The sequence below is a fragment of the Mus caroli genome, unplaced genomic scaffold, assembly GCF_978045245.1.
Source record: "Mus caroli unplaced genomic scaffold, Mus_caroli_1 scaffold_19, whole genome shotgun sequence".
Taxonomy (NCBI): domain Eukaryota; kingdom Metazoa; phylum Chordata; class Mammalia; order Rodentia; family Muridae; genus Mus; species Mus caroli.
Window position 1 is genome coordinate 60,897,026 of NW_028227274.1, and position 72,089 is coordinate 60,969,114.

General features: G+C 39.7%; 3 protein-coding genes across 4 annotated transcripts; 1 reads left to right on the top strand and 2 right to left on the bottom strand.

The window, feature by feature from the left end:
- Positions 1-5,786: 5,786 nt before the first annotated feature.
- Positions 5,787-9,849, bottom strand: LOC110284945 (serine protease inhibitor Kazal-type 7). Of its 2 annotated transcripts, none has more exons than XM_085833671.1 (4): positions 9,723-9,849; positions 8,771-8,796; positions 7,773-7,897; positions 5,787-5,832 (listed from the first exon to the last, which is right to left on the bottom strand). In XM_085833671.1, exons 1-4 carry the CDS (start codon positions 9,790-9,792, stop codon positions 5,787-5,789), a joined length of 267 nt encoding a protein of 88 aa, XP_085689797.1. In that variant the 5' UTR covers positions 9,793-9,849. The 2 variants fall into 2 exon arrangements, with proteins under 2 accessions (XP_085689797.1, XP_021006617.1); XM_021150958.3 differs by having other exon boundaries at positions 9,732-9,792.
- A 12,190-nt stretch (positions 9,850-22,039) lies between these two features.
- Spink13 (serine peptidase inhibitor Kazal type 13) lies at positions 22,040-29,026 on the bottom strand. The gene is made up of 4 exons (XM_021150957.2): positions 28,948-29,026; positions 23,101-23,138; positions 22,343-22,470; positions 22,040-22,088 (listed from the first exon to the last, which is right to left on the bottom strand). The coding sequence occupies exons 1-4, from the start codon at positions 29,024-29,026 to the stop codon at positions 22,040-22,042; spliced, it is 294 nt and encodes a 97-aa protein (XP_021006616.1).
- Positions 29,027-60,109: 31,083 nt separating this feature from the next.
- On the top strand, positions 60,110-70,521 carry LOC110284943 (serine protease inhibitor Kazal-type 10). Its single transcript, XM_021150954.2, has 7 exons — positions 60,110-60,173; positions 60,995-61,026; positions 62,682-62,797; positions 67,480-67,556; positions 68,442-68,479; positions 69,425-69,540; positions 70,476-70,521. Exons 1-7 carry the CDS (start codon positions 60,110-60,112, stop codon positions 70,519-70,521), a joined length of 489 nt encoding a protein of 162 aa, XP_021006613.1.
- The last annotated feature ends 1,568 nt before the right edge of the window (positions 70,522-72,089 follow it).

The following is a 72,089-nucleotide window of genomic DNA, read 5'->3' on the forward strand; positions in this document are numbered from 1 at the left end:
AGACTGAGTGCTCCCGGACTCTTTGACAATGATTGCCATGTTTCCAAGCAGGACTGACTAAAAGTTCAAGTATGTGTGGATGGACCAGGAACTAGAAATTTAGGCTACAGAGGTTGTCTGGTGGTTGAGGATGAGGTCTGATCCCCAGGACATATATAGTGGCTCCGAACCATCTTTAAATCAATCTTGAGGGGATTCGGTGCTCTCCTGGCTGCTGGGTCACTGCACACATATGCTGGACAGATATACAGGCAGGCAAAATATTTATACATACAAGAAAATAAAAACAAATAAAAGTTTCAAATTTGTTGAGGAGCTAGAGGCATTTATGTACAGTCTCAAAGGTTATACTTAGTAATTATACAAACGCTTTTAAAAGGAAGAAGAGCATTTTGCACTTCTCTGTCTGCCTAGGTGGAGAGAAGAAAAAAAAGACCATAGATATGCAAATATTCTTGTGCTTTATGTATAAATATAATATAAATAAAATCATATTTATGATGTTAGTGTCAGCATGTAAACATCGGGTATGCATGTAAAAACTAAAAGGCTTCTTACGGATTGTGATTTTCATGAGTTAGGAGGACAGATAAGGAAAATCTTCCTTGTGTATATAGAAATTTATTCATCCATAAAGAAAATAAAATTATGGCATTTGCAGGAAAATGTATATATGTGGGAATCATTATAATAAGCAAAGTAAGCCACCAGGAAAGAGAAATATGCCAGTTTTCCACTTATCCACTTATCAATGTGACTATATATATATATATATATATATATGCATACATACATATATAATTAAAATATATACACATGACATAAAAACATAAAGTGGACTATTAGGAGCAGGAAGGAAACCAGTAAAAGAATAAAAGAAAAACAAAGGAAGATAATGAGCACTGATTGAGGGATTAAGCTGGATCAATTTCCACAGTTCTTCTTTTATCAAAAGATTCATTTAGAAGGTGTCCTGAATTTTGTTTCATTCATTGTGGAAACTTTTATGGAGGAAGAAGAAAGGCAGCCAGAAGGATACACTCCTGCTATGTCCCGTGCTTTCTCTGTCCATTTAACCTTTTTAGGTTGCTTCTATGGCCACACCCCAACTATTTTTAGCAAACTAATAGGTCCCTAGAAACAAAACGTCCTTATGGTCAAAGAAGCCTATAATATTTAAGAAAGAAGCACATTTTTTTCTTAAAATTCAATGTATTGGTGCTCTTAGCAAATCCCAAACTCAGAGCAAATTTACATCCATGTCTATTGCCTTGTCTGCCCTATGTCTTATTTATTTAATCACAAGTCATCAGTAATACAAGACTGCACATGGCAGACACATGGTTTAATAACAACACAAATGTTCCAATGTCCACCAACCCGATGCATGAACTATTTCTTCACGATGTTTCATAAGTTTACTCCCTCACATCTATTCTTTACTGACACTCTGGCTACCAGCTGCTGCCTGCCTCCACCTCTGCCTCCTTCCTTAGGCTAAAAACACTCATTAGCCATCCACGTGCCTTCACGTGTGGAGGCAGTGATGTAGTTCTCTTGCTCTTTGTATTTGCTGAATAATACTTGTTTCATTTGCTGTTTTCAAGCAATATAGAATTTGGCTGGAGGAATCTAAGGCATTAGAATAGTGAGTGTATAGTTTTATATACATTCAAAATTGGGTTTGTTTTAATGTTTCTTTCTCTGAAAGTTTAAACATTACATATTCAAGTGAGGCACCATTACCTATAGGGTTGGTAGAAGAAAAATAAACAAGATCACCAAAACCAGGACCCTGCTATGAGGAATCACAAAAGCAGAAGAGAAACATTGTATTTTTTTATCCAAATCAGAAAATGGCATAGATCTTCCAAAGTCTCTGATAGGTGGTTGTATATTTTTATTCTGTCACAGTCAAGGTACTTGGTTGACTTCTGGTATGACAGATGTGGTAGCTCAGGGCAATAACAGGCGGGATGGTACTTAGGATAGATAGAGGTAGGAAAAAAAACATTAAATTCAAAATTACCTAGGTAGTTAGCAGGAAATTTATGACAATCACAGATTTTTGCAGTTGTTTCTTAAACCCACCATTTGTTGGCTAACTACTTACCAGGCAGAGTATTATATATTCTATATACACTGGTTGAAGCCAACCTATAAGAAACAGGTAAAGCAGAAGCGCGGTGAAATCCAATCCGTGGTGGGTTTCAGTGTGCACCTTGAGGCTTTGTTTATAGAAGGAGGAAGGGAACACGCACAGAATGCAAGTTGGGGGTGCAGGAAGTCACAGAGGACAGGTGTGGTGTGGCCATCCTCAGGGCAGAGTGCTCATATACAGGCAATAGAAACCACGGATGAGGAGAAGCGCAACAGATGAGGAGCAGCACATTTTAAAGAACAGTCATGCCCTAAAGCTATACTTGTTCTTTGAGGAGTCCCTACAGTGTGGTCAGCTAGATTTAGTTGTTTTAGCATCTGAGCCTACTGCTGGTGAGTATCAAATGCCTCACACTCCAGAGAGGATTCAACAACCGCTAAGTGATCCAAGTTTCCAGGAACATTTTAATAGAATTTCTCCTTTGTTTGCCCAGAGCTCTTCAAAAAGATGACTTCCATATTGTCTCGTGACTTTGGGTGCATGAGGTTTCTGGATGCATCCATGACTGTGTGTTTAATTAAGGCCATTGTCACTCTCTAGCTTCTATAGCCTGGATCTGTTTGCTTACTATTAGAGAACATTGGCAAAGTTATTACTTCAACATCTTGCTCTCTGACACAGACTCGGGTTACTTGTTTCAGAAAGACTGAACTATTGGGTGAAGTAATGTCTGCTTGACTTAAATCCTCAATGTAGTTTAAAATGAAACAGGGTGAGGTGTCTTAGAATCTGTGTCAACTTCAATTCTGGAAACAGGTCTTTGGCTATGAAACAAATTCACTTAAGTTACTTTATTTGTATATTTTTACAATCTTACAGCAACTTTCTTTTCTAGTTATAAAGGAAAATTCCAAAGTGGTGTTACAAGAGATGGCAAAAGAGTGTAACAAGGAGTCTTAGATTATGGCGTGTACCAGCTCACTGCCTTGTGGGCCACTCCCTGAATGCTCATAGAGGCATTAATCACTCTCCATTGTTTGTGTATTTTTAAGTGCTTTTCAGGAAGTGTGATAAGCCATTCAGTGTGGGTTGGTGCAGAACACCAGCTCACAAAGCTAGATCAGGCGTTGATACTCCAATTTTGTTTTTTGCTGATTTCTCATTTATTGCCAAAATTAAATTTATTTAAAATTTGAACATATGGTTCTCAACATAGTAGAGAAGGCAGATAGTGACTAGAATGGAAGTATAATATTGTAAGAGCTAATCTAATTGTTCCTGTCTGAAAGAACTGCAGGAATGGAGATGGAGAGGAGCCTGAGGAAAAGAAGGTCCAGCGACAGGCCCAAAGTGGGACCCAGATCAAGGAGAGGTCCCAAGGCCTGACACTATTACTGAGGCTATGGAGCACTCACAAAAAGAGACCTAGCATGACTACCTTCTGAAGGACCCAAAAAGCAAATGAAAGAGTCAGAGGCAGATATTTGCACCCAATCAATGGACAGAAGCTGCTGAACCCTGTGGTTGAATTAGGGGGAAGAAGCTGAGGAGGAGATTGACTCTGTAGGAGGACCAGCAGTCTCAATAAATCTGGACCCCCGAGATCTCTCAGATACTGAAACACCAACTAGGCAGCATACACATATACATGTATGTGTTGAGGCCCCCCAACACATACACAGCAGAGGACTGCCCGGTTTGGGTTTAGTCAGAGAAGATGCACCTAACCCTCAAGAGACTGGAGGCTCGGGGGGGGGGGGGTGAAGAGGAGGTATTGGATGTGGTATGGGGGTATACCAGGAGAGGAATAAAATCTGGAGTTTAAAATAAAAATAAAATTAAAAAAAAAGAGCTAATCTAGGAGAAACACACAGGTCAAACCTTTTAGAGAAGATAGCGTTAGGGCTGAAAGGTGGTACAGAAACCAGAAAGCTGGGAAGAGGTATAAGCACGTGCTAACTTGGCATGTTCACACAAGGTATGATGCTCTTGTATCTTCTTTCAATTCTCATACTTCACATGACTGTTCTTATGCCATTTCTCCAGTCTCTATGGTGCCATACTTGCCACATCCCAGGACCTTGAAGAGACATATAGAAGACCAACCAGTGGGTGGTGGCATTTCCCATCTTTGTAGGTATCCTATGGCTTCAGACACAGATAGAAAGTGAAAGCCATATGGTCCTGGTCATCACCCAGGCTCAGCAAATGGGTGGAAAAATAGTGTTACAGAATCTTAGGTGACACACAACAGGACGCTGATGAAGACAGCTCCACTGTTCCATGTAGAGGGTACTCAGGGCTGCTAACAGAATACCACGGTGGAGGACTGGATGGTATTCCCTGCTCTCTAAAGGTTCTGGTTTTATTTTCAAAGCTTGATGAAAAACATTCCTCCTTTTCTTTTCTATTAAAAAAAAAAACCCTCAAGGGATAAGCTCACTTCTGAAGTGTTCTGTCTCTAGAGTAATCAAGTAGTTTTAATCTTGTAAAATTTTTACTTAGTTTATTATTTATTTGTGTTATATACTAAGTGTTTTCTGTTGGCACACACATGGTGTGTGTACACATGCATCTGTGAATGAAGGACAGTGGTTAACCTCGGGTTTAATTCCTTAGAGCTTCTTGATAGGTCCTCAGCCTCTCTGGTTTGGTTAGATGCTCTGACCACTAAACCCCAGGGCCCCACTTGTACCTACTTCCCTAGCCCTGGAATAACATGTGCATATCATCACTACTGGCTTTCAACATCGATGCTATGAATCAAACTCATGTCCTCATGCTTGCTTGGCAACCATTTTACCAACTGAACCATCTCCCCAGCTCTTTGGAGAAGTAGGTGTTAAAGAAGACCTAGTTCTCATCTTCAGCTATTTGGAAATTTATTTCTTGGGAAAGGAGCAAACTTCTTTATCTAGAGGTCTTACTAGGTGTGTTGGTTGATGGTAAATTTCAGCTATAGGTAAGTACAGCATCCATATAATAGGACTTCTACATCAATGTTTGGATTTTCCCATGGGGTGGTACTTTTCCTTCTGTATTTTGTTGGAGATTGCTCCAGAAGCTATGGAATGCTAAAAACAAACAAACAAACAAACAGAAAGAAAGAAAGAAAGAAAGGAAGGAAGGAAGGAAGGAAGGAAGGAAGGAAGGAAGGAAGGAAGGAAGAACCATGTCCCTGGGAATGACTTTTTAGAATGAAAGAAGTTTGGTTTTTGGAACTATATTAAAAAGATAGAAATAAACATGAATACCATCCATAGTCAATAGGTACAGACTGGAAGAGAGGAGGACTGAGCTGAACATCTGCGCGTGTTGGGGTGTGCTTTGTTTTGAAGATCAGTCAGTGTTTATTGTTCAAAACTGTCTCCTGCACAACAACTATTGTCTATTTCTCGAATTACTTTATATTTGCGATTCTGTAACTCATCCATGAATCAAATACAAACTGAAGTAAAAGTAAACTTTCTTGGAGAGATTTATTTTAATTCAGACACCAAAACAGGTATTATATTAGGAGACACAAGTTGATAGGAATGATCACAAGGACTTTCTGCAGTCAGTGATGGTGACTGAATCTAGATCCGACTCCACCAGAACATCAACAAAGAAGGGACCTCGATCAGAGCCCATCTGTAATGCACATGATGAAGGCATCACTGTTCTTTCTATGTCCATGGAGAGATCAGCAGTGCCCTTCATGAAGAAACTGGATTTTTCCATTGCTTCTCCTGGGGGAAGACATGAATAACAAGAGTGAACAAAGGCAGAAATAGAAGTTGAAAAAAGTACAAAAACAAAGAAAGTGGTGGTGGGACCTCCTTATGGCTAAGAACAGGACTGCGGAGCAATCCTGTGCAATACTGTCTGGGTTTGGTGGCTGATTATGGGATGGATCCCCCAAGTTAGAATCACAGGTTGGGTCTGAGACCAGAGAACATGCCTACATATACGTTTATGTTTGGAAAGTTTCATTTCACAAAAGGAAAGATTCTTTCCAAAAGGAAAGAACCTCTTCCACAAAATGACAAGTCTGAGTTCCAAATCACCATGCTGTTGCCACAGAGCAAAAGTTCTCTGCTTCAATCATGGTTCCATCCCATCCACTTCCTCCACTGATCCCAGAGGCAGGAGGATTACTTGAGGTAGCAAATGAACAAAGAAGACTCCACAAAAGGAGTTGAGGTAGCCTATCTTTCAGCTCTTCCTGGTCAGCAGGGCAGTGATGCAGCTGGATACTGCAATAGTGAGGACGCCTTCTACCATGTCTCCCTCTCAGGATCTCATGCCCAGTTTCATGGTCCAGGGCTGTATATGTGTGTCTGGGTTAAAGAATCTTTCCTTTTGTGAAATGAAACTTTCCAAGCATAAATGTATATGTAGGCATGTTCTCTGGTCTCAGACCCAACCTGTGATTCTAACTTGGGGGATCCATCCCATAATCAGCCACCAAACCCAGACAGTATTGCACAATGCCAGAAAGATTTTGCTGAAGGAACCCTGTTATAGCTGTCTCATATGAGGCTATGACAGTGCCTGGCAAATACAGAAGTAGATGCTTACAGTCATCTATAAGATGGAACACAGGGCCCCCAATGGAGAAGCTGGAGAAAGCACCCAAGGAGCTGAAGGGGTCTGCAACCCCATAGGTGGAACAACAATATGAACTAACCAGTACCCCCAGAGCTTGTATCTTTAGCTGCATATGTAGCAGAAGATGGCCTAGTCGGCCATCACTGGGAAGAGAAGCCCCTTGGTATTGCAAATTTTATATGCCCCAATACAGGGGAATGCCAGGACCAAGAAGTGGGAGTGGGTGGGTAGGGGAGCAGGGCAGAGGGAGGGTATAGGGAACTTTCAGGATAGCATTTGAAATGTTTATAAAGAAAATATCTAATAAAAAAGATAATCACAATAAAGAGAACTCGGGACATGAGATAAGTGTCCCAACATGAGATAAGTATCACTGCTAAAAGATAGTGAGCAATAATAAAAATTAAATTTGGTATATGATAGCAAGAATGCTAAGCTGCATTTTACATTTTAAAAATGTGGTATTTGCCTAGTATCTATTCTTCCAAACACTGTGCAGACCAAACAAAATACCTAAACTAACCATGTCCATGGGATTTTGAACCACTAATTTCAGCCTGCATCCCTCATTTTAGATAAAAGGAAAATCAATCAATTTCAATGGCTATCTCATTTAAGACTACTGATGCTTAGAGTCTATAGGAACCTGAGACTAAAGGCCAGATGCATTAAAAGTGCATAGTATTTTAGAAATCATATAGGATAGTGCATTTTACCTATTCATAGACCTTTTTAAAATAGGAAGTTGTATGGAATTCCAATTTATAAAATAGTGAAAATTGAACTTGGGTTTGGAGGCCACTCCAAATGGCCAGTTTTGGTAACTCATGACTTGCCTCTAGATTACAGAGGCAAATATGAGTCTGGAAACTCAAGAACTCAGAATTACAACAATTGGATCTGTGAGCAGGATAAGAGCAGTTCAAGTTGGCAGAATAGTTGGCCAATTTTTGTTTCCACATTCTATTCTGCCTGAGAAAAAGTAGACCATAAGGAGTTAAGAGGGATCTTGGGAAGGGGAAGGATTTGAGTAGAGAACATGGTTCCCAGACATTGTTTCTTTGTATTTGATACTCACAAGATCTCTGTACACAGCTTGCATTTATTCCCATAAGTGATGTAGTCAGATCCACAAACTGGTATGTTTACAATGGGGCAAGGGATGGCCACCACTGGGTACTTCTTGTATATGTCACAGTCCACCTAGTCAGACACAAGAGAATGTCCTGATTTTCTCAAATACCACAAGGATAACTACATTGGATGAACTAGACAGGCTACATCTCAGCAGTTCTGATGCTGTTGAAATTACTTTTATAAAGAGTGGCATCACCATCATGACAAATACCAGTAGTGCCAGAAACCTTCCTACTTTTTAATGCCATACTTGGTGAGCAATTGCTGGCCATTTCTTTGCCTTACAATTACGTAGTGGGTTGGTCTGATGGCGCTTGTATTCTAGTGTGAAACACTGGCTTCTCAGGTTGTACAGATCCTTACCTACACCAAGTGATGCTATGTGAACCTTGTTGCTCATTTTTTACTGGTCAATAAAAGGCTAGAGCCTGTGATTGGGCAGTGGAGGGAGAAACATGGAACTCGAGGATCCAGTGAGGGAGGTTGCTGGTAGAAGTAGAGGAGGAAGAAAGAAGACAAGGGTGGAGGAGGCAGCCATGAGAGGACATGGACATGAGCACATGGCTAGGAGAAACAGCAAGTAACAAGGGACTTTATAGCTGGGGAGTAAGTTAGTATAGCTCCAAACCACCAAATCCAGGCTTACAGTTTATAAATAAAATACCCGGATTGTGTATCTTTTATACGGGCTAGCTAGGAGTATGAATTCTTTCCACATAATTAACTTTTTGTTGCATAAAATCCCATTTTTTAATACTTAGGAGACGAGTAAGAAGCATTCTACTATATTGGCCATTTACAAATATTTCTTCATCTGTGTCTGTCTCCTCTGTTGCTTTCCTTAAATGATCATACATGAACGATGTATTAATCTTTCATAGGTATTTGTTGAATAAGAGACAGCCAATAGAAATTAAAATTTTTATTCAACATACTTACTGTTACTGAAGGGTGGCTAGTAACTTCTGAAAGGCAAATACAATGAAAGCATTACAAATAGAGCAAATCCTGGGGTTTCATTATTCAAAGCTGATTTGTTCTTCTGTTAAAGTCATTTCGTTCCCCCCCCCGCCCCCGCAATGAATCTCAGCATAGACCCTATCATTATGCAAAATCACAGCAGTTTGCTTACGGACTTGAACAGCCAACAGGTAAGCCCTTGAATCAGGAAGGCAAATTTATTTATTCATTTTGGAGGCTATGGTGTATTTCAAAAGCCAGTTGCTACTGAAGCCTTATCTCTGATATACTTTCTCTCCTAATCAACATATCCAGACATTGGGGATAGATGTTGTGGTGCACACATTAAACCAAAGCATTCAGGGGCAAAGACAGGCCGATCTCTGTGAGTCCAAGGACAGCCTAGTCTATGTAGTAAATCCCAGGCACCTACAACTACATAGTTAAACCCTGTGCCAAACAAACACGCAAACAACAAAGTAATTAGATGTCATTAAAAAGTTAAAAATGTATTTTAATTACACAACTCTTCACAATTTAAAAGCTGACTCATTAACTTGAGACCTCCAGAGAAGTGTCTTTTAGTTAGATTCTACTATATGGATCCATGAAGACACCTAAGGACCTCTGTATTTCTGCACTGTGGAACAGCCATCTACTGACACAGCCACAAGTATCCTTATGCAATAAATATTTATAGAGAAATCAGGACATTTTTTGGTCCATGGGTGCCAAGTAAGAGTCCTTGCAAGGGAAGAGATTAGATTCCAATCCCTCAAAGTACAGCCAGAACCACGATCCCGCTCCCTGATTAGATCTCTTTCTCTCACTTTAAATCCACTTGACCAGATATTTATGTCAGCAGCTTAGATCCTGGGAGAAAGTACATGAAAAAATAAAATCTTCAGGACTGTATGTGACCCCGTCTTACCCAACTCACCAGAGCAGTTGCAGACATAGGTTGCTGCGAAGAGCAGCAGGAGACCACCAACAAGCTTCATGGTGGAGAGCTCTGTGATGCAGAGGCTAGTGATGCGAGACTGGCTTGAAGCCGAATGTGCTATGTACTCAGCGAGGGGTCAGGTTTATATGGCAAGCCTCGGTTTCTCCACCTTTCCTGTGAGCTCATCCAAAGTCAGCATAGGACCTGAGTGGCTCGCAAAGCACGCCACACCCTGAATGGTGCTACCACACCTGTCAGCCAAATTCTGGGTCCATTCTCACTGACAGGTGGGCGATCTGAGGTGAACAGTATTTTTCTGTCTGTTGCATAAGTGAAGACTGTTACTTAGACTAAGCTTTGCACAGGAAAGATCAAGCGTGGATTTCTTGTTTTAGATAAGAAACAAAAGAATATTACATGTGTGACTTATTCTACTTAAATGTAAGGTTTTAAACACAGGCAAGCCATGGTATACCTATATTTTAGGCTCCCGAGACAATACAGTCTCATTCTCCAAGCAAGGAACCTATTAAATATTCAGGGGTCTTGCAACTCTAACATCTTTGGGACTTATGAGGCTTTGAGAAAGGTGTTGGCATTTTCCATCTATATAATCTTGGATAAGGCACTTATGAAGCTGTGAACTTGTACTAGTCAGGAAAGCATGGTCATATTACAGTTACATGTATTTTTGAGATTTCTATAACTTACAGCTTGTACCTCTATGAATGGACGTTTCTGTGGTGCTGATACATAGATATTACTCTGGTTGCCAGATGGGCAAAGTTGTCACTGTTTAGAATAACACTGTCCAGTGTGGTGAAGACATATCCCAGATGGTGTCCCTTTCCAGCTACAAAGTAAATGTTCCATCCCAGGAGAGATACCCTTGTCATTGTTCTTCCCTGACACGTGGCTATTAGTCCCATGATCTTTTCCAGCCGTAGAGGACATGGAGTGGATATGGTCATTTTTACTGTGTCCCCAGAAGGTCAACACAAGAATGACTACAAGTAGTTGACAAACATGAAGTTATATACTGCATTGTCCAGGGACAATTATCCAAGTGCCTGCTATTTGTCAAACTCAAGGAGATGTGTGAAAACCCAGAAGACAGGAGAATATAAAGCTCATTGTGTAGTAAGCTTAATTTTGTACATTCTGAAACATAGCATTTACAAATAATAGAAAACAAATTATAAATGACATCACATCTCCTTAAATTTTAGACCTTAACATATTTCAGGGAAGGCAGTACAATATTGTTAAAAGTGTAACTGTTGTATATTGTGGATCTCATTTGAATTGTTCATTTAAAGCCATTGAATATGTCAGTTAATTTTGAGAGATATTGATTTCTTTATCTCTGAAACACAAATCATGTTTACCTTGTGGGATATTTTAGACTGTTAAATAAAACTTCAAACACACACACACACACACACACACATGCACACAGAAGGTGGGTAGCATGTCTTGCTAATTTTATTGTATAAAAATCACAAAGTACAATTATACATACACTCAAGCTGTCATATATACATACATATAATCTGTATATATGTACATATAGGCATATATAAAATTACATATATATTATAGTTCATTTGTTCTAGGACAATTTGAATAATATAAGATGAGATTAAAGCACGAGTGTTTATAATACCATTAAGAAACAATCTGAGCTATCTAAGACTACCTGAAGCAATACATTATTATACTGTTTTATAGCAAACATTTTTATATATATGTAGAAGGAATAAGTAGTAAAATAATAGGCAGTATATAACATACACTAGCTACTTATTCATTATATCAGGTACTGTGAGCACATGTAGTTGTATGCTATGTGCTTTTATATGACTAGTAGTGTGGTTGAGCTGAATACATTGCATCACTGCATATAATCTCATCATTGTGAAACACAACTAATATGTACCTCATGGGACAAAGTCGTGCTACAATTGCCAAAAAAGACCTAGTATTTTTCCACTTTATTATATTCTTCACGGACTATGAGTCTATGTGCAACATGTTGTTGACTAGATCACCAATATCTAAAGTATGCTATGTATATAATTCTTTTTTTTTTTTTTTTTCGAGACAGGGTTTTTCTGTATATCCCTGGCTGTCCTGGAATTCACTCTCTAGACCAGGCTGGCCTTGAACTCCGAAATCTGCCTGCCTCTGCCTCCCAAGTGCTGGGATTAAAGGCATGCGCCACCACTGCCTGGTGTATATAATTCTTGTGTGTGCATGTGCATGTGTGTGTGCTGTGTCAAGTTCTAGGCTTCTAATTGGATATTGATATGGTAGCTAATGTTGTGGGATGCGATTTTTAGGCAGTTTATTGCTGTAATTTTATCAACTTATAATTTGAAGACATAATTTTCTTAAGATCATGATTCTAGTTACTGAAGGACAATATGCAGAGCAGAGTCACAGGCAAGAGCTGATGTTCCTAATAAGGACAAGCAGTCCTAATTTCTCCTGTCTGATATGAAAGATTACAGATAAAGAATACCAACAGAGTCTGGGCGTGGTGGCGCATGCCTTTAATCCCAGCACTCAGGAGGCAGAGGCAGGTGGATTTCTGAATTCGAGGCCAGCCTGGTCTACAGAGTGAGTTCCAGGACAGCCAGGACTACACAGAGAAACCCTGTCTCGTAAAACCAAATAAAAGAGAATACCAACAGAAAGACACCATGTTTCAAGGTGACCTGTAATTTTTGCAGTTTGAAAAAGGACTACCTTTTTTTTTTTTTTTTTAAGCAAAAAAGGAGTAGGCTTACAGAGCATTCTTTTGGATATTTGAGCATCAGGGAAAAAGAGAAATGGCAGAACCATTGCCTTCTTTCAGCATAGTCTTTCATATATACCGAGTCTCTGAAAGCCCAGGGCAAATAAAGACACAGGGCAGATGGTGGCTAACCAGAACCCTATAAAAGGAAGACACCAGCTGAAGGAATAGGTGAATCCATCCCCTCTGTCATAGAAGGCAGATGATTCAGTAAATAGGTGAGTGTGGAGATTGCTATTTGGAAAGATTAGGAAATAAAGCCCATCATAATCTGCTTTTGACAACAGAACAATGGAGGCGTGCTGTAGCTTGAAGACGTTTGGCACCAACACTGTTGGGAGTATGTCAGATCATTCCAAATGGATATAGAAACTGACGGCCATTAGGCAATGCTTCAGCCCGATTAGTAGCTTGCTGTGCACCTCTCTCAAAATCCATACGACACAGAGTGGAAACTGCAGGAGAGTGATTTTTATGAATGTTGACTGAGTAGACCCGTGACTTCCAACAAACATATCTTTGTGTTAGGGAGTGTCAAGGTTTGGAAGAGAGCTGTGTGGTCAAGAAACTCCTGCTAGACTCTGAAAAGTCAAGTTTCAAACAAAATGCAGACCTGGTAGGTGTGGTGAATGTAAGTAATTGTTTATGTAGGCTATGGCTAGGAGGCAAACATCAGATTGAATTTGTCAAGGGTGGGGCCAGGTTCTTGATACTCTGGGTTTTTACAAAAACAAAGCAGAGGCTGATGGGTGGAGACTCCTTGTGAGGAGGAGCGAGGTCAAGGGATCAGCTATGGGGTTGGACTGGTTTTGGAAACTATGTCTGTGGAGTGGGGATTTTTCACTCTCAAACCTGAACTACACACTAGAAGAAGAAGTTCTGGGGTGGAAAAGCCGCTTTCTTCAGATTACAGGCAGCTTGTTCATTTCTCAGTGTGTGCCTTCAAAGGATTCAAAGCCTTGAATCCTGTAGGAGGAACAGACTTGTGGGACCATGCAGCAGGAGAAAGTGAACAATCAATGCAAAAGCATAAACGCCAAGACAAAAGTTGCACATTTTTTCTTAACCAGATTTGGGGTACCCCCAAGAAAGAATAGGATGGCTCAGGGTTATGTTAGAATAAGGATTGATTGAGGTGTTCCTGGGCCAGATCTTTGGAGGGACATAAGAGAGATTGCATCAGAGATGGGATAGAACAATGTCTATAGCAGTGGACTGTCATAAGAACTAATGTACATTAAGTCATTAGTATGTACTGAATCTGTGTATCTATGTATCAGGGTTAGTTCATCTCAAACTTAGAATGAGCCTCTGAGATAGGTTCAAATAGTTGCTTTGTTTTAGCAGAGATAAGAACTAGGACGTAGAAGAGTAGCAGTTTAAGCTAAGGAAGATACACTTTAATTTTGTGATTGTAGTGGTTTGAAGTGTATGGCAGAAGCAGTAGATTTGGAGTTCCACTGACCAGTGAAATAATAAACATGAAACCAATAGAACCAAAGCATTCAGGAAGACGTTGTAAATGAGTGGCAGAATGGGCTGGGCCATGGGTCAGAGTGTGTGGAATTCTCCATGTGTGATGATCACTTGGAAGGAGGGAGGGTCCATGTGTGGGGGAAGTCTCAGCGCCACTGTTTCCTACCTGACCCCATACACTTGTCTATGTAAAGAACAGCATAACAAAATGAAGTGTCTTTTATTTCTTAGAACTTTCTGCTGCCTCTGCTTCTACTAAGATTAACTTGAAAATCCATCCTTGGGGGTGTGGTGGGGATATAGATGTAGCTCAAGGGTAATGCAGTTGCCTACCACTCATGAAATTCTGAGTCCTAGCCTAGCACTACATAGGCAAAACCCCATCCCCAAATTAACATATAAAGTGCGAAGAATGAGGGAAGTCTCATACTCAGCTCTTTATTCCCCTTTGCTCCCTTGCTTGCGGCCATACTGACTTCTGACCATGGCCCCCAGAGCTCTGACTCTATGACACCCAAAAGGCATACCTCCTAAAACCTCAAGGCCTTCTTGGGACCATCTTAAACTGTGGTCAGTGCATTCAGCTGAGCCAGCTCTGGGCCATGGTTTTCTTCTGCTCCATTCATTCCATGTCTACCTTCCTACTCTGGCTCACTTTTCTTTGCTCTTTCTTGTCTTTTCTTGACATAGCCTGCACTTTTGATCTTGCTCTTCCTGTGTGTGGAGGAGACAGAGCCTGAGGGATCTGGGCATTGGTATTCTGGCCTTGTGTGTGGCAGGGCTGTTTCCAGTTGCTTATGAGAATAGGGAGTTTGTAAAACCAAGGTTCCTATGTATCAGCTGCATTCAATTTCCTTTGAGCCATTGATGATAAATTGTTTTCCCTGAGACCATGATGTGGGAAGAAACACAGTTCCTTCTCAAAACCAGGAATATGCTTGGCAGTATTGACCTGTGGCCTTGAGGAGCTGTGGCTTCTAACCCTGGGAACCCATCTTGTTGCACCATAGGCACTGTGGTTATCAGTCCCAAGGCTACTGTGTACTAGGTCTATAAGGTTTTGAGATAACCCATGTTTGGTTAGTTTCTCACAGACTTTGTCCCATTGTATCATAGTTTCTCATGACTCTGTCCAATTTCTGCCCTGAACATTGTACATAAGATGCTATACTTCTTAATAAGCTTGCTCGGGATAAGACAGAGTGTGCACAAGACCTCTGGACTCAGCTTTTATGTTCTCTACTTTCTGTCTTTTCTTCCACCTATCCTGGCATCTCCCCTTCAGGATCCTATTACTAAAGAATGGCCTGATCCACATCAGTAAATAGTTCCAGTTAGTAGACAAGAGGATGAGAATAGACTATAGCCAACAATTTCCCTTCTGATTCACATCACATATCGGAATATTAATGGGTACCTACATAACTGTCAGGAGCAATGGATAAACATCACATCTACTGTGCTTGGAGCTGAAAGAATGCCTGTAACCCAACAGTCAGACAGCATGTGATAATGTATTAGTTAATGATGCTGTAATAAAATTACAAAAGCCAAGGAGTTTAAACATCAGAACTTTCCTTTCTCCCAGGTTTAAGGCTGTATCTTGGCTGGCTTACCCTGAGGCTTCTATCTTTGGCTTCCAGAAGACACACTTCGGATGGCTTAGTCTCTGAGCACATACACCTGGGTGTCTGTCCTATCAGGATGCCAGTCCTACTAGGTGAGAGCCCCATTGTTATGACCCTGCTTAACCTTCATTTATTACCAGAGTATAATTATACCTTTGTTACTCTTCCCTTTCCCTGTGTGTTTCTCCTGTCCACAGTGTGTTTCATGGTTTAGCCAGACTGGCCTCCTGAAAATGCCAGCAAATTCATTTCTTCCTGGGTCTGCATTTTGATTCATTCCATCAATAAACAAATAATATTGGAGACTGGGAATGGGAGAAGTGTGACTCCTGAGTGCTCTGAACTCCCCTTAACTTCTCAAGGTGCTTTCTATTCCTCTGTTTGTGCCTGGATCTGTACAACCCTATATTTTTCCTATGTGTCCCTGCCTATGATAAAGTTTTATGAAGTAAGTATAAGAGATGAACAATAATAACAACTGGTAATACAACAGAACAATTGCAAAACATATCCTAATGGGTGTTATGATACACGCTATGGTATTGCATGCGAGCTAATGCATGGTGATGTTTGATGATGCACTAAGATAAGATAAAGTGAATGATATAGATGTCCCAATGCTGTGCTTCATCGCTGCAGAGTGGCTACTTGGACAGGAACAATACGATGCACAACAGCAGCAGCACATCTGACAACCAAGAATGACTAATGGTCTAATAGCCTATATGTTGTGTGGCTATGCTAGAAAATGGTATGACTCATATCCTGGGTGAGTTATAACATAATGCTGTGAGGGTGTATCACTCTACTTAGAATAGCACATAATTTAAGTTCATGGAGTGTTTTTTTTTTAACCTGTGTAATATTTCTATAGCATAGCTGACTGGGACACTTAAATGCTAGGAAACTGTAGATAAAAAGAGACCATAGGTCTCTTCCCTCCAGATGGGGATCCCAGACTTATGGGACTCCTCATATCCTCGTCTTCTGCCAGAAGTATCACAGAAAGGCCTGTGCTTCCCCATTCCTTACCTCTGGGTGTAGAACCTAGACTACTGGTTCTCAACCTGTAATATTGCGCATCCACTCACCCCTCCTCTCTATGCAGGGACTTCAGACTCTTGCTGCAAACTCCACCTATACCCATTGCCTGCCAGCTCACCATATGTCTTCTTGCCCATTTGCTTGCTTGACTTCTCTAGGTAGGGATCCTAGATTCCTCCCACCAGCTCCACTCAGCCCTGCCTCTTGCTTAAGCATCATAGACTCCATGACTGCTCTCTCACTCCTCTTATCCAGAGTAAGAACCACAGATCCAACCGCCAACTCTGTCACTCAGCTGCCTATCAGAGAATAGTGGGTCCCTCCTTGCAACACGTTCCTCCTCTTTAAATAGAGCTCCCAGACTCTTATCAGTACTCCACCTACCCTATCACCTGAGGAGGAACCCTGTGCATCTCCCCTAGAGTTCTCCTGGCTCAGAACTTTCACTTAGTCCTAGCTGAGCCAGGACCACATCTGATACCCCATTTGAGCATCAACACGGAGTTCCCCAAGACTGAACCCTAAGTCCCATTCATCCTGACATACTGGGGAAACAACAACAGATTTAAATATCTACTCAACAAAATAAAGACCAGATACCTATACTAAGCAACACTACCAAGGACTTAACTTCAGATGTCTCCGTGTCATGTTCAATGGATATCCCTGAAAGGCCTGATATTTTCTGAAGGGGATTGGAAGAGGAGTGAATCTACAGGAGAGGGGAGGAGGTGGGAGACTTGGAAGAAAGGAGGCAGGGCAAACTGCTGTTGAGATGTAATATATAAAATCATAACAACAGCAACAACTGTAATTTGTCCTAGTTTTCCAAACAGGTCAGCTCTTTCCTTTTGTCTTCTCAGATATAAATTGTGGCATACCATATGGGTGTGTTTTGTTTAGAATAGGGACTGGATGTACCAGATCACAGTGCAGGTCACACTAAGGGATGAAGGTAGGGCAGGCCAGACCATGCGACTGAGGATTGGAGCTTTGGGTGACTTGATATTAGTCGAGTTGGAGAGCAAGATCAACAGTGTGGGCAATTAATCAATCATCAGGCAATCATGGTTATGTAAGAAAGCCTGTCAACTCAAAGGATCGTTTATTCTGGGGCTATTAGCGACCATAGTTTGGGAACAGATTTAGTTACTATCAAATCCTTGTCCCAATGTAGTAACAATTTGATGAGGCTTTTATATAATAAAGCAATTCATAAATGAAGGCATTTTAAAATTACATTGGTGGAAATGCTATGGGGGTGAAGCAAAGTAGAGAAAGATGTAATAGAGACCCCATATGCTATCTAATGCCATTCTTAGCCCGTTGGTTGGTGGAAATGAGGGTTTTGTAACATTCCAAAGATTCTTACCTGTTAGTCATAAAATACTAGGTCTGACACAGAAGTGAGCGAGTGACAGCTGTTAAGTAGCTAAGGGTAGCCTAAGATGAGTTGTGATTAGGCTCTGGGCCTGCAATGCCCCCAAATCTTCACACTTGTTGAAGTTCTAAACTCAGCAAGCCAAATCACCCAAGCTAGAGCAGTAGAGAAACTACAGCACTTTTGCAATCATCTTTAGGAAGAGAAATCATATTTATAAGGGTCAGAAATCTATGTAATCAAGGCAGTAGAGCACGGACATCTTCCTGTTTGTGAGCAATTGGCAAAAAAGAGAAATAAGGTGGATAGGAGGTGCTTTGGAATAGATGTAGCCTGAAAGATGCCCATCCCAGAGCTCTACAATGGCAACAGGGCAAAGGAAGGAAAATGGAATTGAAATGAGGAAGTACAAGCCACACAAGAGACTGAATAGTAAGGGTCATAAATAAAGCCAGACTAAATGAAGAAATTAAAAATGATGAAGCCTGGGAAGATGGAGTGAGCTGACAAGGTACGTATATATATTTAGGAACAGAGGAGAAGAAACTTGGGTCCATAGCCCAGATGCTATAAGGAGCCAGGGTAGCAGGATTGGCCAAGGAAGAGGAAGAAGCTTGTGGAATCATTACCAAATAGGCAGAAGCATAAGATAAGGAAATCATGAGAAGCATATCTTGTAGTTCACTATTTTTATTATCCAAGTTAGATTTCTCATTTAAGGACAACACCACTCCTGTTTTTTTTTCAAATTTTATTTTATTTTCGATTTATTTTTTACACTCGATTCCCCGCCCCACCCCCCATCAACTCTCCGACTGCTCCACATCCCACATCTCCTCCCCACCCCACTCTGTCTCCACATGAATGCCCCATCCCCATCCCACCTGACCTCTTAACATCCTGGGGCCTCCAGTCTCTTGAGGGTTAGGTGAATCATCTCTGAATGAACGCAGACCCAGAAGTCCTCTATATGTGTGTTGGGGGCCTCACATCAGCTGGTGTATGCTGTTTGTTTGGTGGTCCAGTGTTTATAGATCTCAGAGGTCTATATTAATTGAGACTGCTGGTCCTCCTACAGGATCGCTCTTCTCCTCAGCTTCTTTCAGCCTTCCCTAAATCAACAACAGGGGTCAGCTGTTTCTGTCCATTGGTTGGGTGCAAGTATGTGCATCTGATTCTTTTAGCTGCTTGAAACAACTCCACTCTTAAAGGGACAATCTCAGTGTCATCTCCTGTTTCCTGATTTTTCCATTCTGCATCACCTTGCTGAACATATGCAGAAATGTGGACACCCCATCTAAAAAATTGCTATTGTGTGCCTGGAGAAGTTACACAGAGCACACAAGTCTATATTTATTAAAACCATGGTTTTTAATTTTACATTACTCCTCTTACTTCGCTAGGGGTCACGGGTCTGCTTAAATTATTTACTTCATCTTTGCCTTTGGTAGGTCATATATATCAAGAAATTCATTCATTTCTCTCAGGTTTTCAGTTTGGTGGAATACAGGTCTTTATGATTCTCTGAATTTTCCCAGTGTCTGTTGTAATGTCTCCTTTTTTATCTCTAACTTTTAAAATTTGGATTATCTTGTTCTTTTGGTTAATTTAGCCAAAAGCTTGCCAATCTTGTTCAGTTTCTCAAAGAATCATTTGCTTCACTGATTCCTTGTATTGTTTGTTTCTATTTTATTGATTTCAACCCTGAGTTTTATTACTTCTTTCCATCTGCTCTTATAGGTTGTTATTTATTTGTATTTTTCAAGAGCTTTCAAGTATGTCATTAAGTTATTTGCAAACTGGTCTTTCCAGTTTTTTACGTATGCACTTAGTGCTATGAACCTGCCTCTAGAACTGATTTCATGTTATCATGTATGTTTCAGTATATTGTATTTTCATTTTAGTTCTTTAATTTCCATCTTGATTTGTGTCTTGATCCAATTTTTATTCAGTAGGGAGTTGTTCAATTTCCACGAGTTTGTAATCTTCCTCCCTTTATTTATTTAATATATATGAGTACATCATGTCTACCTTCAGAGACTCCAGAAGAGGGCATCGGTCCCATTGCAGATGGTAATGAGCCATCATGTGGTTGCTGGGAATTGAACTAAGGTCCTCTGGAAGAGCAGTCAGTACTCTTAACTACTGAGCCGTCTCTCCAGCCCTGATCTTCCTCTTTATTTGTTGTTGATATGCAGTTTTAATTTGTGGTGTTCAGATAGGATGCAGGGTAGTATTTTAATTTTATTAGATAATCCAAGGCTTACATTGTGTCTTATGTGGTCAGTTAGAGAACTTTCCAGAAAGATATGAGGGGGAAAAAGTACTTTGTTTAGTGTTTGGATGAAATGTTCTGTAAAAATATGTTAGGTCCATTTGATATGTTATTTAACCCCAAGGTTTTTATGATTGGTATGACTTGGTGGATATAGTAGTCTGGGCTGACATCTGTGGTCTTTCAGAGTTTGTTGAACATTTGTCCAGGCCTATCTTTTAGAGCTTTTAGAGTCTCCATTGAAAAGTCAGGTATTATCCCAGTAGGCATGCCTTTATATATGAGTTGGCTTTTCCCTCTTCAACTTTTAATATATTTTCTTTGTTTTGCACATTTAGCGGTACACTATTACAGTCCATGGGAAATTTGTTTTCTGGTCCTGTCTATTTGGTGTTCGGTATGCAGATAGACATCACCATTCTCTAGGACATTGGTATGTAAAGAAGGTTATATGTTTAGGTCCCAAATCCCTGGGATACTTTGGGGATATGGCCAGTGTCTGGGCAATAGAAATGAATTGTGAAGAGACTGATTCGGATATTCTGTACTTTAACATTGCAATTCTAGAAATTGACTTGAAGCTACCTCAGCCAGGCAAGCCTTTGAGGAAAATGGACATTTCCACTCTCTACAAACCTAACAACAAAATTATCTTTCAGGGAATGACTAGAGTCAGTTTGGGGAAGGAGGTGCAAATACTGTTTGTTTGTTTGTTTGTTTTGATATGGCCTCATTATTTCCAGGATGAAATCAAACTCACTAAACAACTGAGGTCATCTTGAACTTCTAATCCTCCTGCCCCTGCCTAATGTTATGACCTTTGAAGACAGTTCTTCATGTTGTGGTGACCCCAACCATAAAATTATTTCTGTTGCTACTTCATAACTATAATTTGCTATTACAATGTAAATATCTGATATGCAGGTTGTATAACATGTGACCCAAAGAGGACTCAACTCAGAGTTTGAGAACCGGTGGTTTAAAGTCAGCTGCTCTATGGAGAGATCTATAGTCTGTTAATCCAGTGAGATTGCTAATGTTCTCTTAATTAAACTTATCAACAGCTGCAGTCACACTGGTGGACATGTTTTGCCTAACTAGTTTCCCTTACAGCTCTAAAAACAAAAGAGAAAACATCCTTCCTGTGAAAGCTGGACAGAGCAGGAAGTCATGGAGTTACCCAGCTTTAGTGATGGCTTTCAAGATCCCTAAATCAATGTTACACTTGCTGTGGTTGGAGGAGTAAATCCCCAGAGAGAGATAAGTGTTACACCAACAATGAAAACAAATGTATCTATTTATTTGTATATCTACGATCCTTCACTATAGAAAACACCAGAAGAAAAGTTTAGTCTAACGAGATTAACTATACCCAAAAGGAACAAGGAATACATAATCTAGGAATAGAATATAAAAAGAAGGGAAGGCACCCACACCACCACATTAGAAAGGCTGAGAACCAGTGCTTTGAACTGACAGTCCACAGAATGAGTAACAATCACTTTATTTATTCAGATGTTTATTTGCAACAAATATGACCTTTTTCTCATTTTTCAACTCTTTTGTTTTCCATTTGGCTGGAAATTTGGGTATGGCACAGAGGTGAAAAAATTGGCAAATCAAACGCCTCAAATTCCCAAAGAAATAATCCCCAGAATGAAGTAATGAAAGGAGTAAGCAAACGAAGGTGTTCGGGAACCACTATTCACACTTTCCATATTTGACAAACTGGATGTGAGGTCCAAACTCCCTGAAGAAAAGAGACAGAAAGTTAGTTCCTTAAAGTAAGTGGACATTGTTTTTAAGAGTGTGTTCATACCTTCTAAATGCAGTCCTAAGGTGGGGGAAGCTTATCTAATTCCGCATATCTCTATTCTCCATACCTTACACATCCTTGCTCAATGATTTGATTACTCAAGATGTGTTTTGAAATTTGTAAGCAGTTTTTAGTATCTTGAGCCATTATAGAATAAAAAAGGAATCGCCATGCTAAGTTGAACTTACCACCGGTCAATGCAAAAGAAACACTCGTTCTTGTAGGTCAAGCCATTGGTAGCACAAACATATGCTTTCACATCTGGACAGTTAGCTTCATAATCAGGGTCTATTGGGTAATACATTTTGCATGGAGGCTGGAAACAGAAACATCATAGGAATGGAGTTTATTTTTTCCCATTTATCAGCTGCCTTTCACCTCTAACTCACAGAGAAACAATATTAAATCCTACTAGATGAACATTGTAGAATTTCCTGTCTTCTGGACTTCCATAGGGTGTCCATGCATTGCCTAATGTATCTCATAATCATTGAATGATAATCATCAATAAAATTCCTGCTAAACTTTGACCTTGTCTCAATTCCAGTATGTTGTTGTGTAAGAAGTTAATGGGTATGATCTTTATGTGTTTGTGAACTATTGAGGACAGGGCTTCCATGTAGTTGGTAAGAATGAGGAATATCTATTGAGGCTAGGAATAAGTGAGGGTTGGTTGTTATTTCACTAAGTGCTCAGCTGTATTCATTGTGCTTTAATTGACTATAATATTTACTAAAACATGTTAGGGTGTTCTAAGGATTACACTACCCGGGAGGAAGTCCAGGCTGCAGAGATAAGGTGCACTTCCAATCTAGGCCATGTGAAAAATCTGTCAACGTAGTTCTCACCTCTGTAGAGTTTTAGACTCCTTTGAGGAGAGTGATCAGATTAGAAAGGGAAGCTAGAGGGAAGGAATTTAAGCTAAAGGGAAGGAATTTAAGTTTACCTTAGGCCATCGAGAAAAGTTATGTGATCTGATAAGCGCTGTAAGTAGAGAACAAACATACTGGGTTAGCAGAAATAGTGCACGATGGGACATGATCTCACTCACCTGTCACTCATTTGCATAAAGCTATGTAAAACAATTTACTGCAGCAGAATTTGCATGCCATATTCCTTTGTGGACCACGCTGTCTGTCTGTCTGTCTGCCTGCATTTCTGTCTATCTATCTACTTATTTATTTATCCTGTATCTCACTTTCACAGCTCATACTTCATTTTCACATTTGGTGCCTCACTGAGGAAAGAGCACTGGGCTGAGTGTCTAGCTCAGCTGCAGAGAGCTTGTTGGGTATGCAGCAGAGCCCAGGTTTCAACCCCAGCACTGTGATAAATAAATCAGTCAGTAAAATAAATCACAATTTTTTTTTTACAGTAAGCTTTCTTTTTCTACAATTATAGTAATTACATGCACTTCACACTTCTATTAAATTACATATATGTAAGTAGTCTATCATCACCACAGGCCCTGCTAAGATGCTAACTTAACATGGCACATTGTTGATAAGCAAATAGAAGAGCACCCTGGCTTTCAGGAGACTGACTGACTCTTAGAGCTGCTTTAGTTGCACGCTCTACATGCCTACAGGTAGAGAACAGCTGTGGAAGAACAGAGTGAAGATGCGATCTGCTGTACCTCTGTTTCTATTTCAGGTGGTTTAAAACACCGTGGAGTATTTTAACTAGGGGTAATATCCCTACATTACAAAGTATGCGTCAGAATTTAGGATCAGAAGTATAGCTCACTAATGGAGTGTTTACATGACATGTAAAATGCCCTGGGCTCACTATCTGTAAAATACTACAAAATTAAATTCAAAGCAATAGAATAAAATACTGAAAAAGTCAATTTCAGAGTAGCCAATATACCCATATAACTCATGCACACTCATACCCACTGAAGATACTGAAGAAAAACCAGTTAAAGATATCCAATTTAAATTCATGGTACAAGTTTATTTAAAATTATACTCAAAGGCCACTTAGCACCTATTATTTTAGCTGCTGGGAAAGCGGTATTTTCATTCTTCAAGGGTGAAAAGCATTCATTTATGAAGGAAAATTTGTCAATATTAAACAAAATTACACTTGCGTTTTCATCTCTCCCAAATCAACGAATTTCTTCTGAAGATATTTCTCCATCAACATAAAAACTCATATGCATAAGATCATCTATGGAGGCACTATTTGCTCTTACACACTAAGCAAATGAAACACTCAAACAGAACAGCTACCAAATGTTTCGCTGTGTCTACTCAGTGAAAGTCTATCTAACGGAACAGTAGAAAGAAAGACCCCTGTGAACTATGATCTGATGGAATTCTAAGATGCACCACAGGTTGAGAAAAGTAAGTTGTAAATAGACATCTGTAGTCCCCTACTGTCATGGGAGCAGCTAGAGGGGGACCCTGTGTAACTAATCTTTAGATTAAAAAAAAAAGAACAGGGACACCCAGAAAATTGAAACTGTGTACGAAGAGGATAATGTGTGACTACAGCAGAAAGAACAATGGAACCGGGAAATGTTAGCCCTTTGAATGTAATTTTTTGTTCATCTGCCTTTCCTTAAATATAATCTTGAATTGGAGCTGGCTTGGGGAACTAAAGCAGCTATCGCACAAGCCTGGGGACTGACTTAGATCCCCAGAGTCCAGAGTGGAAAGACAGAGCTGATTCCTGAAAGTATGTCTCTGACCTGCACACATTTGTAAGGCACCCCACATATACACACCGTCTACAAACACTCGCACACTATGCAAACACTCACACACAAGACAATGAAGGGTTAATGACTTAAACACTAAACCCTTGGGTGAGCTGAGAAACTTCTCCTCAGGAAAGTTGACACCCTGAAAACATCTGCAGGCAGTTAGGAGCTGGGAAAACTCTTGACAAGGAGCATAGCATATAGGTAAGAACTTCAGTTAGAATTGACAGCTTTGGGAATGCAGAAAACCCTCACGCCTCCTGTACCTTGGTGCAGTTTCTTTTCCCACAGAGAATAGCTGCTTTTCATTGTTCTAATAAAGGCAAACCTGCCTCTGTAGAGGTTGACATACTTCTTAATTAATTAATTAATTAGATTAATTAAGTAGTTAATTCTTGAAGACTGGGTCTTTCTATGTGGGCCTGGGTCTCCTGGAACTCACTATGTAGACCAGGCTGGCCTTGAACTCATAGACATTCTTCTGCCTTTTCGTTCGAAGTGCTGGACTTAAAGGACTGTTGAACTATGCCTGGCATCCCCTTTTTTTGAATGTTCAAGTTATTTTAATCAATAACAATCTAACAATTATGATGATATTAAAGAAAAATTTAAAAACAGAATAAACTATTCTAAAATAGTTTTTATTGTTTTTTTCCCTTCATGTGGAAGCCTATTGTTTCGTTTTCAAAAAGCAGAAGACTTTTTAGAATAATTTCCTTATAATTCTAACATGATCTGTGTTAAATATTTACTTATTGCTCAAATTTAGAACTTGCGTGAAATAGCTCACAGAATTCATTTTTTATCTTTGATGAAAAGGAACTCCACAAACTTGAACGCAGTATTCTAGGTTCATGTCTGTTGCTGTAACAAATATCCTGACCTCCCATCCCCCACCTACCCCCCCCCCCAAAAAAAAAAAAAAACTTTGGGAATAAAGGCTTTAGTTGGATCACAATTCTAAGATTTAGTTAAGACATCAAGGTAGGAAATCAAACATTGCTGTCACATCACATCAATAAGCAATAATCAGATAAAGAATAAATGCAACCTTGCCTGCTTGCCTTGCTCTTGGCAGACTTTTCTCTTCTCATACTTTCCTGATGTCTTTCCTAGAGAATGGTGCGCCCACGGTGCGCTGGGTCTTCTTATGTCAACTAGCAATCAAGACATGCCACAGGCAAACCCAATGTAACCAGTTTCTCATGAAGTCATTCTTCCCAGGTGTCAAGCTAATACTTAAAGCTGACCAGTTAAACTATATATTTAAGTTTTCTTTAGAATAAATATTATATCACTAAAATGCTATATTCAAGGATGATTTGGGTTAGTTTCATTATGTCCATTTTAGTCAGAATGTAGTTCTCTTGAAAGATGGCTTTTCTTGCTATTTCCATTTGTTTTCACTTTTATGTATGAGCTCCTAAAATCTAGGATTAAAACAAGCACCCAACAGGCATGTCATCAGTGGCTCAATGCAAATGGCCAAGAAGCTCATGAGTGTGCTCATCACCCCTATTCACTGGAGGGATGAAAACTAAATTGCAGTGGGTGCCCATACATGCATCTTCGAATAGTGGAAGCTAGGAGAGGGAGAGGAAGATAGATTTGTAAAAAAAAAAAAAAAAAAAACAAAGCTCTGTATGCATGTATGAAACATTAAAAATCATTTTCTAGATAGGGTTTGCACTGGCTGGTTTTGTGTGTCAACTTGATACAAGCTAGAGTTATCACAGAGAAAGGAGCTTCAGTTGAGGAAATGCCTCCATGAGATCCAGCTATAAGGCATTTTCTCAATTAGTGATCAAGGGTGGGAGGGTCCATTGTGGGTGGTGCCATCCCTTGGCTGGTAGTCTAAGACAGCAAGCTGAGCAAGCCAGGGGAAGCAAGCCAGTAAGGAACATCCCTCCATGGCCTCTGCATCAGCTCTTGCTTCCTGACCTGCTTGAGTTCCTGTCCTGACTTCCTTTGGTGATGAACAGCAGTGTGGAAGTGTAAGCCAAATAAACCCTTTCCTCCCCAACTTGCTTCTTGGTCATGATGTTTGTGCAGGAATAGAAACCCTGACTAAGACAGGGTTGGTAATTAGAAGTAAAATGAATGTTGCCTTTCAAAATAAGTAATGAGTCTGGCCAGTCTAAGTGCTGCTGAGAAAGGAGTTCCGTGATTCTTTAAAAAGCCTAAGTATCCGTATTTCATGATTTGATTATTCCACTCTTAGACATTTATCCAACAGAGATAAGATGACATCCCATGCACTCATGTATTCACAGTAGTTCAATATGAAAATAACCCAGATGTCAACCAAGAGGTGAATGAATGAAAACAACCTAGCATACCCCAGTGGAGTGTTACTGATGAATATGCCCCAATTCGAAACTTACGACACAAGATTTAAAAATAATATATAGTACCTGCTTTTGTAGAAAAATGATACTGTCAAAGTGTACCTGGATATGGGGTGTGTTCAGGTGCTGAGCGTGGAAGGATAAAATGTAAACTAAATCAAGGATTCTTTTGTGTAATGAGGGTTATGTTCATTGTCTTGATTATAGTCATGGTTGTCACAAGTGTATAAGTATTTGAAGATTTATTAACAATCTAGATTTTTGCATCAATATATTTATAGTGCTTGCTAGTCATACTCAATAGTACTTATATTTACTTGTATTTACTATAATACTTGTATTGTGAGTATTCCAGTCCTTTTTAACTCAGGCTCATTATTAACAAAAGGTATTGCATAAGTTCCATACAGAGCAGTTGGTTAACTGACAGCAACTGCATTTTTTTAAGAAACTTTTAATTATTTAGTTATTGTTTATGATATGTGTGGGCACACATGCCATGAAATGTGTGTGAATGTATGGGGATAATTCTGTGGTGTTTGTCTCTTCTTCCACATTTATGTAGGTTCTCTGGATGAAACTCAGGCTGTCAGCCTTTGGCTGTACCCATCTTTATCTGCTGAGCCTTCTTGCTGGTCCAGCAGCTGCATTTTAACATTTGGTTGTCGAACATTCCTATGTATTTTTTGTTTGATAAGGAACTAGGATTTAGAAAATCGGCGCCCTACACTATAGAATTGGCTTCTCTAATTTGTAATTTATATGTAAGTGTACTACTCATTTGCTGTTACTGTTTTACTTAAATTTTCACAAATTTAGTGACTCCAAATAACATAGATTTGCTGCCTTGTAGTTCTGGAGATAATAAGTACTAAAATCAAGCTGTGTATGGGCTGCATTCTATTTGATGTATCTTGGTTTGAATCTGTATGTGTGTGTGTGTGTGTGTGTGTGTGTGTGTGTGTGCATATACATATATATTTGCTTCCATGAGGCAGTGGAATCCTCTGAGCCATTGCCCTGAATCAGGTTCACCTGTTACTATTTTCACATCTCATTCTTCAACTCTGGTTCTCTGCTTCTATCTTCTATGAATCCTTGTGGTTTTAAAAATCCCAACGGAATTCTAAAAGCATAATCCATATCCTCACCTCAAACACATCCACAGTCCTTTTGGCCATGGGAAGTAACATATTTCTGGGTTCCAACAAGTAAAGATTATACATTATGGGGAACATTGTGGTATTGCTAACAGCAGGCATATGAATTTTGTCTTTAAATGAAGTCACTGGTTTTTGTTGCTCAGTTACTCAGCAATATCATTCTTCCTTTGTTCTTCGTTGGCATTTCCCCCACTGTCGTATTTTAAAAAAAATAATTCCACGTGGAAATGCACAATCTTTTCTAGGAAAAGACATCATGTTCACACAATGTATGACTTAGAATGGGAGCATTACAGTGTTCTGTGGACTAGAAACCATGGCTTGGTTCCAAACTTAGAGCTAAGAAGAATCTACAATCTAGAAAATAAAACTGAGTTTGCCTCTTAAGAAAGTGCATTTTAATGGTATGAAATTTGGACTAGCAAGCTCAACATTTCATATTTCAGAAAAAGACTCCACATTCTAAGTAAAACAATAACAACAACAACAACAACAACAACAACAACAACAGAAAAACCCTCCTTTTTTCTCTCCAGCTTTAAGAAAATCAAATATTTATCTACAGGATTGCTTACCTGAAAAAGTAACATGTGTCCAAATCAAAAGTACGAGGGAGAGCAGCATCCTCTGGTGCCAGCAGCCACTTCTTTTCATGGCTTCTCTGATGACGACTAGGAAAATGCTCATTAGTTTATTTCCAGTGAACCATACAAGTAACTTTTCAACCGGAAAAGACCCATTGCCCTCAGGGATGCTGTATCAGCACAATGTTGGCTAACATAGTCACACACAGGCTACAGGCACTTAGACTTCAGAGAGCATCTGTGCTCTAAAGGATAGGGAAACTATTCCAGCAATCAATCAATCAATCAATCAATCAATCAATCAATCATTCAACCTCTCTCTCCTTCTCTCCCTTCCTCCTTCCCTCCTTCTCACCTCTGTCTGTCTGTCAGACTGACAGACTGACTATCTCTTTGTGCCTGAAGTGACACCCTGTAGTAGAATAGAAATTAGGCTCAAGGTCTGTATCATCAGCTTAAGCCTCTGTTCAGTCCGTCTGGTAGCAAGTGGTATCTAAAGAAACAAGTGAGGCCCGCAACTAGTAAAGCTTTTCTGTTTTCACGTGTGCAGAGGAAACAAAGGGAAGATCTGGAAAACCAAACTAAACAAAACAAAACTAACAGTGACAACCATAGAACGGAAAGGTGGACCTCTGAGAGAAAGAGAAGCAAGGACTATCACCCCTGACTCTGACTAAGGAGAGAGGAAGCAAACAGAGGTTACCTAGATAAACCGTTAGTTGTTTGCTTGAAGTGTCAAGAGGAGCTGGCTAGGGACCTGTGGAGGCACAGGGGTCTGTTCCCTGATCAGCTGTGTGACTGCTAACTTGGCATGAGTTCCCTCTCATGACTGTATCTGAGTTTGAGCCCTCTTTCAAGTCACCCCCTCTGATGGTTCACGCTTCAGCAGGCAAGGACAGATCTAGAGGTTCTGTGCTGTGCTTTCTGGTTATGAAACATAGGGGGTCCAGACATCTTAAATACTTAACGATTGTGAGACCTGTTGCATTCCAGACTAGTTGGCCAATGTTCTTGCCAGATCCCAGACTGTACCCACACTCCCACGAATCTTCACTCTTACTTTTTATAAGTTTTACAGATTTTGTATTTAAGCTTTGCTGTTTTCCTTCCTCTGCTAACATAGGAAGCTCCAATATTCTTCTAATTGATAATATTTCCAGTGCCCACCCCACCCACCCTGATTTCTATACTTGATGTCCTTGAATAGACTGCAAAGTAGGCAATTCAGAAAATGGACTATCTGAAACAATCAACCTCATACTTCTCTGCACCCTGGACCTGTGGTAGACCCAGGGCCTACACAGCCCCTTGATGGGTCCATCCACCTTTTTGTTTTTGTTTTTGTTTTTCTGCCCTTCTAAGTTGGAGTGAATTTAACTCTGATTTTTTTTCAGACCTTAGATCTTGTGATTGCTAGAAAAGAAACAGTGAGACTGAACTTTGCAATCATGCATCATCAGAGATTCCCACGGGGGCCTCTTGTTTAACGTGACATTACTGTTGTGCCACACACCTCATTCACACCTCATTTCCTTTCTCCATCCATCTGCATTGCTCTGAGTAAAAAAAAAAAAAAAAAAAAAAAAAAAAAACTCCTTTTTCTTATTGAATGAACAAGCACAAGAACACATGGTCCACCACCCCACTCCTCTCCCACAAAGTTCTGAAACTGTCGTCACCAAGCTTTTCCCTTCTATTGACTGCCTCCACCCTATACTAGTTAGTGTAGGGATCTCATAGTTCACTGACACCTGTCCTCTTTCTCCCCTTTTTTCCTATTATTTTTCTGAGAGTTTTGAACTTCAAACAATATGCTTTAATCCTAATTTTTGTTTATCAAAACTACCTAATTTCCCATCCCATCTCACTTATGTCCATTTTTTTTAAACCTTCAAGACAAAGTCATACTGTCCAAATATTCCTGGATTTGTGGTCTTCCCCTGGCTTAACAGGGTCTTCACTCTTAGGAAAACAACTGTATCTCCTTCTCCTGGCAGTTACTGGTTAGTTTATATTGTTGTTCCACCTATAGGGTTGCAGATCCCTTTAGCTCCTTGGGTGCTTTCTCTAGCTCCTCCATTGGGGGCCCTGTGATACATCCAATAGCTGACTGTGAGCATCCACTTCTGTGTTTGCAAGGCCCTGGCATAGCCTTACAAGAGACAGCTATATTTGGGTCCTTTCAGCAAAATCTTACTAGTGTATGCATTGGTGTCAGCATTTGGAGGCTGACTATGGGATGGATCACCGGATATGGCAGTCTCTAGATGGCCCATCCTTTCGTCACAGTTCCAAACTTTGTCTCTGTAATTCCTTCCATGGGTGTTTTGTTCCCATTTCTAAGAAGGGGCAAAGTGTCCACACTTAGGTCTTTGTTCTTCTTCAGTTTCATGTGTTTTGCAAATTGTATCTTGTATCTTGGGTATTCTAAGATTCTGGGCTAATATCCACTTATCTGTGAGTACATATTGTGTGAGTTCCTTTGTGATTGGGTTACCTCACTCAGGATAATGCCCTCCAGGTCCATCCATTTGCCTAGGAATTTCATAAATTCATTCTTTTTAATAGCTGAGTAGTACTCCATTGTGTAAATGTACCACATTTTCTGTATCCATTCCTCTGTTGAGGGACATCCGGGTTCTTTCCAGCTTCTGGCTATTATAAATAAGGCTGCTATGAACATAGTGGAGCATGTGTCCTTCTTACCAGTTGGAACATCTTCTGGATATATGCCCAGGAGAGGTATTGTTGTATCCTCCAGTAGTACTATGTCCAATATTCTGAGGAACTGCTAGACTGATTTCCAGAGTGGTTGTACAAGCTTGCAATCCCACCAACAATGGAGGAGTGTTCCTCTTTCTCCACATCCTCTCCAGCATCTGCTGTCACCTGAATTTTTGATCTTAGCCATTCTGACTGGTGTGAGGTGGAATCTCAGGGTTGTTTTGATTTGCATTTCCCTGATGATTAAGGATGCTGAACATTTTTTTCAGATGCTTCTCAGCCATTCAGTATTCCTCAGGTGAGAATTTTTTGTTTAGCTCTGAGCCCCATTTTTTTTTATCTTAGCAATTCAGAGCTTATGAAGTAATATCTACTTATCAGTGAATACATACCATGAGTGCTCTTTTGTGATTGGGTTACATCATTCAGGATAATATCTTCTACCTCCATCCATTTGCCTAAGAATTTCATGAATTCGTTATTTTTAATAGTTGAGTAGTAGTCCATTCTGTAAATGTACCACAATGTCTGTATCCATTCCTCTGTTGAGGGACACCTGAATTCTATGCAGCTTCTGGCTATTATAAATAATTCTGCAATACACATGTCCTTATGACATGTTGGAGCATTTTCTGGGCATGTGCCCAGGAGTGGTATAGCTGTGTCTTCAGGAAGTACTATGTCGAATTTTATGAAGAACTGCCAAACTGATTTCCAGAGTGGTTGTACTAGCTTGCAATCCCACCAGTAATGTAGGAGTGTTTCTCTTTCTCCACATCCTTGCCAGCATATGCTGTCAGCCGAGTTTTTGATCTTAGCCATTCTGACTGTTTTGAGGTGGAATATCAGGGTTGTTTTGATTTGCATTTCCCTGATGACTAAGGATGTCAAACATTTCTCTCTAGATGCTTCTCACCCATTTGGTATTCCTCAGTTGAAAATTCTTTGCTTAGCTCTGTACCCCATTTTTTGATAGTGTTATTTGGCTCTCTGGAGTCTAATTTCTTGAATTCTTTGTATATAGTGGATATTAGCTCTCTATCAGAAGTAGAATTGGTAAAGATCTTTTCCCAATCTGTTGGTTTCCATTTTGTTCTATTGACAGTGTCCTTTGCCTTACAGAGGCTTTGCAATTTCATGAGGTCTCATTTGTCAATTCCTGATCTTAGAGCACAAGCTATTGGTATACTGTTCAGGAAATTTTCCCTATGCCCTGTACTCGAGGATCTTCCACTCTTTCTATTGTATTAGTTTCAGTTTATCCAGTTTTATGTGGAGGTCCTTGATCCACTTGGATTTGAGCTTTGTACAGGAGATAAGAATGGAACAATTTGCATTCTTCTACGTACTAACTGGCAGATGAACCAGCACCATTTATTGAAAAGGCTGTCTTTTTCCAGTGGATGGTTTTAGCCCCTTTGTCAAAGATCAAGTGACCATCTATGTGTGGGTTCATTTCTGGGTCTTTAATTCTATTCCATTGATGTACTTGTCTGGGACTATACTAATACCATGCAGTTTTTATCACTATTGATCTGTAGTACAGCTTGAGGTTAAATGGTAATTTCCCCACAAGTTCTTTTATTGTTGATATTAGTTTTCTCTATCATTGTTTTTTTGTTGTTATTATTTCAGATGAATTTGCAAATTGCTATTTTAACTATATGAAGAATTTATTTGGAATTTTGATGGGGGTTGCATTGAATCTGTAGGTTGTTTTTGGCAAGATGGCCATTTTTACTATATTAATCCTGCCAATACATGAGCATGGAAGATATTTCCAACCTCTGAGATCTTCAATTTCTTTCTTCAGAGACTTGAAGTTCTTGTCATACAAATCTTTCACGTGCTTAGTTAGAGTCACACCAAGGTATTTTATATTATTTGTGACTATTGAGGAGGGTGTTGTTTCCCTAATTTCTTTCTCAGCCTGTTTTTCCTTTGTGTAGAGAAAGGCCATTGACTTGTTTGAGTTAATTTTATATCCAGCTACTTCAATGAAGCTGTTTATCAGGTTTAGGAGTTCTCTGGTGGAATTTTAGGGTCACTTATATATACTATCATATCATCTGCAAAAAGTGATATTTTGACTTTTTCCTTTCCAATTTGTATCCCCTTGATCTCCTTTTGTTGTCGAATTGCTCTGACTAGGACTTCATGTACAATGTTGAATAGGTAGGGAGAGAGTGGGCAGCCTTGTCTAGTCCCTGATTTTAGTGGGAATGCTTCCAGCTTCTCATCATTTACTTATTGTTGGCTACTGGTTTGCTGTAGATTACTTTTATCATGTTTAGGTATGGGCCTTGAATTCCTGATCTTTCCAAGAGTTTTATCATGAATGGATGTAGGATTTTGTCAAATGTTTTCTCTGCATCTAAGGAGATGATCATGTGGTTTTTGTCTTTGAGTTTGTTTATATAGTGGATTACATTGGTGGATTTCCGTATATTAAACTATCTGTGCATACCTCGAATGAAACCTACTTGGTCAGGATGGATGATTGTTTTGATGTGTTCTTGGATTCGGTTAGCGAGAACTTTATTGAGGATTTTTGCATCGATATTCATAAGGGAAATTAGTCTGAAGTTCTTTATCTTTCTTGGGTCTCTCTGTGGTTTAGGTATCAGACTAATTGTGGCTTCATAGAATGAATTGGGTAGAGTACCTTCTGCTTCTATTTTGTGGAATAGTTTGTGAAGAACTGGAATTAGATCTTCTTTGAAGGTCTGATAGAACTCTGCACTAAACCCATCTGGTCCTGGGTTTGGTTTTTTTGTTTGTTTGTTTGTTTGTTTGTTTGTTTGTTTTTCCATGGGGAGACTATTAATGACTGCTTCTATTTCTTTAGGGGATATAGGACTGTTTGGATCATTAACCTGATCCTGATTTAACTTTGGTACCTGATATCTGTCTAGAAATTTGTTCATTTCATCCAGGTTTTCCAGTTTTGTTGAGTATAGCCTTTTGTAGAAGGATCTGATGGTGTTTTGGATTTCTTCAGGATCTGTTGTTATGTCTCCCTTTTCATTCATGATTTTATTAATTAGGATGCTGTTCCTGTGCCCTCTAGTGAGTCTGGCTAAGGGTTTATCTATCTTGTTGATTTTCTCAAAGAACCAGCTCCTCCTTTGGTTGATTCTTTGAATAGTTCTTCCTGTTTCCACTTGGTTGATTTCGCCCCTGAGTTTGATTATTTCCTGCTGTCTATTCCTCTTGGGTGAATTTGCTTCCTTTTGTTCTAGAGTTTTTAGGTGTGTTGTCAAGCTGCTAGTGTGTGCTCCCTCTAGTTTCTTTTTGGAGGCACTCAGAGCTATGAGTTTTCCTCTTAGAAATGCTTTCATTGTGTCCCATAAGTTTGTGTATGTTGTGGCCTCATTTTCATTAAAATCCAAAAAGTCTTTAATTTCTTTCTTTATTCCTTTCTTGACCAAGGTATCATTGAGAAGAGTGTTGTTCAGTTTCCACATGAATGTTGGCTTTCTATTATTTATGTTGTTATTGAAGATCAGCCTTAGTCCATGGTGGTCTGATAGGATGCATGGGACAATTTCAATATTTTTGTATCTGTTGAGGCCTGTTTTGTGACCAATTATATGGTCAATTTTGGAGAAGGTACCATGAGGTGCTGAGAAGAAGGTATATCCTTTTGTTTTAGGATAAAATGTTCTGTAGCTATCTGTTAAATCCATTTGTTTTATAACTTCTGTTAGTTTCACTGTGTCCTTGTTTAGTTTCTGTTTCCATGATCTGGCCATTGATGAAAGTGGTGTGTTGAAGTCTCCCACTATTATTGTGTGAGGTACAATGTGTGCTTTATTAAAGTTTCTTTAATGAATGTGGCTGCCCTTGAATTTGGAGCATAGAAATTCAGAATTGAGAGCTCCTCTTGGAGGATTTTACCTTTGATGAGTATGAAGTGTCCCTCCTTGTCTTTTTTGATAACTTTGGGTTGGAAGTTGATTTTATTAGATATTAGAATGGCTACTGCAGCTTGTTTCTTCAGACCATTTGCTTGGAAAGTTGTTTTCCAGCCTTTCATTCTGAGGTAGTGTCTGTCTTTTGCCCTGAGATGTGTTTCCTGTAAGCAGCAAAATGTTGGGTCCTTTTGTGTAGCCAGTCTGTTAGTCTATGTCTTTTTATTGGGGAATCAAGTCCATTGATATTGAGAGATATTAAGGAAAAGTAATTGTCGCTTCCTATCATATTGATTTTTAGAGTTGGCATTCTGTTCTGTGGCTGTCTTCTTTTAGGTTTGTTGAAGGATTACTTTCTTGCTTTTTCTAGGATGTGGTTTCCATCCTTGTATTTTTTTTTCTGTTATTATCCCTTGAAGGGCTGGATTTGTGGAAAAATAATGTGTAAATTTGTTTTTGTCGTGGAATACTTTGGTTTCTCCATCTATGGTAATTGAAAGTTTGGCTGGCCTGGGCTGGCATTTGTGTTCTCTTAGTGTATGTATAACATCTGTCCAGGATCTTCTGGCTTTTATCATCTCTGGTGAAAAGTCTGATGTAATTCTGATAGACCTGCCTTTATATGTTACTTGACCATTTTCCCTTACTGCTTTTAATATTCTATCTTTATTTAGTGTATTTGTTGTTCTGATTATTATGTGGCAGGAGGAATTTCTTTTCTGGTCCAATCTATCTGGGGTTCGGTAGGCTTCTTGTATGTTCATGGGCATCTCTTTCTTTAGGTTTGGAAAGTTTTCTTCTATAATTTTGTTGAAGATATTTGCTGACCCTTTAAGTTGAAAATCTTGATTCTCATCTACTCCTATTATCTGTAGGCTTGGTCTTCTCATTGTGTCCTGGATTTCCTGGATGTTTTGAGTTAGGATCTTTTTGCATTTTGCATTTTCTTTAATTGTTGTGCCGATGTCCTCTATGGAATCTTCTGCACCTGAGATTCTCTCTTCCATCTCTTGTATTCTGTTGCTGATGATTGCATCTATGGTTCCAGATTTCTTTCCTACGGTTTTTATCTCCAGCGTTGCCTCACTTTGGGTTTTTTTTTATTGTGTCTACTTCCCTTTTTAGGTCTAGTATGTTTTTTTTTCATTTCCATTTGGATGTGTTTTCCTGTTTTTCTCTAAAGACTTCTACCTGTTTGGTTGTGTTTCCTGTTTTTCTTTAAGGACTTGTAACTCTTTAGCAGTATTCTCCTGTATTTCTTTAAGTGAGTTATTAAAGTCCTTCTTGATGTTCTCTACCATCATCATGAGATATGCTTTTAAATCTGGGTCTAGTTTTTCAGGTGTGTTGGGGTGCCCAGGACTGGGTGAGGTGGTAGTGCTGTGCTCTGATGATGGTTAGTGGTCTTAGTTTCTGTTAGTAAGATTCTTATGTTTGCCTTTCACCATCTGGTAATCTCTGGAGTTAGTTGTTATAGTTGTCTCTGGTAGAGCTTGTTCCTCTCATGGTTCTGTTAGCCTCTATCAACAGACATGGGAGACTAGCTCTCTCCTGAGTTTCAGTGGTCAGAGCACTCTCTGCAGGCAAGCTCTCCTCTTGCAGGGAAGGTGCACAGTTATCTGGGTTCTGACCTGCCTCCTGGCAGAAGATGAAGGCCTGAAACAGGGCCTGTCCCAGAAGCTGTTAGCTTCTGTAGACCACACTCTCACCTGTGCAGACTTGTCTAGGAGGGATCCGGGAACCAAGATGGCTCAGGTGCTCCAACAAAGCCCTCCCAGGTGGGGCAGACACCTCTCCTCTGGTAGGGAAGGTGTCTGGATTTCTGGAGCCCGAAACGGGGTCTGCCTCAGAAGCTGTCCTCTAGGGACCTTGGGTGTGTCCTCAGACTCCACGCCCAGGTGACCAGGTGCTGGCACTGACTGGAAGGGACTTGTGACCCTGCTCAGGCTGGGTTTTCTGCTTTCCTAATGCTGTCTCAGGTCCCACACCATTGGAATGGAACAGAAATTGTGTTCCACTCATGGGTGGTCCTAAGATGGCATGGAGAGTCCTCTTGGGACCTTAGGGGTGTCTGTGGACTCCGTGCCCAAGGTGACCCAGTGCTAGTCCTGACCGGAAGGGACTTGTGACCCTGGTCAGGCCAGGTTTTCTGCTTCCCTAATTCTGCCTCAGGTCCCTCGAAATTGGATTGGATTGGAACAGATGTTGTGTTCCACTCACCAGAGGTTCTAAGATCTCGTCTAGAGTTTTCTAAGGGATTCTCAGAGCACCAAGTTTGCAGTTCCCCTTCTTCCACCTGGATCCTTTGTGAGACTCTCCTTCATCTTTAACCTTCCAGTGCTCTTAGTGTTGATTTACAGTTATGCACATTTGGTTGAGCATATGAATACCTGGAAGGTGACAGGACCAGCTGCTCAATGTCCTAGGAGGCCAGCACAACAACTGCTGCATAAGAAAGTTTTCAGGTTCCACAAATACTAGGCACTAGTTTCCTCCATGACTTCCTGACCACGAGCCAGCCGAGATGCAAGGAGAATGATGAAACCGTGGAACTTTCGCTAATTGGGTTTTTATTGGGAGAAAAGAAGCCGAACCTATGATCTAAGGCTATGTGACATAGGTAGAGGGTATAGGGATTTTTGAGCTCCCCAGACACGGTCAGAGAAGGAGAAGCCCTGCTGGTAAAGGGAATCTGCTATTTTTCACCCAGCTCAGGGTTTTTCTGTAATATCAGACTTGGACCTTAGTTAGCAGGGCAACAAAGGACCATAAGTATAAGGGTATAAAGTAACATATTTAAACTGTATTTGGGGATTATCATGTTTCAGTAAAATACTGATTATAGATTTTCCTCCAATATCCAGAACTTCACTAGCTCTGTTTGTTGGCTCGGTTTCCAGTAACAAGCATGGTTGCTCTCTTGTTGAGAGAGTCTTAAGACCAATTAGACAGATCTTGGCTACCACCAAGGTATGAGCACTGCGTAACTAAGTATATCTTCAGAGCTATCAATCTATGCTAGTTGTTGTGGCTCTGAAGTCACGGCATGTTAAGCAATGGATCCTCACCTTCCACCTCTGGGGAGCACCCCAGAGTAAGCAATATCCTATAGTATTTGGGATTCTCTTGGGAAACCTTGACCAATGAAGAAAAGAGAACTCATCCCATGCCTAGTGTTTGGGTTTCTGTTTGATGGTCTTAAATGTTGTAGGTATCATTAGCTTCCTGTTTGTTTGCTAATAAGAGCTAGAAAGGGTGTGGATTTGGGTGGATCAGGAGGCAGGAAAGATCTAGGAGGAGATGGGGAAAGAGAAAACAGTCAGAATACATTAGATGAAAAAAGTCTGTTTTCAATTAAAAGTACCACCACAACAATAAGAAGTTAGGTCTCCATTTAAAGAACTATAAATGAACAAATGGCTAAATACAAATTGTACAAAGATAATTAGAAAGAAAAAAACCACAATTAGTAAATAGTAAAAATAAGCCCAAATTAGGATACTTAAAAATATAAGCTAAATTGATGAAGAAAATTGTTAGTTACAAAATACTTGAAAGCAAAAAGAAAAAAAATATTGAAATAGAGTAAATTATAAAAATATACAATTCTATAATTCTATACTTTATTCTTGATTGTGATCCTAGCTTTTAACATCTGAGTCATCTCTCTAGCTCTAATTTATTTTTAAAAAGACTTGGAGGCTCATAAGAAACAAACACTTTTACAAAAATGTAATTTGTCAAACTTGACCACGTTCCACATATGAAATGTAACCACGTATAAAACTGATAATAAATTTTGTTAGAATCATTTTGATGGTTTATTACAGTGTTTAAAACTTTTCTACTAGTACCAACAAAACTGATGAAAAATCTTAATCTCTGTTTAAGAGCTAGGAAGAACAAATGGCCAAACACAAAGAGCTCAAAGATAATTAGAAAGATTTAAAACCACAATTAGTTAAATAATAGTAATAAGTACTAAGTCAAAATCAGGGTCCTTTTAATAATAATCCAATACTACACACTTCAATCCTGACCTGCTAGGCAAGATGTGCCTCCAGGACAATAGTTACATGACTATTAGAGTGTAACTAACTACTTTCTAGTTTTAAAAGTATTTCCATTTAAAAGTATAAATATATTTTAAGGTGAATCAAGCAAACAATTAAACATGGCACCAGAATTTCAAAGGAGAATTAACCATGAAATGGGATGAGTAGTAAAGGTGGGAGGATCTGGGAAGAGTTGGAAGAATGGAAAGTATATAATAAAATATCTGTTGTATGAAATTCTCAAAATCTAAAAACATTTAAAGAAGAGATAACTCAACCTTCAAAACCAGACAGCTCTATATCAAAGATGTAGTTTTGAGACTGGAAACATTAAAGAAATGTATATATTCTAATGAACAAAATACAATCTACATATCTAAATTTGATGAAAAGTATACTATAATAGAATTTTAACCTAATATAGTATGTATTATAGAATAAAATAGTAGGAGAAGAGGTAGGAGTGGTAGGGATATAAGAATACAAGAATAAAATAGTGTGGGTAGAGAGGAATATGGAGAGAGACAGCTAAATTTAAGGACGATTTGAGGCATAGTTTGGAAACTTTACAGTAGAAGCTTCCTAAAATATATCTGTGTATGAAGGCTATCTAACTGAAATTGCCAAATAATGGATGAGCAGAGTGGCAACTCAATATTTCCTATCACCAAAAGAAATTTCAAGCACTAACAATGAGGCACATCTAATTAAGTTTCTGGCCAAGGGGTCTCATGGAAATTCCCAAACAGCCCAAGCTATTGCCAAGACTATAGACAAGGCCCCATCACTAAAGGCAACACCTACAAAAGTCACTGAACATGAAGAAGTGGAGCTGTTGCCTCCATAGAGCCATGACTCCTATGTTCTAATGTCTTTGGTACTGAAAGCTACTCTGCACAGTGCCAAAAGGAAAACATTGGATTGATGAAGATGTTTTGCCTGTTAGATGCTAGTGCAATGGTAGCACTAAGCTTTAGGAATAACTAACCAATGTCTGATTTGACTTAAGGGTCACTCCATGAAATGGAACCCAATCCTGGTTTGTGTGAACAAAAACCTGAGACTAAATGATGTAGACACCTAGAGTAAAACCAAATCTTACAGTTCTAAAAACAAACAAACATAGCAATAAAAGGACTCCTTGATATTATGCTATACTTAGGTCAGAACCTTGCTCAGCCATCATCAGGGAAGCTTTCTCCTGAAACATGTGGAAACCAACACAGAGACCCAGAGTCAGACTTTATGCAGAGAGTGAGAGACCTTGGAACACTCAGCCCTAAACTGAACCTCACCATCAAATCCATCCCTTCAAAGGTCAGGGAAAGCTGCAGCAGAGGAGGCATAAAGAGTGCAAGAGTCAGAAGGAATGACAGACACTGAGAAAACAAGGCTGACTAAATAAACATATCCAAAGCCCATGAATTCAGAGACTGTGACATCACGCACAGGGTCTGCTCCAGGTCCCTTGGGTACATATCTTGCTTCCAATTTAGTGTTTTTACAGAATTCCTGAGTATGCAGATGAATATGTTGCTGGATCTATATCTATTGCTTGTGTCTTTGTTGGGCTCATTTTATTCTGTTTTGTATAATTCTATTGTGTTAGTTTTTGTTTTATCTTATTACATTGTATTTTATTATTATCCATTAGAAGCCTTTTTGTTTTCTAATGAGAGAGAGAAAGGTAGTAGATTCAGATGGGAGGGGAGGTGGGGAGGAACTGGGAGGAGTAGAGAGAGGGGAAACTGTAATCAGGATGTATTTTGTGAAAAAAAATATCCATTATCATTAAAAGAGAGGAAAAGTAAAATAGGAGAATTTTCTTTTTTACTTTCCAATAAATCTTTATCCTATCTTCTCTCCACCTTCAAAAAAATTAACCTAATATATCATTGTTATTGAATATAAGACATGAAGTTGTGAGGGAGAGTCTCGAAAGGTACATTCCTGAAATCAGAAGAGAGGAAATAGGTATGATCATATTTTATTGTGTACATGTACCAAATTCTCAAAATGAACTTTTTAATTTAAAACATACATCAAATCATGGCAATTTTGTATATTATTTGGATATGGAACTGATTTGTTAAACTCAGTTACTTGATATGCCCTAGAAATAGCCAATAGGAAGAAATAATTAAAAGTAGATCCAGCCTTTTCAAAATGACAATAAATACAACAGAAGGAATGTGCTGAACAGGCAGTGCATAAATCTCATCGAAGCCTAGAAAGCAGCCCTGGAAATTATCGAAGTATTCATGGGCAATCGGAGAAACACTTCATGCCATTGCTTATGGAGATGGAAGATCTTTAAGATGTCAGCTCATCCTATGATAATTTACAAGTATTTTCTTTCAAGTCAATACAATAGACAGGTTTTATCCCCCTTGACCTTAGCTTATTAATATTAAAGTATGTACAGGAAAAACTGACATTTATTTTTGAAAAACACTAAAACTAAAACTATGGGTTTGGCAAATGAGGCAATGACATCATTCTGAACTCATACAAAATAGGATACTAAAAGAACAAATGTCCAAGAGATATGTAGATAAAGGTATAATCAAAACCTCTCTTAGACTGCACTGCACCTGACCTATCCACCCAGCCAGACTTCTGACCTTCTTCTCCAAGGTCTAACCCTGTGAGTCTTCCTGACCTCTCCCCAACCTACCAGATCGAGCTTGGGTCCCACAATGAGTGTCACAGCCTAGTGTGGCCTTCCCTACAGGAATCACATCTGATCTCTAGACTTCTGCTCTGACTCTCCCTACCTATTCCCCAGTCTACAAGGCCCTCCCACATCTAATCTTTCCACCCAGCCTGATCTACCCCAACACTCAAAGCTTGGTTATCATTTATTTAACAGCTAATGTTCATATATAAGTGAATGCATGCTGTATTTATCTTTCTGAGTCTGGGTTATGTCATTCAGAATGATTTTTCTAGCTTCATCCATTTACCTGCCAATATCATTTTTTAGCAGAGTAATACTCCATTGTATTAATGTACCACATTTTCTTTATTCACTCTTCTTTTGAGGGACACCTAGGCAGTTTCCAGTTTCTGGCTGAATAGAGCAGCATTGTATATAAAGTGTCCTTTGGGTATATGCTCAAGAGTGGTATAGCTAGATCTTGAGGTAGATTGATTTCCATCTTTCTGAAGAACTACCATCCTGATTCCCATAGTGGCTGTACAAGCTTTCACTTCTGCCAGCAACTGATGAGTGCTCCTCTTAATCTGCACCCTCACCAACATAAGCTTATCACTGTGTCATTGATCTTAGACATTCTGATGGGAGTGAGATGATATCTCAAAGTAGTCTTGTTTGCATTTCTTGTTAAGTTTATGGCTAAGAATGTTGAACATTTCTTTAACTATTTCCCAACCAGTGAGTCTCCTCTATTGAAAATTCTTTTTATATCTGTACTCCATTTTAATTAGATTATTATTATTATATCTAGTTTCTTGAATTCTTTATGTATTTTATATATTAGTCTTATATTGAATGTGGAGTTGTTAAAAATATTTTCCCATCCTGTAAGCTGCTATTTGTCTGAATGGACATCCCTTGCCTTACAGAAGCCTTTCAGTTTCATGAGGTCCCACTTAAGAATAATTAATCTTAGTGCCTCTGCTATCAATTCAGAAAGTTCAGAAAGTCTAAGCCAATGAGTTCAAGGCTGTTCCGTACTTTCTCTTCTATACCATGCTCAGTGTATCTGGTTTTTATGTTGAAGTCTTCGATCTATTCAGAGTTGAGTTCTATGCAAGGTGATAGATATGAATCTATTTGCATTCTTCTACATGCAGTTATCCAGACTGACCAGCACCCTTTGTTAAAGATGGTGCTCTTTTCTCCAGTATGTAATTCTGCCTTTTTTTTTCTTTTTTAAAAATCAAAACTTATATCTTGGTCTTGAACTTGATCAACATGTTTGCTCTTATGCCACTATGCTGTTTGAAGTACCATAGCTTTGTAGTAAAACTTGAAATCAGGAATGGTGAGACCTTCCACAGTTCTTTTATTGTTCAGGGTTATTTTTAGCTATCCTGAGTCACTTGCTGATCCTTATGAAGCTGAGAATTATCCCTTCATCGTCTGTGAAAATTGTGATGAGATTTTGATGGGGATTGTGTTGAGTCTGTAGATTACTTTTTGTAGGATGGTCATTTTTACTGTGTTAATCCTGATCCATGATCATGGGAGATCTTACCATCTTCTAATATCTTCTTCAATTTCTTTCTCAGTCTCAGTAACTTTCAGGGTTACTTATATATAGAATATCATAGCATCTGAAAATAACAATGCTTTGACTTCTTCCTTTCCAATTTGTATCTCCTTGATCTCCTTAAGTTGTCTTACTGCTCTAGCTAAGACTTGAGTACTATATTAAAAAAGAGTGGACAGCCTTGTATTATTCTTGATTTTAGTAGAATTCCTTTAAGGTTCTTTCCATTTAAGTTGTTGTTGGCTATGGGCTTGCTGGAAATTGCCTTTATATCCAGGGATATAGATTTGTATGTGTATAACAACAATTAATGAGAAAAAGCCATAAGTTTGAACAAGAGCAAAGTGGGGTCGTTATGTGGGAAGATTCGGAGGGAGAAAAAGTAAGGGAGTAATTATGTTATTATATTATAATTCCCAAACTAAAGAATAACTTTTCCACATAATATTGAAAGTGGCTTTGAGATACATGAACAAATGTGATCTTTATTTATAATTAGAAACTACCAATAAAGCCTTCACTCCTATGCAGTGTCTACAGAAATTTAAGATTTCTCGATAGAATCCTCTTTGGCAAGGTTTGTGAGGATGCCTGGGGAGGTTTAGGAGGTGCGTATAGCTTTGCTGGAGTGTTTCTTAGGGATGGACTTTTGGGCTTAAAACCCTACTACCATTTTTAGTTCATTGTCTCTGCTTCATGCTTGCATTTGGAGATGTGAGCTCTCAGCTTTTGTTTCTGCATTTATGCCTGCAGCTGCCATGTGGGACTCTTTTCTCCTCTGGAACCATGTACCCAAACAAGGTATCTTAGCTATGGTTTATAATTCCAGCAACAGAATATATCTAATACATCTATTAGAGCTGTGTCTATCTCTGTTTCTCTTCAAAATTCCCTGCATAGCATTATGCCTACAAACTCTAAGGTAGATAAACTATTTTTTGGATACAAACACCAGTATTTCAATTTGCCAGCTTGTTTTTGTTGCCAGTGAGGGTCTCTCCTCCCTCCCTCCCTCCCTCCCTCCCTCCCTCCCTCCCTCCCTCCCTCCCTCCCTCCCTCCCTCCCTCCTTCTCTCTCTCTCTCTCTCTCTCTCTCTTTCACACACACACACACACACACACACACACACACACACACACACACATACTCACCCTCTCCCCCTCTCCCTCCCATCTCTCTCCAGTCAGAAGAACCAGGCTTTTCACAGTTAAAATTTTGATGAGACATCAGATGTCTATTCCTTCATGGCAGACTGGCTTGCCATTGAGGAACATTCACTTAAGTCCCCTTTAGCCTCCAGAGCAATCTTCCCTAACAATGGCCTGTATATTTTTCCATCCCAATGCAAGTGACCTTGTGCTACCATTCTGATGTTAAGGACTAGCTTCTGGGAAAGTTATCTGATTTCCTGCCAAGCAGGTAGATGGCCTTGAGTTGTGTGCTGACAAGCACCCTCTGTTTCCCTACTTTCATTTGTCATCTTATGAGAGAAAGATGAGGCCAAATGAATGAGTGTTTGCTTGGAATTAGAATACTTATAAGAACTCTATCCAGAATCTGCCTGTCATCTAGATTTGTCTCCGTTTTCTGCTTTGAGTTTGGGCATATGACACATCAACCCACTCTGCCATTGCTTTCCTGGTATTTCTCCCCCTCAGATATTACAGGAAACACAATTCAGACACGGTGCCAACTCAAGGGGGGATTTTTATTATGCTAAAACCCCTCAGGGGGCAAATGAACAGAGGCAACTAGCTGCTTAAATCAGAGTACAATCAGAAATAATACCCCCCTATAAAAAGAATCCCACACATGAACAAGCTGTTCTAATCTGTTTCCACTCTTTATCATCTGTCCTGGACTGACATTTATATATTATTGCGTGATCATGGGAAGAAAAGAGAAGGGCCATTAACAAAGCAAGGGAAGAATTGCTCAGACTTCATTTAAGAGATCCTGGTAACACCCTATGAATGAATAAGGCAGTGACTATTGTGATTTAGGTCACTATTGCAGAAGCATTCCAACAAAATTTAAGATGAGGAGCAATTAATAAGTTTTTGTAAGGTACAAGAAACACTACAAATGCCTACTAAAGATCCTTCTTGTTTACTGGAGATAATATGTCAGGCTTCTCTGAGATACACAGACACAGACCACAAAGACCCAGGAAAATGTCCTGTGGTTAACCTGATCTTTATAAAACCCGATGCTCCAGACATATGGAAAGCATTACAAAAAGCTAGAACAGGCCTTTGACATGAGCCTTTTCAATATCTGAATAGCACTTTCAAGACTTTTAGCAGATGAAACACATTACGACAAGATGTGAGACAAAGCTTTTGCTTTTTGGTTGTGGTGCTGGAGTTTAGACAGTTCACTAGGAAGAAGAGATTACCATTTAGTCAGTACACAGAGAGGAAGGGAAAAAAGCTGTATGTCTCCTCTGTAGGAATGAAAGTCACTGGGAAAATGAATTTCCTGCCATTTGAACAGACACCAGGAAGCAGGCTCCCTGATGCTGAGGAGGGATAGATGCTCATCAGAACTGAAGAGGCCTGAAGACTCCCATGGACTTGAAAAACCTATTGGTACTTCCTCATGGGAAGCCCAGGTACAACTGACAATGAGGAACAGGCTTATTTGATTATTCTTTGGAACCTCAAAGTTATTCATTTTATTTAAATACCAAATTGAGAGAAAAGACACATACCATCCCCTTAGTTATGGAAGTGTCAGAAAAACTCAAGTAGATTTGTTTCTCTCCAGTTGTTTAAATATCAGTTAGGGATATGATTTTAACCCAGTTTTCTGTGGGTGCTAGGGTATTGATACTCCTTGGTCTGGGCCTATTTTATAAATTAAATGTCCTGCTAAAAGTAACTCTTCCCCCTATAATTAGAAATGCAACTTATTGTAGAACATTCTCTGAAGCTACAGATGTCCCTCTTAGAAATAAAACAAGACATTTCATAGCTGCTTCCTCCCAAGCCTATGAGAAAAAAAAAGGCACAACTAAGCTACACATACACTGGGCAAAATAAAGAATTTTATCAGGATTACATTAAAGGGACAACGTGGGACTCTACTCTGAACCTAAATTAATACCAGATAAGTACCCTTTGGGGCTTCATGCCTTATCTGGTCTCTGAATCACTTTTAAATGATTTTAGTGCAATTTGATTAGCACCTGCTAGAATCCATAAAACACATACATTCTCCTAGCTAGAAGACCCTAACATGATTAATAATGATCTTCCCTAATACCTACAAGTGGTAAATAAAATTGTTCAGAATCTCTAGCAGTTGTATTATACTCTAATTCTTTGCTAGAAATGTCCTGGGATCATAGCAATGATTAGTTCGTTCTTGCTGCTCCATGCATAGAGCTTCTTTGTTGTGTTTGTTGTTGGAAGAAGCACCTCTGCTTTGTTTATGAATGGCAAGTGCTTGGCCTTCTAGCTCGCAGTCTCATTAGAATGTGCTCCCATATAGGTTTAGGACGACCCTCCTTAGATCTGGAAAATGCATGGCACAGATTTGCATTGTCCTGACTTAGGAGAACAGTTAATATTGCAAGGTGTGGATGACCAACTGATTGATAATATCATATATAAGTGATGCATTACTAATAACCATGAAGGTCCTAAATCACTGAAAGAGGGTCAATAATCCTAAATCCGATAGAGGGCTAATATCCAACACATACAAAGAACTCAAGAAGTTAGACTCCAGAAAACCAAATAACCCTATAAAAAATGGGGTACAGAGCTAAACAAAGAATTCTCAACTGAGGAATACCTAATGGCTGAGAAACATCTAAAAAATGTTCAACACCCTTAGTAATCAGGGAAATGCAAATCAAAACAAACCCTGAGATTCCACCTCACACCAGTCAGAATGGCTAAGATCAAAAACTCAGGTGACAACAGATGCTGGTGAGGATGTGGAGAAAGAGGAACACTTCTCCATTGCTGGTGGGATTGCAAGCTGGTTCAACCGCTCTGGAAATCAGTTTGGCAGTTCAACAGAAAATTGGACATAGTACCACCAGAGGATCCTGCAATACCACTCTTAGGCACATACCCAAAAGATGCTCCAACATGTAACAAGGGCACATGCTCCACTATGTTCATAGCAGCCTTATTTATAATAACCAGAAGCTGGAAAGAACCCAGATGTCCTTCAACAGAGGAATGGATACAGAAAATGTGGTACATTTACACAATGGAGTACTACTCATCTATTAAAAATAATGAATTTATGAAATCCTTAGGTAAATGGATGATCTGGAGGTTATCATCCTGAGTGAGGTAACCCAGTCACAAAAGAACACACATGATATGCACTCACTGATAAGTGGATATTAGCTCAGAAGCTCAGAATACCCAAGATACAATTTGCAAAACACATGAAGCTGAAGAAGAAGGAAGACCAAAGTGTGGATACTTCAATCCTTCTTAGAAGGGGAAACAAAATACTTATGGAAGAAGTTACAGAGACAAAGTCTGGATCAGAGACTGAAGGAATGACCATCCAGAGACTGCCCCACCTGGGGATCCATCCCATAAACAACCACCAAACCCAGACACTATTGTGGATGCCAACAAGTGCTTGCTGTCAGGAGCTAGATAAAGCTGTCTCCTGAGAGGGTCTGCCAGTGCCTGACAAATACAGAAGTGGGTGCTCACAGCCATCCATTGGACTGAGCACAGGGTCCCCAATGAAGGAGCTAGAGAAAGTACCCAAGGAACTGAAGGGGTTTGTAGCCCCATAGGAGGAACAACAATATGAACTAACCAGTACCCCCAGAGCTTCCTGGGACTAAACTGCCAATCAAAGAAAACATATGGTGGGACTCATGGCTCTAGCTGCATATGTAACAGAGGATAGCCTGGTTTGTCATCAATGGGAGGAGAGGCCCTTGGTCCTATGAAGGTTTTATGCCCCAGTATAGGGGAATGCCAGGGCCAGGAAGCAGGAGTGGGTGGGTTAGTGAGAATTTGTTGGTGAGAAAGGGATAGGGGATTTTTGGAGGGGAATCTAGAAAAGGGGATAACATTTGAAATGTAAATAAAGAAAATATCTAATCAAAAAAAAGAAGAAGAAATAAAGAGGGTAAATATATAGGATCAGAGAAATGGGTTCAAAATTATTAGATATAAATAAACTCCTTAAGGAAGTTCATGAAAATACAGAGTTTAATTAAACAATGAGAACAATTCAAAATATGAAAGAATTTAACAAAGAAAGAGAATACTTTCTTAAAAAAAATTCAACCAAACTTAAATAAACTCAAAATGAAGAACTCAAAAGCCAAACAAAAAGCTCTGAGCTAAGCCTCATCAACAGACTGCAGTCAGGGAGGAAAAAAATATTTCAGGTGCTGAAACAAGGTAGAAGAAATGAATAGGCCCATCAAAGAAAACATTAAATCTAAAGCAAAACAAAACAAAACAAAATCCATGATCAAACCACTCATGAAATCTGGCACTATGAGAAGACCAACAGTATAAATAATATAAACAATGGTACAGTTTCCCTAAGGGTCCAGTAGTGACATGCATACCTTGGCAGTAACCAAAAGCTGTTTAATCATATTTAAGGCATGCTCTTTAAAGGGAAATCATGTCTGGTACCGAAAACCTAGCCAACTACCTGGGTGGTGGGGGGTATAGTAAACCACGAATCTTTTAGGAGAACCTACAACTACTGTTTGATTAAATCCTCATAGTTGTTAACTATATATTTATGCTTATACTAACACACGTAAGTAGAGTTCTCATCCCTCCTTAATAAGAAATGTCTCCTTGTAACAGATGGAGACCATTATAGAAAACCACAAGAGACCAATATGCAAAGAACAAGTGACAATATAATGTTAAGCCCCAACTGATACATTTGCAGTGAAATTCTACTCTGGCATAGAAGGCTCACAGATTGATCGTAGCAAAGGAGGAGATGGAAAGACCTTAAGAGCCAGGGCAACAGGCAGTTTGCTGTAAGGTTTCATCTTACATGTTAGAGAAGCTACACCCCTGAAGCTTCCTCAGCATGGACACCTAAACAAGACCAGAAAAAAAAAGACCAACCCAATAGATATGCTGACATGGAAAGGAGAAAGAAATCTCACAGGACCTCAACCCTAGACAAAGAACTACAGGCATATGAGAGTGGTAAATATAGTCTTTCCTAGGAAGAATCCCCAAATTGATCATCTGCTACATTCACTCCAGTAGTGACTCGTGTGACAGGTTTAGAAACCTGGAAGCAGTCCTGAGGCAAAGAGTTTCACGGAAACTTAGCCTCCTGGAATCTTGGCATTCCCATAGCATGTATACTAGAAACCTGTCGCATGGTTAGTCTGGTATATGGATCCGTGTGCTCTCTTTCAGTATTGTTTTATTATAAGTGCCTTTAAGGATTGATTTTTGACATATAGCTAAGCCTCCATCGGTGTTCCAATGTTCTAGAAAGTCCTTGAGCAGACTCTGAGCTTAGAATTCAATAAGAACGTTACCGATTCAGTAACATTCAAATTCACTTCTAGTAGAGACAGTGAAAATAATCAGGCATTACTATTTACTTGAATAGAGCTAGAAAAGCTCACGAGTAGTCTACACAGTAATTACTTAGGACAATAGCTGAGTCACACCCATACACAGGAATACACAATGGCCTAGGAAATAGGTAGATTGTAGTATTATTCATGAAAGGGTCAGTAGAACGGAATTCCCCTGGTGCAGGTTTTTCACTAGGCCCAGAGGAATAGCATAATCAGGTATTTACTAAAGGACCCTGGTGGTGGGTTTAACAATAGACTAGCATTGCATTAGAGCATTCACATGGCTCCTGTGTTTAGCTGATCTTAATTAAGGGTTATTCCTATTCTCAGTTGTAAACACAGCCTGGCTTCCGCCATCTTTTTATGTATGCATCTTCTTTGTTTTGTGCCGATGCAACTTGGCAGATGTATTCACCTGGCTTTCTTGTTTTTCTTCTGTAATATAAGACTGGTGCTCGCTTTGTGAAAATACATCCAGATACAGCACTCCCTTGTGTTCGTATTTGTTTGTCACTCATTTCTCACTGACTCTTTGCTCACCTGTAACCAGAACCCCATGTCCTGCAGATCGGAGACCCAGTTGAGGTTTGTCTGCAGCAATCATCCAATACCAAGAGGTCAGCACTGAAATTATATATGTATAAGTAACATTTTAGGTGAAGGGACACTAGCCTACTCATGCATGTGGCTGTGGCAGGCCTTGCCCTTCTCCTTCATTACCTCTAATGGCTAAAAATCATTAGATTCCATTCCTAAAACTAGCCCCCACAGTCTATTCTCTTATCTGGCTACTACTTCCTCCTGAGTCTGACTACCAAGGTCCAGGAATCAAAGTCTTGAAGTCCAGTAATCAAAAGCTCACTTTGGCTCACATAATTAACATGCCCAATTAAAGTTAAGACACCTCAGCCTAACACAGGATTTCTCCCTTTATCTTTATAAACCACCATTTGTCTATGGGCCACATCTGTCCCCTCTATTCAGAGGCAGTCCTTTGTCCCACTCCAGGACAAATACCCATTCCCCCTCTCCCTTGCTTCTTTTCTTCCCCTTGTTCCTTTCACTCTCTCTATTCTTCTATCTCCTGTCTGTGCCTCTTGTTTTCCTGCCTTTTGTTCCCTTGAAGCAAATAAATCTTCTTAGTGCTAAGACCTTGGTCTTGGGGTGTGTAGTGGCTATTCCTGGTTGTCAACTTGACTATATTTGGAATGAACTACAATCCAGAATTGGAAGGCTCACCAGTGACCCTAATCTGGAGGCTGGGAAATAGAAGTTTCTGATCTTGGTATGGAGATCTTGAGGCATAGTGGCTATGGATTCCAGAAGATTAAGACAGGGAGATCTCCGAGTTCAAGGTCATCTGGGATTAAAGGTGTGGTGGAACACACCTTTAATCTGGGCTACACCTTCTGCTGGAGACAATATAAGGACATTGAAAGAAGGGAGTCTTGCTCTTGCTCCTTCACCTGTTTTCCGTGTGGGACTGAGTAACTGCTAGATCCTTGGACTTCAATTCACAGCTACTACTGAACCATTATTGGGAATTGAATTGCAGACTGTAAGTCATCAATAAATTCCTTTACTCTGACTATCCATAAGAGACTATCCATAAGTTCTGTGACTCTAGAGAACCCTGACTAATACAGGGTGTCTTGAGCCAACATTGAGGTTCCCTCAGTAGGGACTGAACAAGTTGTGTTTACATATTTAGGAGTGTGTTTGTGTATGTAATAAAATTTTTTTAAAAAAGCATATACTGACAAATTGGATTAAAAAAAATAAGATCCATGTTTTGTGGCCTCTAATAAAAACCACTTTACCATCAATGATAGATATGATTATTTTAACATAAAATAATGGGAAAAGGTATTCCAGGCAAATGGAACAAAGAAATAAACAGACTATTCTATTCTAATATCTGAAAAAATAGATCACAAGCCAAAACTAATTAAAAGAGATGCTAGCAGAGATGCCATACTTACTGAAATAAAAATCCACTGAGATGATATTCTAATTCTAAACATTTATCCACCAAAGAAGTACCTGATTTCATAAAATAATCTTATTAGGTCTTAAACCAGAAATTGACCCAAACACAATGATAGTGGGTGATTTAATGCTCTACTACCCCCAATAGACAAGACTTAGGGCTGGATAAAATTAATGAAATAGATTAAAAAAAAACAAAAATATAAGCAATCAATTCTTTGCTGATTCTTTGAAAAGATTAACAAGATTGACAAACATTTAGCCAACTATCTAAGAGATAATAGAGAAGACCAAAATTAATAAAATCAGAGATGAAAAGAAAAATATTGTTACAGATATTTATTCAGTGAATCCTAAAGACACATTTATTATAAATAATGTATTTTATTTTGCAGAGACAAACCAGAATTCATCCAATCCTTTAGAGTATGAGTTCTATTTTATAATATCATAAACATACATTTTGTTTATATAAATATTTTTATAGTGATCTCTCAAATATTCTACAAACTCAGTACTCATGACTAACTTAAAAATTTAGAATACTAAAAAATACCTGACAAATTACTTCCTATAAATAGCATTAAAATAAATGTGCAGAATTTATTAAATTCATTATTCCATATATAATAGTTACTTATGTGGTTACTTTCCCTAACCTAATATTATTATTTTGTCACATCTTTTATTAAATTAACAGAAAAAAGTGTTTTATTTTGGTATTATTTTTTTCATTAGGTATTTTCCTCAATTACATTTCCAATGCTATCCCAAAAGTCCCCCATACCCTCCCACCCACTCCCCTACCCACCCATTCCCAATTTTGGCTCTGGCGTTCCCCTGTACTGGGGCATATAAAGTTTGCAAGTCCAATGGGCCTCTCTTTCCAGTGATGGCCAACTAGGCCATCTTTTGATACATATGCAGCTAGAGACAAGAGCTCCGGGGTACTGGTTAGTTCATAATGTTGTTCCACATATAGGGTTGCAGATCCCTTTAGCTCCTTGGGTACTTTCTCTAGCTCCTCCATTGGGGTCCCTGTGATCCATCCAATAGCTGACTGTGAGCATCCACTTCTGTGTTTGCTAGGCCCTGGCATAGTCTCACAAGAGACAGCTATATCAGGGTCCTTACAGCAAAATCTTGCTAGTGTATGCAATGGTGTCCTCGTTTGGAGGCTGATTATGGGATGGATCCCTGGATATGGCAGTCTCTAGATGGTCCATCCCTTTGTCTCAGCTCCAAATTTTGTCTCTGTAACTCCTTCCATGGGTGTTTTGTTCCCAATATTATTAAAGTGGAATTATTTTCTTCATGTTTTTTGGATTGTTCATGAATTACTTAGAAATTGGACAAAAAGTTATGTTCTCATGTGTATATTGCAACTTTGATGATTCATTTCTGAGTTATGGTTTTGGTGACTAATACAGGAGTCTTCACATAAAAGATCATATAATTTGAAAATCAAGATAATTTTACTTCTTTCTAACTTGAGCACCATTTTAAATCAAGATACCCTAGTTTGTTTTACTTATTTATATTTTTAATTTAATTGTTTCATTTATTATTCTTGTGTGTATGTAGGAGGTTGTGCGTGGAGGTGTGCGTGCAGTAGTGTGGGTGTGCAGAGGTCAAAGGACACCAGAAGTGAGTCAGCTCTCTCCATCTATCATGTGGGTTGAAGTTTGTTCCTGTGTATTGTAATGCTAAATTCTGTACCAACCTTTTGCTGTGCAAACCTTGCTCCTTGATTTAAAACTATTTGTTAAATAAAACTAGCTACAACTAATTACTGGAAGAATTAGAGATAGGTAGGTTTGGAGTGACCTAGTTGGAGGACAGCAAGAGAAGAAAAAGGAAGAACAAGAGGAGAGAAGAAGCCACTGTGAGAGGAGATAGATCGTGATCAGGTGGCCAGGAGAAACAGCAAGTATCTGGGATACACCACTGGGAAAGCAGGCAGGCTAGCAGTTAGAAGAGTAGATTAGAGGTTACCCCCCAGTAATTGTCAAAGTCAAATAAAATAACCATAGTCTGAGTCTCATTTATTTTTAAACTAGTCAGTGATAAGCTTAAATTGGTTGTACTGCACATGTGGATTCTAGTTATTAATTTTGGGTCATCAGACTTAGTGTTCTTTAGTTTCTGAGCCTTCTTGAAGACCTAAAGGGCCCTATATTAAGCAATGTGTGATAGACCCCTTGTCTTATCTTGAACCACAGGTAGAAAGGATGAGGTACTCAACATGAAATGTGATAGTAGTGTGTGGTATCCATGGATATCCTCATCAGATGGATGCAATCTACATCTATTCCTAGATTATTAAGTGTGTTTAATTATTCAAGGGTATCATTTCTGCTAGATGCTTTTATGCATCTATTGAAATGATAATGCATATTTTTAATTAATTGATTGTATTTAATTTTTGTTCATGATAATGCATATTTTAAATTATACTGATAAAATATTAGTCTTGTAATCTGTGTGATAAATGCACTCAAGTCTTGTATAATGGTGTGTATGTTGCTGGTTCCTACTTGCTTCTGTTTTTTCAGATTTTCATGCAAATTCATAAGAGATTGCCTTGTAAAAATGTTTTAAGCTTACTGTCAAGAAATACTGGTTTTAGAATAGTTTGTTAAATACACTATCATTTATCTTTAGGATCTACTACTACTTTTAAGTAATTTTATTTGTGAGAAGATATATCTCTATAGCTCTCAATCCTCCTTCTCCCCCAATCTTACTATATCCCCACCCGTTCCTCCTGAATTCATGATTTATCCTTTAATTATTATTGTTACAAATCCTCTATTTTTGTTGTTGTTGTTGTTGTTGTTAGAGAAGTCAGGACGGAAGGCAGCTGTATTAGTTACTTTTGCTGTGATCAAATACCATGACAAAGGAAGCCTACAGTAGGAAAGGTTTATCTGGGCTTATGGTTCCAAAGGGTTGGGAGCCATAATGACAGGGATAGCATGGAAGAGGATGGCATCTGGAGCTGGAAGCTTAAGAGTTGAGAGCTCACATCTCATACAGCAAGCACAACACAGAGAGAGCAACCTGGGCATGGTAGGAGTCTCTGACCTCTCACATCCCACCATCAGTGACTTTCTTCCTCTAACTTCTCACATCTCACCATCAGTGACTTTCTCCCTCTGACCTCTCACATCTCACCATCAGTGACTTTCTTCCTCTGACCTCTCACATCCCACCATCAGTGACTTTCTTCCTCTGACCTCTCACATCTCACCATCAGTGACTTTCTCCCTCTGACCTCTCACATCTCACCATCAGTGACTTTCTTCCTCTGACCTCTCACATCCCACCATCAGTGACTTTCTTCCTCTGACCTCTCACATCTCACCATCAGTGACTTTCTTCCTCTGACCTCTCACATCTCACCATCAGTGACTTTCTTCCTCTGACCTCTCACATCTCACCATCAGTGACTTTCTCCCTCTGACCTCTCACATACCACCATCAGTGACTTTCTCCCTCTGACCTCTCACATCTCACCATCAGTGACTTTCTCCCTCTGACCTCCCACATCCCACCATCAGTGACTTTCTCCCTCTAACTTCTCACATCCCACCATCAGTGACTTTCTCCCTCTGACCTCTCACATCTCACCATCAGTGACTTTCTCCCTCTAACTTCTCACATCCCACCATCAGTGACTTTCTTCCTCTGACCTCTCACATCTCACCATCAGTGACTTTCTCCCTCTGACCTCTCACATCCCACCATCAGTGACTTTCTTCCTCTGACCTCTCACATCCCACCATCAGTGACTTTCTTCCTCTAACTTCTCACATCCCACCATCAGTGACTTTCTTCCTCTGACCTCTCACATCTCACCATCAGTGACTTTCTTCCTCTGACCTCTCACATCTCACCATCAGTGACTTTCTTCCTCTGACCTCTCACATCCCACCATCAGTGACTTTCTTCCTCTGACCTCTCACATCTCACCATCAGTGACTTTCTCCCTCTGACCTCCCACATCCCACCATCAGTGACTTTCTTCCTCTGACCTCTCACATCTCACCATCAGTGACTTTCTTCCTCTGACCTCTCACATCTCAACATCAGTGACTTTCTTCCTCTGACCTCTCACATCTCACCATCAGTGACTTTCTTCCACTGACCTCTCACATCTCACCATCAGTGACTTTCTTCCTCTGACCTCTCACATCTCACCATCAGTGACTTTCTCCCTCTGACCTCTCACATCTCACCATCAGTGACTTTCTTCCTCTGACCTCTCACATCTCACCATCAGTGACTTTCTTCCTCTGACCTCTCACATCTCACCATCAGTGACTTTCTTCCTCTGACCTCTCACATCTCACCATCAGTGACTTTCTTCCTCTGACCTCCCACATCCCACCATCAGTGACTTTCTTCCTCTGACCTCTCACATCCCACCATCAGTGACTTTCTTCCTCTGACCTCTCACATCTCACCATCAGTGACTTTCTTCCTCTGACCTCTCACATCTCACCATCAGTGACTTTCTCCCTCTGACCTCTCACATCTCACCATCAGTGACTTTCTTCCTCTGACCTCTCACATCTCACCATCAGTGACTTTCTTCCTCTGACCTCTCACATCTCACCATCAGTGACTTTCTCCCTCTGACCTCTCACATCTCACCATCAGTGACTTTCTTCCTCTGACCTCTCACATCTCACCATCAGTGACTTTCTTCCTCTGACCTCTCACATCTCACCATCAGTGACTTTCTTCCTCTGACCTCTCACATCTCACCATCAGTGACTTTCTTCCTCTGACCTCCCACATCCCACCATCAGTGACTTTCTTCCTCTGACCTCTCACATCCCACCATCAGTGACTTTCTTCCTCTGACCTCTCACATCTCACCATCAGTGACTTTCTTCCTCTGACCTCTCACATCTCACCATCAGTGACTTTCTCCCTCTGACCTCTCACATCTCACCATCAGTGACTTTCTTCCTCTGACCTCTCACATCTCACCATCAGTGACTTTCTTCCTCTAACTTCTCACATCCCACCATCAGTGACTTTCTTCCTCTGACCTCTCACATCCCACCATCAGTGACTTTCTTCCTCTGACCTCTCACATCTCACCATCAGTGACTTTCTTCCTCTGACCTCTCACATCTCACCATCAGTGACTTTCTCCCTCTGACCTCTCACATCTCACCATCAGTGACTTTCTTCCTCTGACCTCTCACATCTCACCATCAGTGACTTTCTTCCTCTAACTTCTCACATCCCACCATCAGTGACTTTCTTCCTCTGACCTCTCACATCCCACCATCAGTGACTTTCTTCCTCTAACTTCTCACATCTCACCATCAGTGACTTTCTCCCTCTGACCTCTCACATCTCACCATCAGTGACTTTCTTCCTCTGACCTCTCACATCTCACCATCAGTGACTTTCTTCCTCTGACCTCTCACATCTCACCATCAGTGACTTTCTCCCTCTGACCTCTCACATCTCACTATCAGTGACTTTCTCCCTCTAACTTCTCACATCTCACCATCAGTGACTTTCTCCCTCTAACTTCTCACATCTCACCATCAGTGACTTTCTTCCTCTGACCTCTCACATCTCACCATCAGTGACTTTCTTCCTCTAACTTCTCACATCCCACCATCAGTGACTTTCTTCCTCTGACCTCTCACATCCCACCATCAGTGACTTTCTTCCTCTAACTTCTCACATCTCACCATCAGTGACTTTCTCCCTCTGACCTCTCACATCTCACCATCAGTGACTTTCTTCCTCTGACCTCTCACATCTCACCATCAGTGACTTTCTTCCTCTGACCTCTCACATCTCACCATCAGTGACTTTCTCCCTCTGACCTCTCACATCTCACTATCAGTGACTTTCTCCCTCTAACTTCTCACATCTCACCATCAGTGACTTTCTCCCTCTAACTTCTCACATCTCACCATCAGTGACTTTCTCCCTCTGACCTCTCACATCTCACCATCAGTGACTTTCTCCCTCTAACTTCTCACATCTCACCATCAGTGACTTTCTCCCTCTAACTTCTCACATCTCACCATCAGTGACTTTCTTCCTCTAACTTCTCACATCTCACCATCAGTGACTTTCTCCCTCTGACCTCTCACATCTCACCATCAGTGACTTTCTTCCTCTAACTTCTCACATCTCACCATCAGTGACTTTCTCCCTCTGACCTCTCACATCTTACCATCAGTGACTTTCTCCCTCTGACCTCTCACATCTCACCATCAGTGACTTTCTTCCTCTAACTTCTCACATCTCACCATCAGTGACTTTCTCCCTCTGACCTCTCACATCCCACCATCAGTGACTTTCTTCCTGTGGGGTTTGTAGCACTGCCTCTTTTCTTTTTTCCTGACTTGAGTCCTCTCAGCCACTGCTCCCTCTTTTCTTCCTGATTTGAGTTCCCTGCTCACTTATCATGGGCAATCTCACGAAAGTTCTTAAGGCTGTTTCACATTTCAAACAACTAGCTCTTGGCATTCTTGCGCGTTTGTACTGTCTTCCTATTCTGTTTCGTTAACTTATGATTGCATCATTATTCTCCTTCCTCTCGCAAGATTTACATTCGCTTTTCTCACTTGGCAGTGCCTAAGACAGCAGTTCACCTTCCTGATTTCAGAACTTTATTCTACCTTTCTCTGGGCATGTGTAGCTCCGAATCTCCTGGGAAGAATGTTTTAGCGGCATGTTGAAAGACACTTAGTTTTGTCAGTCACTTCCCAGTATTTTGTGAATTAAATTCTGATTTGTTCTTTAGCTCATTCATTATTTAGCACATGATAAAACAGTAGTAATAGTCACAAACCACTGTTTTTAACAATATATATGTTCACAGTAGTAATTGTGGAGCGTTACTTCCATAAGTTTTAATATCTCTCTAGAAAAAAATGCCAATATATATTTAGTTTATAAAACTATTAAGGACATAGAGACTTTTTAAATTCAAAAATTGACTCTCCCCTTTTCCTGCTTAATTCTCTAGAATGAACAAAGTATTCACATTCCTTATCTGTGTTAGGATCAATAACTGCACTCATATTTCTAGGTACAGGAGGTCCTGCATTGGAACACCTGCTGCCGAGAGATGATCTATTGAGAAGTACTTGGTAAGTACCTCTCATGACCTATTTTACAGCTTCTGGGGAACAGACAACATACTTCTGTGTCTTAGCTGCCCCAGGCCACCATTTATCTTTATCAGGATCCTCATTTAAATATCAAGAAATGAGAGTTACCTTGAAGGCTATAATTGAAGAAGAGTGAACAAAGAGAGCCAGAGGTCTCCAGAGGTCTGTCCTTAAGTCCACCACCTTTCTGCATAAGGTAGATGAGGTACATAGCATTAGGAAGATGGCTAAATACAAAGCATTGCTGTTAGTATTGCAGAGAAAGACAGCCCCAGTACCCATCACTGTCAAGTACTGCCAGGGGGAGACAGCAGTCATGTGCAGCACTCACGGTATTGCTTCAGAGGAAGACAGGCTCATACTCCTCCTTGATGTCCGAATTGTCTTAGACACGCTTCTTGGCAATAAGAAATCCCAAGTTCAACTGATCGTGTCTACTCTTAATGCAGCCATGTTCCTCATAACAAACTTTCTGAATGATTTTTTTTTCCCCTGCAGATTTGCTCAAATGAAGTTATCCTCACTATGGTCCAATGCTGTTGTCATCAATGTGGCCATTGCTTTGTATACCGGTAAGTTTTCAGTCTTGGGTAGCATTCCCGGTGTGTTCCTATAGTTAAGATGGGAGCTGAATGGTTGTTTTACTGCCCCCTTTCAATTCTTAAATTGGTAAAAAGAAGAGAAAGCAGGTTCTAAACAACTTGTCAAAAGATACCTAACTTTATTTTGTACGGTAGAGAAAGACACAGAATGGTGCTGAGCCACATGCAGCAGAATGTAGAACACTGCCCATTGCTCAATCTAGGGTCTTTTGACTAATTTTCATAGTTGGTATTTTGGGGCGATGTTATGGTTGTTAAATGCAAAGTACAAGAAGAAATCCTCTTTTCTAAGTCTGGTGTGCTTTAACATTCGGAATTGTTAAATACTTTTAGTTCCCAGTCCCCAAATCAAAGACAGACATGTGTAAGGAAAAGACTCTTTCCAGACATTGACATTTTTTATCATTTACATTTCATAAGGAAGTCGTTTTAAATATTGACAAATGTCCTGATAATAGAGCACAATGTTTTGAAGTAACTTTTGGCTCAGCATTTCCTCCTATACTAGTTATCTATACCGTAAATCTTTTAAAAGATGGTCTCATCACAGAGATTTTTGATAACTTCACTAGAAGTTATTGAAAACAATATATAATTTTTCACTGAGCTCATTTGCCTAGTTAGTATTAATTGTTTTTGTTAAGTATATAGATATACTGGAGAGTTTTATTTTTGTTACTAGCATAGACTTCTCCTCTTGTTGGCGGCAGCCCTTTGAATAGATTGCTGAAGTTTCTGCTACCATTGTATTTGTGATCTGCTTATTTTTAAAATTGTTTTTGTTGCCATAGAAACTGCCTTCCTATCAAAACCCAAACTTAAAGTAAGTCACTAGTTCATTTGGAATTTGAAATACAATTTTAAATGTTTGTCAATTTAGAATCTCAGTAAGATTATCTATGGTATACAAAGATTTAAGAAATGAAAATATGTGCTTATGCAAGTGTTATTATAACTAACACAAAGTCAACTAACACAATCTACCAAGCAGTGTAAAACCACATTGGTATGTTCTAGGAATGATCTAAGTGGTAATATGCATAGGAAAGCTATTGGCAATTATTAGCTATTTTTTACAATATTGAGATACAAAAAGTATACTTAGGGTAAAATTATCTATCCTAACAAAGAGAAAGTAGTATACTAATTATCAATTTTAGGAGAATAAATAGTAATTAAAAAAAATTCTAATTCTTTTTTTTTAATTAATTTATTTATTTAATGTATTCACCATTGCTCTCTTCAGACACACCAGTAAAGGGCATCAGACCCCATTGCAGATGCTTGTGAGCCACCATGTGGTTGTTGGGAATTGAACTCAAGACCTCTGGAAGAGCAGTCAGTGCTCTTAACCACTGAGCCATCTCTCCAGCCCAAATAAATAGTAGTTATTCATATTGAAAAGTGTGTGTGTCTATGTATATATGTCATAAAATGGTAGAAATATATATAAATAATACATTATATAGTATACTATATCATTATGACTGAAAATAGACTATACCTTTCTATATCTTTTTAAGCGTCAGCATGCATAAAGATCACAAGGTTACATAAAAGCAAGCACTATACCCCCCCCACACACAAGCTATCAAGATTTCTAAAACTATACAAAATACCTAAAGGTCATGTATGTGTGTTTTATTGAAGAGGACAGAACAGTGAGTAGCAAATTCCACTTCAAGCGTTGGTTACTGTGGTGGAGGGAGGCAGATCTGCCCAGGGAAGGGAAGGCTGTTAGTGAAGGGGCTGTTAGTGAAGGAAGAGTGTGCACTGGATCACAAAAGCACGTGGGAGGAGCTGTGCCTCCCACACTGGTAATGAAAACAAAGAGAGCAAGCACTGAAAAACAACTGTTTAATGAATGTAGAACAGGGAACTGGCTCCCAAGACACCATCTTCGGGAAGGCTCTGTATTTAAATGGGAATTCTGCGACAGGGTTTATAATTTAAAGAACATTAGTGAACTTCATGTCTCTGGCCCTTTACAGAAATGTCCACTTAGACGTTCTATGGTTCAGATAATAAGTGCATACAGTTCTTCTCAATAACTACATTATATGACCATTAAGCACATATAATTCAAAACAAAATGAAGAACAACAACTTAAGATTTGGCTGTATACATCTCATTAAATTTATGTGCATTTACCTGAAATCAATTTTTTAAATTTCTGTTCTACTCCTTTTTTTTTTTTTTTTTACAATTTGAGTATATCTGTGTTCTTTAAAAGCTGATAATACTGCCAAAAAAAAAAAAATACAACTCCTTGCATGTTGTTTTAAAAGTACTGAGAATCATTAGCTATTGCATAGTGGGTGTGTAGGTATTTGATTTTAATCCTAAATATAGATTGTTATCTCGTGTTGAATGAATATATATATATATATATATATATATATATATGCCATATTTTAAGACTATTGTCATCAGGGTTTACTACTAAATGATTCCTATTGTCTTCCTCTGTCTTACAGATAGACTGTAGACCATATCTGGAGTCTAATGACAAGTGTACCAGAGAGTATGCTCCTGTATGTTCAACTAGCGGAAAAACTTATTGCAATAAATGTACTTTCTGCAAGGCACTGATGTAAGAATTCGATCGTGAATATTTATTTTTTCTAGTCACGAATAAGGCATTATTACCCAGTGGTATAAAAATTCATATCTTTGGTAATCTAGACACATGGACTGTGGCAAAGACAACTATGATAGTTTATAAGAGCCGAGGGGATGTACTTCAAGCTCTTAAGAGACTGTTGAGTGTTCTGCAAAACTGACTTATTTAACGTAACTTGGTGAGTTGTGAGGCACTTCTGTGGAGCCGTAGACACAAGGGTGTGGTTCTGAAACTGTAATGTAAAGGGGCGTAACTCCAAGATGCATGAGAGTCCATCTCGCAGCATTCTAGCTACATAACTGACCAGGAATAGGATTGAACGCTGAGCTTTAAAATTCACTGCGGATAATGAGCTAGTTAATGCTAAAAAAGAAACTCGTGTAATGTCGGGTTGTCTCTGGAAGTCGTCTTTCTAACCCTCCCCCCCCCCCCCCAGAGCACAGGCACTTTCAACTGAATGCTTGTCTCTGTGTCTCTGTCTCTGTCTCCTTCAGTCTGAAAGACTTTGTGGTTTGAAGGCTCGACGGCCTTCTTTATTCCTCATTTCCTTATGTGGCTTTCTACTCGTATAAAATAGCTGCCCGTTTGCTTCCGAAGTGGTATGTACCTCTTGGCAGAGCTGCAATTACCCATAGCTCTTCTTTCATGGATTTGATGTGAGTTTTGACTGAGAAAGTTGGAATTGCCAAGGATCCCCATAGTGTAGAAAGGGTATACAGGGACCCAAGAAGCAAGTGGACACAGCTGCTTTAAGAATAAAGCATAATCTCTCTAGCATGTCCAGAGTAAAAATCCTCTCTTATAAGTATATAAGCATATAAATTATCCAAACGTGTGATTAATTTTGAATGTTTTTTTCCCTTTGGATTCTACAGGAAAAGTAATGTTCCTATCCTGTTTTCTCACTATGGCAAATGCTGACATTTCCCAAACATTCCAATGGCTATCATGAGGATATCTTTCTGCAGTGAATTCTTCAATTAGTCTCTTGATCAAAGTCTCCCATTCTTAGAAGACCAGATGAATCATACTATATGGCAGAAGATTAAATACTGTGCATTTAAGGTTATGCTCAACAATGAGAAACTATCATTTCAGGATTCCTATTGTTAGTGCCCATTAATAAAATAATAACTTGAAATCTCAGTATCCAAACAGGGTGTGGTCCTTACACCTAAATCCTAGCACTTATGAGTCTGGGGCTAGAGGGATGATGTAAGAAGGATGATGTAAGAGGAATGATGTAAGAGGAATGATGTAAGAGGGATGATGTAAGAGGGATGATGTAAGAGGGATGATGTAAGAGGAATGATGTAAGAGGAATGATGTAAGAGGGATGATGTAAGAGGGATGATGTAAGAGGAATGATGTAAGAGGAATGATGTAAGAGGGATGATGTAAGAGGGATGATGTAAGAGGGATGATGTAAGAGGAATGATGTAAGAGGAATGATGTAAGAGGGATGATGTAAGAGGGATGATGTAAGAGGGATGATGTAAGAGGAATGATGTAAGAGGAATGATGTAAGAGGGATGATGTCAGAGGAATGATGTAAGAGGAATGATGTAAGAGGAATGATGTAAGAGGAATGATGTAAGATTGAGCTTGGGCTACAGAGCAAGTTGATCACAAACAACAAAACCCTTATCTTAATGTTATGTTCCATGATATAACCCCCCCACACTCAATGTATAGCCCCAAGTATCTGCTTATTAAAATATTCTGCTTAATAAAATATTAACCAGTGTTATTAAATGTATTAGAGTCCTTTTTTTTAAGTCTGAGTCCATGATAGTTTAAGAAATATTTCAGTTCCCATGATCTAAGAGATATTTCCCAAAGTTGTCCAAATATCATATTACATGAGAATTTTTTAAATAAATTACATATGTCAGATTCTAGTTGCTTGAAAATTTTTAGTACATTTAGAGGAGGGTTTTGAGCAGTTGAGAGTCTAAGAGGTTGCTTGGGTTAGTGTGCTCATGGCCCATAGGGAATCATGATGGTACCAGACACAATTCCCATCTCAGGCAAGGTAGAATAGAAAGAGGCAAATGGCATGAACTCATGGGCAAAAATGTATTAATTAGTGAGGGAGGGGGAGAAGGAGGGAGAGAGGGAGGGAGGTTTAGAAATAGGTCCTTTATCTGAATGTTTATGTTGGCTGGGATCTGATAGTTTACCAGTTCTTATCAGGATAATGTTTTTAATATCAATAAAACCAGCCCCTCATATTTTAAAGGTAGTTCTTCCTTGAATAAGATAAGTATCAATGCCTGTCTGTCCTAGAGACATGATGAGGCTATGCTGATCTGTTTGGTTTCTTCTCTAGGATCAGAGTGGAGAATAAAGAAGACATACTTGATAGACTGCTAACAAAGTTGATTAGAGAGATGTATAGTTAGTGACTCATAGGTGACAGGAGAGTAGCTAAGTACCTGGAAATTATCCTTTGTCCTTGTGAGGGTTTCTGTTTAAACCATTAGATTTAGGCTTACACACTAAGACATAGGATATATCTAACTTTGAAGCAACTGCAGATTCTAAGTCAGCAGAGCTCTGTCACTCTACCAATGGAGTGGATAGTTCGTCAGGTGATTGGATGTCCAACTTTTAAGGAATCCAGCAAACAGATTTCTGATACATGGATCAACCATGTATCAGACCATGGTTCCTCTAAGACACAAAACCAAGAGAACATATAGATGTATTCATCAAAGCTGAAAATCCCAAGAGCCATGTGCATAGTGAGAAGCGGGGAGGGGGGGCGTTGGTGGCTTCTCAGTTCAAGATACATCAGTGAGAGGGAGACCAAGGCTGCAGTTCCAGTCCAAGCACAAGGTCTGAGGCTCCCACCATGATGGTTGCTACTAGACTAAGTCTTCATTCAAAAGTAGTCGGATTCTCCTGACTGCCAATGACAGAGAGAGAGAGAGTGAGAGAGAGAGAGAAAGAGAGAGAGAGAGAGAGAGAGAGAGAGAGAGAGAGAGAGAGAGAGAGAGAGAAAGAGAGAGAGAGAGAGAGAGAAGAAGAAGAAGAAGAAGAAGAAGAAGAAGAAGAAGAAGAAGAAGAAGAAGAAGAAGAAGAAGAAAAGAAGGAGGAGGAAGGAAGGGGGAGAGAGAGAGAAAGAAAGAACGAAAGAAAGAACGAAAGAAAGAACGAAAGGAAGGAAGGAAGGAAGGAAGGAAGGAAGGAAGGAAGGAAGGAAGGAAGGACAAACCTGCCATAGGGAGAATGTGGGCAAGAGCTACTCCCCCTCTGTTTTTCTGCTCCATCAAGACCTTTAGCCCAGTGGATGATAGAGTTTACACTGAGGATGAATTCTAACCGCTTGGTTCATTGACCTGTAAAAGGTTCTCCCAAAATCTCATCACAGACTTAACTTCAAACATGGTTTACTAACTCTAGGCATCCCTTTATCCAGTCAAATTGGCAACTAGATCTAGTTCTCAAAACTTCTGTACCTTGTGACATTCATACACACCACAGCCCAGGATGCTTACACAAACAATACATTTACTGTTTTGGTTGTTGAAATGGACATAGGTTAAAAAGTGTCCAACCGACACAATTTCCTGGCTGTAAATTGGTGCTATGGGCTTGCAAATGTCCTAGTGTGACACTGGTGTATATACCTTAAAACAAAACACCTAAAAAAAAATTTCTTGTTAAGTTAGTCAGGCATACGCATATTAGTTTTATTTTAGTATTTGGTCTAATTTTTCTGACCAAACCATGAGGCAAAATTGTTGCGTCACAAGTCTTTAAAATTGTTTTTCTTTTCTTTTTTTATTCTCTTGTTCTTTCTTACCCAATAATTTGAAATACTCCTCTCTCTCTCTCTCTCTCTCTCTCTCTCTCTCTCTCTCTCTCTCTCTCTCTCTCCCTCCCTCCCTCCCTCCCTCCCTCCCTCCCTCCCTCCCCCTCTCCCTGCTCTGTGTGTGTGTGTGTGTGTATCAATTGCCTACTTGTTCTCTTTACCTCTGGGTAAATCAGGTCAATCTGTTCCTAACTTTCTACTGAGAGAATCATTAAGAGCAAGTAAGGTGGATCTTGTGAGCTTTTGCAGCCTCCAGGGGGAACACAGACTTCTGCTCTGATCCACTGGTGTCGGGCTTTTGATCTTGTTTCTGAACAAGGTTCTCAAAGAAAACGCAATAAGAACTTCAGCTGAAGGGAAGTGACTGAGAAGAGAAGGCAAGCCGAACCTTTTCAGTGTCTAGAGCTGTTGGTGTCTCTCCAGTGTCTTCAGGGTTCCAGAAGAGGGGCACAGAGACACCTGGCGACTGTCCAAGAGCCTAGGGTTTCTATAACAACTTCTCAAGGTCCCTTCTTTATAAAAGAATTATTTCTGGAAAACTGAAATTCCAATGTGGGCATTTCCTGAAGTGCAGCGAGTCTCTTACTTAGCTTAGCCAGCTGGGGGAATAAATAACTCTTTATAAATACAGTGAAGGCCTTTGAAGTCTCCGGGAGGATTCGGGACCTCTGTCGCCTGTGTCTTATTGATTCTGAAGATTTGTAAAAGTATAGAGGGAGGGTAACGTGAACCCTAACTAGGAATCTGGGGAAAGGGTGTGGTACCTTCTTGGTCTGTAAGAAAGTTTCACTTGGACATGTGTTATAGAAGCTCTTAAATGATTGCTCCACAGACTTGATACAATGTCTTCCTCTCCATTATGGATCAAAATCACTTTCGTCCTGGCCTTGGTGGTCCCCTTTTACTATGGTGAGTACATTTTCTGCTAGCCCCTTCCCAAGCACACAATGTTGGAAGCAACCATTGCAGTTCAGAGCTAGATGAAGAGCTCAGCTGGGAGCAGCAACATCAAACGATGGCAGGGAAAGCATTAAGTTTCTTAGAACTTACCCCAATGACTCACTTTTACACATGCTCTGTCTTAGAGAACTGGAGCATAGGAAATGAATTACATCAGGAGGAGAAGCAGGGCACAGCAGTGTGTACCCGGAAAGCCGGTTACTCAAACGTATATCTTAAAAACAGTACTCTGGAATTTTACGTTGTTCCCATGGATCTTTGGTAAGAGATACTTACCCTCATCTCACTTTGCAGGACTTCAGTGTTGCTGAATGCAATGTATGAGATAGACACATACAGTGTCTTCCAGCTCTGGCGCTCCCTTGACATTATCATTTGTGGTTTGTCAGCCGAGGTCTGTGCTTAGAGAGGAAATCAATTCTTCCACTGACAAATCCCAAATTTCAGAATAAATAAAGGGACTGGATGATTAGACCTAAGATACCCCGTCTTAGTAATTCAATGCTAGTCAATTTTTCTGAATTTCTTTTCTGCAAGGCAAACTAAGTGGCTTTGCCACAGGCTGTTCCTCTATGTTATTCCATATATAAAGGCAAACTGTGGTATCTTTAAAAGGAGAGTTTTAGAAGTTAGTAGACAGCAAGGGACATTTCCAGGTTTGACATCACTCTGCCAATGCATTATTCTACTCCTTCCTCACCTCCTTACTTGGAAGGTCATGAGTAAGCAGTTTGCACAGGTGACCTTTGCTAAGCACTGTGAGCACATCACACTGGAGATAGGCTGTGCTTCCCTGATTGCATTCTCGACTCTTCTTCTGTTTGCTGGTTTCAGAAACTACTTTTGCATTTTCCAAAGAAGCTCGACGTCAGGTAAGTTAACACCAATTACTTTGGCAGCTTCATAGGAGTCAGAGGCGTTGAAGACACCAAGAGAACAGGGTCCACAGAATCAACTAAGCAGGGCTCCTAATAGCTCGCAGAGACTGAAGAGGCCATCACTGAGCCCACTGGGGTCTTCACTAGATCCTCTGTGTGTATATTATGGTTGTTAGCTTGGTGTTTTATGGGACACCTAATGGTGGGGATGCAGTGTCTCTGACTCTTTTATCTGTTCTTCCATCATTTCCTTCTCCTGAGTTTCCTGGTACAGCTTTGCTATAAAGGTTGGTACCTAGCCTTACGGTTAACTTGTGCTGTGTTCAGTTACACACTATTGCCTATTTCTGTAAGTCACTAATACTCTCATTATCTACATCTGTATACAACCTTACACATCTATATAAAGGCTCACATATATGAGTGTTATGTGTCTGTCATGAGTGGTTCAGAGGGACCAGAGACTAACGGGTAAGTGAGTAGCTGACTTTTAAAAATCAGGTTTATTTAAAAAAAAATGTATCAATCATACAATATATTTGGACTGGAAAGATTGCTCAATGGATAAATGTGCCTGCCACCAAGCCTGATGACCTGAGTTCAATCTCCGGGGTCTTTGTAGGAGTAGAACTCCTGAAAGTTGTCTTCTGAGCCCTACGTGAAAGCTGTGACATGCATGTACATGTGCTCGTGTGAACACACACACACACACATGAGCACACATATACACACATACACAAAGTAAATAAGTGTGATTACATAGATGTATAACATATTTGTGTTTGGGTACCTCTGTATTTAAATTTAAACCTTAATATTGTACCGTTCTGCTGGGTTTCTTCCCACCCCCTACACACACACACACACACACACACACACACACACACACACACAGATCACTATATGATAAACCTTGTATTGTCTCTTTCTGTCTGACAGCCAGATTGCAACAAGTACAGAACATTCCCAAACCAGTGTACCAGAGAATGGAATCCAGTCTGTGGGACTAATGGACTCACTTACAGCAACGAGTGTGTTTTCTGCAACGCGAAGATGTAAGCGCTCATGACTCAAGGTTGGCTTTCCCTAGCAGGCCATGGTAGAAAGCCCTCCAGATGCCCCAGACATAAACAGTAAACTCTGTTTCTACTAACGCCATAGAACCTCACTTGTGCCTTTCCTTTAATTGCACACTTGCAAAACCTGCTAAATCTATCACCCGGTTAATTTAAATGAATTATTACGAACGGCTAGCAGCCTAGTGGTAAACAAGATGACATAATTCCAAACTTGGACGCTAAATAGTAATGACCCTGTTTTGTGAGCAGAATACTCCAGTATAGAATTCAGAGGCCCATCACAATTGAATCACCAGAGCTAGGTCTCTGGTGATCCGCTTTGTCTGCTCAGCATGTTGACAGCTTCCTAATATTCCCGAGGGCCAGGGCAGTCTGGGAGCACGTTCACTCCCCTCCCCCTTCCCTGCCCTACCATTCTGATCACATTCTCTCATTGCATAAGGAGTGTGTAAAAAATACCTAACGGATGCTAATAAGTGTGTACATACATTCTTTTTACTTTAATTCAGCTGTGTTCCTACCCTACATCACATTAATTTTCTCTCTCTTCAATGCTTCCTTCCATAAACATTTCTGTGTACTTGATCTTCAAAATGTTCAGTGCTTCTAGGGGACCACCAGGATGATTTCTAGTCCTCTTCTCTGTTGGGTCTGAGAGGATCCCAAAGCTGAGTCTGAGCTGGGCTTCCAGGAAAGATCCACTATCCCAAGATAGGAGCCGTGTGAGGGTGGATACGTGGTGGATTGCAGTTGCTTGTGGGTAGAGCGAGATTCTCTGCATCAATACATCTCAGTTACTTCTCATTATAAAGCAAGGAGTGCAATGCGATTTAAAAATTAGTGCGTGTTAACCGGAAACGGTGGCTCAATTCTGTAATTTTTTTTCCTTCTGATTTCTCTTTGTTTTACAGAGCTGCTAAAGAAAAACTTGATTATCGGCATTTTGGTCCCTGCTGAGTTTTGTACAATGTTCCGAGTCCTGTGGTTATCCCTTTTCATGGTGGATTTGGCAATCAAGTAGAATGTTTGTTCTCAATCAATGCTGAAAATTCCTAGACAGCAAGGGAAACTTTCTGTGGGTCATAAAGTGGAATACAGGATATTGAAAAAATTTTTTCAAGCTGTGATTGAAGGGTTTTATTTCAATCAATTTATTATAGTGTTTAAAAAATTGCTGTCTTAATTTTGTGTCTGATAAAACTCAGTGTGGTTTGTAACCATAGATGTTTCATTCACTAAAATGTTAAATAAGTTTTATTCTAAGTATTCTTTATTTTAGAGGGACTTGGTTAAGATGGTTAAGGTAAATGAACACATTTAGTAATTGTAATTTGTTGATGCAAAAAAAAAAAAAAAAAAAAAAACCAAACAACCAAAACAAAACCAAAAAAAAACCCCACAGCTCTCACCTTGAAGGGAATAGGAGATATTTTGGGGGTACATTTTGTGTAACTGTGATCACAGATTTAAGTTACCCCAGAGTCTATGTTCTAACATGGATGCAGCTTTATAAAGTTTATAATCTTACAGAACATAGGAAGTCATAAATCAAGGCAAGTTCAACATACATTGGTGGGTACGTCAGAGAGGCGGCTACGGCAAGATGGGAGCAGCTTTTCCATTGGCCTTTGCTGTGGTTTGAGTGTGAAAGGCCTCATAGGTTCATGTGTCTGAATTATTGGTCCCCAGTTGGTAGAACATTTGAGGAAGGATTAGGGGCTGTGGCCTTCTTGGAGGACATGTGTCACTTGGGGTGAACTTTAAGATTTCAAAAGCCCACACCCTTCCATTCTCACCAGCTTTCCCCCCCTCCCCCATCTTTTCGTCTCTACCTACCTAATTCTCGTGTATCAGATTGAGCTCTCAAATTCTGCTCCATCACCATGTCTGCCTGCTGCCATGCTCCCCACCCCCACCCCATAATTGGCCATGGACTCTTACTCTGTAACTATAAGCAAAGCCCCAACTTAAATGCTTCTCTTTAGAAGTTGCCTGGGTCATGGTGTTTTGTCACAACAACAAAAGAAAGGAATTAAGGAAGCCTCAGATTCTGACCGGTGACACTCTTGGTTTTTGTGCTGGTGGAGGCTAGTAGTTGGTTATGTTAACAGACTTAAGAAGGCTTCTGCCCATTAGTCACAGGATGCTACTTCTGGAACAGAGGTGGGCAAGAAATGGATGGATATTCTGGAGACTAAAGCTAGCCTGATATAAGGTAATTAGCCCCTGGACATATAGCAGTTCAGTCTCTCCACACACTGCTGTAGTCAGTTAATCAGTATTGTAGAGACAGCTCCTTTCCAGGAAATATCGTTCACACATTCAGGAAGCATTTTTCACAGATGAACAAATAAAACATGATGTGAGTATTCATTGCAAGCACAGATCAAGAACTTCCTTTATACTTAAACCTGAATGGCTAATGAGATACCTGGAAACTTGAATTCTAGTAAGTACCCTCTTGGTTAGTTATAGTGAGAGCCTAGGAGCTGAATAGATTCCTGATAGACAAACAGGCAGGAAAG

Excerpts from the sequence above, each read along its gene's own strand:
- LOC110284945 (XM_085833671.1), bottom strand. The coding sequence starts at position 9,792 with ATGAAGCTTGTTGGTGGTCTCCTGCTGCTCTTCGCAGCAACCTATGTC. Across the intron at positions 8,797-9,722 it reads CAACTGCTCTGGTGAGTTGG|AAGTTACTAGCCACCCTTCA; the intron begins GTAAGACGGGGT and ends TTTGCCTTTCAG. Across the intron at positions 5,833-7,772 it reads AAGCTGTGTACAGAGATCTT|GAGAAGCAATGGAAAAATCC; the intron begins GTGAGTATCAAA and ends GTCTTCCCCCAG.
- Spink13 (XM_021150957.2), bottom strand. The coding sequence starts at position 29,026 with ATGAAAAGAAGTGGCTGCTGGCACCAGAGGATGCTGCTCTCCCTCGTA. Across the intron at positions 23,139-28,947 it reads GACACATGTTACTTTTTCAG|CGCTTATCAGATCACATAAC; the intron begins GTAAGCAATCCT and ends CTCTACTTACAG. Across the intron at positions 22,471-23,100 it reads ACTTTTCTCGATGGCCTAAG|CCTCCATGCAAAATGTATTA; the intron begins GTAAACTTAAAT and ends TTCTGTTTCCAG.
- LOC110284943 (XM_021150954.2), top strand. The coding sequence starts at position 60,110 with ATGAAGTTATCCTCACTATGGTCCAATGCTGTTGTCATCAATGTGGCC. Across the intron at positions 60,174-60,994 it reads GGCCATTGCTTTGTATACCG|AAACTGCCTTCCTATCAAAA; the intron begins GTAAGTTTTCAG and ends TTGTTGCCATAG. Across the intron at positions 69,541-70,475 it reads GTTTTCTGCAACGCGAAGAT|AGCTGCTAAAGAAAAACTTG; the intron begins GTAAGCGCTCAT and ends TTTGTTTTACAG.